This window comes from Rhinoraja longicauda, chromosome 20 (assembly GCF_053455715.1).
Source record: "Rhinoraja longicauda isolate Sanriku21f chromosome 20, sRhiLon1.1, whole genome shotgun sequence".
Classification (NCBI taxonomy): domain Eukaryota; kingdom Metazoa; phylum Chordata; class Chondrichthyes; order Rajiformes; family Arhynchobatidae; genus Rhinoraja; species Rhinoraja longicauda.
The window spans coordinates 2,815,309-2,887,397 of NC_135972.1; the positions used below are offsets into that span (position 1 = coordinate 2,815,309).

The 72,089-nt window shown below is 47.1% G+C and overlaps 2 protein-coding genes across 2 annotated transcripts; one reads left to right on the forward strand and one right to left on the reverse strand.

Annotated features, from left to right (window-relative positions):
• Positions 1-15,795: 15,795 nt before the first annotated feature.
• stmp1 (short transmembrane mitochondrial protein 1) lies at positions 15,796-24,999 on the reverse strand. The gene is made up of 3 exons (XM_078416469.1): positions 24,911-24,999; positions 18,746-18,799; positions 15,796-16,021 (listed from the first exon to the last, which is right to left on the reverse strand). Exons 1-3 carry the CDS (start codon positions 24,923-24,925, stop codon positions 15,941-15,943), a joined length of 150 nt encoding a protein of 49 aa, XP_078272595.1. The 5' UTR covers positions 24,926-24,999; the 3' UTR covers positions 15,796-15,940.
• A 1,059-nt stretch (positions 25,000-26,058) lies between these two features.
• On the forward strand, positions 26,059-58,476 carry dennd11 (DENN domain containing 11). Its single transcript, XM_078416736.1, has 9 exons — positions 26,059-26,312; positions 36,804-36,903; positions 39,819-39,977; positions 41,519-41,681; positions 43,781-43,919; positions 45,227-45,355; positions 47,036-47,186; positions 49,735-49,803; positions 52,671-58,476. Exons 1-9 carry the CDS (start codon positions 26,066-26,068, stop codon positions 52,864-52,866), a joined length of 1,353 nt encoding a protein of 450 aa, XP_078272862.1. The 5' UTR covers positions 26,059-26,065; the 3' UTR covers positions 52,867-58,476.
• Positions 58,477-72,089: the final 13,613 nt, after the last annotated feature.

Genomic DNA, 72,089 nt, shown 5'->3' on the forward strand with positions numbered 1-72,089 from the left:
CCCCGACCCACTTTGTTCTATTTTCGGATGCATTAAATGAGTTTTTGACGTGCCTGTCCAATCCAATTATCGGCCGTTGCCGCTGGGATTCCGCATGGTTGGAGAATCAATACCCGATACTTCCAAGGGTTGACCGTGTTGTCGTCAGAACCACAATCAATTCTTCCTTCGCTTCTGAAGCGAGTGGCCAGATCGATACTGTGACTCTCGCGGGTTGACGAGAGTTGTGAATCTGTGGAATTCTCTGCCTCAGAGGGCAGTGGAGGCCAATTCTCTGAATGCATTCAAGAGAGAGTTAGATAGAGCTCTTAAGGATAGACAATAGACAATAAACAATAGGTGCAGGAGTAGGCCATTCGGCCCTTCGAGCCAGCACCACCATTCAATGTGATCATGGCTGATCATTCTCAATCAGTACCCCGTTCCTGCCTTCTCCCCATACCCCCAGACTCCGCTATCCTTAAGAGCGCTATCTAGCTCTCTCTTGAATGCATTCAGAGAATTGGCCTCCACTGCCTTCTGTGGCAGAGAATTCCACAGATTCACAACTCTCTGGGTGAAAAAGCTTTTTCCTCATCTCAGTCCGAAATAGCCTACCCCTTATTCTTAAACTGTGGCCCCTGGTTCTGGACTCCCCCTCACCCCAGGTGCTGTTTGTCTATGTTGGCGTCTGTACGTTCTCCCCGTGACCGCGTGGGTTTCCTACGGGTGCTCCGGTTTCCTCCCACATCCCAAAGACGTCTGTGTTTGCAGGTTAATCGGCCCCTCTGTAAATTGCCCCCTAGTGTGCAGGGAGTGGATGAGAAAGTGGGATAACATAGAACTAATGTGAACGGGTGATCGTGACAAAGGGTCTCGACCCGAAACGTCACCTGTCCATGTTCTCCAGAGATGCTGCCTGTCCCGCTGAGTTACTCCAGCACTCTGTGAAACGTCACCTATCCATGTTCTCCAGAGATGCTGCCTGACCCGCTGAGTTACTCCAGCACTCTGTGGAACGTCACCTATCCATGTTCTCCACAGATGCTGCCTGACCCGCTGAGTTACTCCAGCACTCTGTGCCTATGAGAGATGATCGATGGTTGGCGTGGACTCGTTGGGCCCAAGGGCCTGTTTCCATTTCAAGCAATCAATGAAAAAAAAACAGACGCTGGTTGGAAAATGTCCGCGAGTCCCAGCAAAAGAATGACATCCGTGATACACGTGAGGGCATTGGCACCGTCAACTCCATGTATGACTGAAACATCCACGTCCCCGCTCCACTGAGCGCCAACTCAAACAATGGAGGTCAACTTGTCAGCCAGTGCTCGCTGGAAGGAACACTGCAAAGACCGTATGGAAGGGTACCATATGAGGAGAGATTGCAAAGACTGGGCTTGTATTCACTGGAGGATGAGAGGGGATCTCATAGAGACGTATAAAATTATAAAAGGACTGGACAAGCTAGATGCAGGAAAAATGTCCCCAGTGTTGGGGGAGTCCAGAACCAGGGGCCACATACAGTCTAAAAATAAAGGGGAGGCCATTTAAAACTGAGGTAAGAAGAAACCTTTTCATCCAGAGAGTTGTGAATTTGTGGAATTCTCTGCCACAGAGGGCAGTGGAGGCCAATTCACTGGATGAATTTAAAAGAGAGTTAGATAGAGCTCTAGGGGCTAGTGGAATCAAGGGATATGGGGAGAAGGCAGGCACGGGTTACTGATTGTGGATGATCAGCCATGATCACAATGAATGGCGGTGCTGGCTCGAAGGGCCGAATGGCCTCCTCCTGCACCTACTGTCTGTGTTTCTATGTTTCTATGCTACGGTCACCTTACCCTTCCATATAGACAATAGACAATAGGTGCAGGAGGAGGCCATTCGGCCCTTCGAGCCAGCACCGCCATTCAATGTGATCATGGCTGATCATTCTCAATCAGTACCCCGTTCCTGCCTTCTCCCCATACCCCCTGACTCCGCTATCCTTAAGAGCTCTATCCAGCTCTCTCTTGAATGCATTATATCTCTCGGTTCCCTGTCCCCTGACTCTCAGTCTGAAGAAGGGCCTCGACTAGGGTCGCCAACTGTCCCGTATTAGCCGGGACATCCCGTATTTTGGGCTAAATTAGTTTGTCCCATACGGGACTGCCCTTGTCCCGTATTAGTAGGGTTGCCAACTTCCTCACATGCAAATAAGGGACAAAGGGTGACGTCACCACCCCGCGCCCCACGTGACCTGCATAGCAACCCGCTTCCCAGCCCGGGCGGCCGCTATTGGTGGAGCGGGAGCACGTGGCCGCTGGCTGGGTGAAGTGGAAAGCAGTGGAGGCCAGTTCTCTGATTGCTTTCAAGAGAGAGCTAGATAGAGCGGAGGATAGCGGAGTCAGGGGTTATGGGGAGAAGGCTGAAACGGGGTACTGATTGAGAATGATCAGCCATGATCACATTGAATGGCGGTGCTGGCTCGAAGGGCCGAATGGCCTCCTCCTGCACCTATGGTCTATTGTCTATTGTCTAAGTCACGTGGGGGGCGGGGCGGTGACGTCACCCTTTGTCCCTTATTTGGGAGTGAGGAAATTGACAACCCTAGTCTCGACCCAAAACATCATAATCATAATCACAATCACACTTTATTAGCCAAGTATGTTTTGCAACATACGAGGAACTTCATTGGCCGTACAGTCATACCAATAAAAAGCAACAGGACGCACACAATACATGTTAACATGAACATCCCCCACAGTGACTCCTCCACATCCCTCACTGTGATGGAAGGCGAAAAAAAGTTCAATCTCTTCCCTTCCTTGTTGCCCCGTGGTCACGGGGGCCTCGAGCCTCCCGTTGACGGGACGATCTTGACTCCCGTAGCCGGCGGCGTTTGGGCGTTCCGCGTCGAGGCGATCAAGCTCCAGCGTCGGGGTGGGGGGGATCTCAGCTCCCCCGCGCCGGGCGATCCGACCCGGGTCGGGGCCCATTACTTCTCTCCAGAGATGCTGCCTGTCCCGCTGAGTTACTCCAGCATCGTGTGCATCTGCAGTTCATATATCATATCATATCATATCATATATATACAGCCGGAAACAGGCCTTTTCGGCCCTCCAAGTCCGTGCCGCCCAGCAATCCCCGTACATTAACACTATCCTACACCCACTAGGGACAATTTTTACATTTACCCAGCCAATTAACCTACATACCTGTACGTCTTTGGAGTGTGGGAGGAAACCGAAGATCTCGGAGAAAACCCACGCAGGTCACGGGGAGAACGTACAAACTCCTTACAGTGCAGCACCCGTAGTCAGGATCGAACCTGAGTCTCCGGCGCTGCATTCGCTGTAAAGCAGCAACTCTACCGCTGCGCTACCGTTCCTTCCTACTCCAAAGACCATCTCTGTCCTCTCATTCCAAGCTCAACCCTAGAGGTCATAACCAGGTGGTGAGATGGCGACATGCAAAGCTGGGAACAAGGGCTGCTACAAGAGAATGCAACAACCCCACTGACTCATAGGAACAACACGATACGATCAGACCATCCGATAGAACGTTACTTAACCCAGGAGGGAAACTGATCTGCCAAAAGTCATAAAACACAAGATACATGAAACATGAAATCAAAGTGACGAGTGGAAAGGATTGGGGGATGTGCAAAGATTGGGGGGCAGGGAGGGGGGGGGGGGGAAGTCAGTCTCAGTCTACCCCATGACAGAAGGGGGAGGAGTTGTACAGTTTGATAGTCACAGGGAAGAAGGATCTCCTGTGGCGGTCTTGGTGGGACCAGTCTGTTGCTGAAGGTGCTCCTCAGGTTGACTGTTAGGGTTGCCAACTTCCTCACTCCCAAATAAGGGACAAAAGATGACATCACCGCCCTGTCACACCCAGCCACCCAGCCAGCGGCCACGTGCTCCCGCTCAACCAACGGCGGCCGCCTGGGCTGGGAGGCGGGTTGCTACGCAACCTCCGTTAGGTGGCATCCGGGCCTGCGGGCCTACAGTGTCCGGGCCTACAGTGTCTGGGTCTACAGTGTCTGGGTCTACAGTGTCCGGGTCTACAGTGTCCGGGCCTACATTGTCCGGGCCTACAGTGTCCGGGCCTACAGTGTCCGGGCCTACAGTGTCCGGGCCTACAGTGTCTGGGTCTACAGTGTCCGGGTCTACAGTGTCCGGGTCTACAGTGTCCGGGCCTACAGTGTCCGGGCCTACAGTGTCCGGGCCTACAGTGTCTGGGTCTAGTGTCTGGGTTTACAGTGTCCGGGCCTACAGTGTCCGGGCCTACAGTGTCCGGGCCTACAGTGTCCGGGCCTACAGTGTCCGGGCCTACAGTGTCCGGGCCTACAGTGTCTGGGTCTACAGTGTCCGGGCCTACAGTGTCCGGGCCTACAGTGTCCGGGCCTACAGTGTCCGGGTCTACAGTGTTCGAGCCTACAGTGTCCGGGCCTACAGTGTCCGGGCCTACATTGTCCGGGCCTACAGTGTCCGGGCCTACAGTGTCCGGGCCTACAGTGTCTGGGTCTACAGTGTCCGGGTCTACAGTGTCCGGGCCTACATGTCAACCTTCAGCACCTACAATCCACAGACAATCCCCATCCCGTCTCCTGATCTGACTGGATAACATGGAAACAAAAGCATGTCACGGTCACTCAGTGCACATGCCCATATGTCTAGGGTCATTGTTGTCACATGTACTGAGGTACCGTGAAAAACTATGCTTTGCATGCTGTCCAATCAAATCTAATAATGCTGTACAAAGCTTTTCACTGTACCTTGGTATGTGATAGTCCTCAACCTCAACATCAGATACACCATACTGTACACAAATATAATCAAGCAAATCCATGTACAACAGGTCGAGCAAAGAGGAAGATACAGAGTGCAGAATCTAGTTCTCAGCATTGTAGCGCATCAGTTCCACAGACAAAGTCCAATGTCCGCAATGGGGTAGAGGTGAATCGGACAGTACCCTAGCTTATGGAAGGGCCGTTCAGAAGCCTGATAACAGAGGGGAAGAAGCTGTTCGTGAGTCTGGTGGTGCGCGCTTTCAAGCTTCTGTACCTTCTGTTGGATGGGAGTGGGGAGGAGAAGGAATGACCGGGGTGGGACAGGGACAAGTCTCTGATGATGTCGGCTGCTTTCCCGAGACAGCGTGAAGTGTAGATGGAGTCAATGGTGGGGAGTGTGGTGTGTGTGATGGGCTGGGCTACATCTACAACTCTCTGCAATTTCTACATTCCTCTATAACAAATAGATGAATAAACCAGGTACAAGAAGATTATATATTGTGGCCATGTTCAAATGGGAATTACCTTAAATGAAGTGTGTGAAATTTAAAGAGATTATTTTAACCATGCTTTGTTCAGGCCTAAGTTGTAAATTCACAAAGCAATTACCAAGCACTCTGAAAAAGTTCTTCTTCAAAGCACCTTTTCCCTCTTAACGGTCACAAAACTGAAAGAAAAATCCTTTTCACATCACACTGATAGTTTAGTTAGTCAGTTTAGCTTATTGTCACGTGTACCGAGGTACAGTGAAAAGCTTTTGTTGCGTGCCAACCAGTCAGCGGAAAGACAATACTTGATTACAATCGATCCATTCGCAGTGTACAGATACATAATAAGGGCCGAATGGCCTCCTCCTGCACCTATTGTCTATTATCTATTGTCTATAAGTCAGACAGAAAATGCTGGAGTAACTCAGCGGGACAGGCAGCATCTCTGGAGAGATAGAATGTGAGACGCTTCGGGTCGAGACCCTTCTTCAGACTCGACCCAAATCGTCACCCACTCCTTCTCTCCAGAGATGCTGCCTGCCCCGCTGAGTTACTCCAGCATTTTGTGTCTATCTTTTTGTTTAATCCAGCATCTGCAGTTCCTTCCTATACCTGATAAGGGAATAAAGTTTAGAACAAGCTAAAGTCCAGGAAAGTCCAGTCAAAGATCGGGTATGTACTCTCTCCAGAAATGGACAAAGGAAATATGAACTAAACAACTTCTCCAGCTTTCTCCCCCCAACTCAGTCAGTTGAAGAAGGGTCCTGACCCGAAACGTCACCCATTCCTTCTCTCCAGAGATGCTGCCTGTCCCGCTGAGTTACTCCAGCTTTTTGTGGCTATCTCCCGACTCGAAACGTCACTTGGCCACTCCCTCCACAGATGCTGCCTGACCCACTGAGTTCCTCCAGCCAACTATGTGCTTTGCTCAAGATTCCAGCACCTGCAGTTCCTTGTACCTTTGTACAGAGATAAACACTTGGAACTGATGAAAGCTCCTAGATTTAAGGGAGCATTTACTGAAACAGGGCATCTTTTTTACTGCTCTGGAAAGGCCTTGATATAAAAGGAAGATAAATCACCACGGAGTAAAGAACAACTGAATTAAATACAATTCATGTTGTTCCAAAAGAAGTATTTCAAGGCTATTTTGGAAACATATAAGCAAGGTAAGACACGCAAAAAACAGGATATTACAGTATCAAAAGTGCAAGTCTTCGAAAAAAGTTTGTGTGGAGTGTGGGATGTGATTACTGTACACATTAACAAAATGGTCCTTTTCAAATGATAAAATTATTTCCAACACTTTGCCCTTGGAGCATGAAGGGCTGCAAATTACACACTGTTCATTGATCAATACTTTACTTAATCTGTTTACAACTTGAGTGATCACTTCTTGTTAAAGTCATAACACGAGACAAAGTCCAATGTCCACATTGGGGTAGAGGTGAATGGGACAGTGCCCTAGCTTATGGAAGGGACGTTCAGAAGCCTGATGGCAGAGGGGAAGAAGCTGTTCGTGAGTCTGGTGGTGCGCGCTTTCAAGCTTCTGTATCTTCTGCCAGATGGGAGTGGGGAGGAGAAGGAATGACCGGGGTGGGACAGGGACAAGTCTTTGATGATGTCGACTGCTTTCCCAGGGCAGTGTGAAGTGTAGATGGGATCGATGGTGGGGAGTGTGGTGTGTGTGATGGACTGGGCTACATCTACAATTGTGGGGAGTGTGGTCTTTGTGATGGACTCTCTACAATTTCTTGTGGTCGGAGACGGAGCTTGGAGGACTTTTTCCCATCAAGGGCGGCACAGTGGCACAGCGGGTAGAGCCTCTGCCTCGCAGCGCCAGAGACCAGGGTTCGATCCTGACCTCGGGTGCTGTCTGTGTGGAATTTGCACATTCTCCCTGTGACCATGTTGGCAGAAGGTACAGAAGCTTGCTAGCACGCACCACCAGACTCAGGAACAGCTTCTCTCCCTCTGTTATCAGGCTTCTGAAAGGTCCTTCCATAAGCTAGGGTACTGTCTGATTCACCTTTACTCCATTGCGGACTCCGATTGCTCCGGTTTCCTCCCGCATCCCAAAGATGTTACCCATGGTTACTTTCATGTCATTGTCTGCTGCCTCAAACACCCCCAGAAATGATGAATTAGAAGACGTGCGGGTTTGTGGGTTAATTGGCCTCTGTAAATCCATTACCTGGTGTGCAGGGAGTGGATGGGAAAGTGGGATAACATAGAACTAGTGTGAACGGGTGATTGACAGTCAGAAGGAAAATACAAAGCGTTGGAATAACACAACGGGCCAGGCAGCGTCTCTGGAGAAAGGGAATGGGTTGTGAATCTGTGGGATTCTCTGCCTCAGAAGGCAGTGGAGGCCAATTCTCTGAATGCATTCAAGAGAGAGCTAGATAGAGCTCTTAAGGATAGCGGAGTCAGGGGGGTATGGGGAGAAGGCAGGAACGGGGTACTGATTGAGAATGATCAGCCATGATCACATTGAATGGCGGTGCTGGCTCGAAGGGCCGAATGGCCTCCTCCTGCACCTATTGTCTATTGTCTATTGTCTAAAGGGCATGTTTCCATACTGTAACTCTAAACTAAACTAAACATGTACCGACCAGGGAACTTTCTCTTTTTTCGTGCTTCCCTCCTACCTGGAGACGTACTGATTGGGTCGTCTTACCCCTGATACCAGTAGATGGATGGTCGCGGGTGAATGCGAGGATGACTAATCTGTGCAGATGCTGGTCCTTGCTCAGTCCCATGCTGCCGGGGCTGCCTTTCATTCAAGCATCTTTCCATCGCCCTGCATGGTGCCCAGCGTGTAATTGGATGTCGTTTCCACTTACATGCCCGGCCAGCTGAGTCGAGCACCGCCCCGGGCAGGAGCAGCACAACGCACATCGAGAACAGAACAAAGCGCACAGCCAGAAAGAGCAGGCAGCAAAGGACAACGGCCACAGTTTAAGAATAAGGGGTAGGCCATTTAGAACCGAGATGAGGAAAAACTTTTTCAGTCAGAGAGTTGTGAATCTGTAGAATTCTCTGCCTCAGAAGGCAGTGGAGGCCAATTCTCTGAATGCATTCAAGAGAGAGCTGGATAGAGCTCTTAAGGATAGCGGAGTCAGGGGGTATGGGGAGAAGGCAGGAACGGGGTACTGATTGAGAATGATCAGCCATGATCACGTTGAATGGCGGTGCTGGCTCGAAGGGCCGAATGGCCTCCTCCTGCACCTATTGTCTATTGTCTATTGGCTGCAAAGCACAGCTCACACAGAACACAAGGGCGCCAGGTACAAAGGACTCAGAGAAGAAGCATACCGAATAGTGAAAGGCCTGGATAGAGTGGATGTGGAGAGCAGGTTTTCACCAGAGTCATAGAGTGATACAGTGTGGAAACAGGCTCTTCGGCCCAACTCACCCACACCGGCCAACATGTTCCAACTACACTAGTCATAGAGTGATACAGTGTGGAAACAGGCCCTTCTGCCCAACTCACCCACACCGGCCAACAATGTCCCAGCTACCCTAGTCCCACTTGCCCGCGCTTGGTCCATATCCCTCCAAACCTGTCCTATCCATGTACCTGTCCAACTGTTTCTTAAACGATGGGATAGTTCCAGCCTCAACTACCTCCTCTGGCAGCTCGTTCCATGCACCCACCGCCCTCTGTGTGAAAAGGTCACCCCTCGGATTCCTATTAAATCTTTTCCCCTTCACCTTGAACCTATGTCCTCTGGTCCTCGATTCCCCTACTCTGGGTAAAAGACACTTTTACCCAGAGTATGGTCCATGGCTAGCGTGGACTCGGTGGGCCGAAGGACCTGTTTCCTTGCTGTATCTTTAAAGTTCTGATGATAGATCTTCAACCTAAAACATTCACTCTTCCCCCAGATGCTGCCTGACCTGATGAGAGTTTCCAGCATTCCCAGCATATTTTTAAAAGCTACAAAGAGTTTTGAAGTGATGAAACCTCAGATGACGCCCCTTCAATCCAGGCAGTGTGCAGTTGCTAAGGTGACTGCACTATTTCCAGTCTTATAAACTAGCATCTCAAATATATCTCACCAGAGAATTTATTGATTGAAAGATACAACGTGGAAACAGGCCCTTCGGCCCACCGATTCCATGCCGACCATGGGATAACAGTTCACACTAGTTCTGTGTTATCCCACTTTCTCTTCTAATTTACAGACGCCAATTAACCTACAAACCCACACCTTTTTTTGACATATTCTGTACTCCTGAGAAATATATTCCACTCTTTGTATCTGCTCTATCTATTGTACTTGAGTTTGACTTGGTTGTATCCATTTTGTGGGTTTATCTGATCTATTTCGATAGCAGCAAAACAATCATTTTCACTGTACCTCGGTACAAAATAAACCTAATTAAGCTGGATTTCTAATTACTGCTTGATTTTGACAATATTTTTAATATACATCTAAAATGCCCTTAAATGGATCCTCTTTAATCCTCGGCACCAATTTCATCATCTCTCTTAGCCATCGTGATTTTCTGTTTAAGTGTGACCTGTCTACACTTGTTCTATGTTGTCACACTTTCTCATCCACTCCCTACACACAAGGGGAAATTTACAGAGGGGCCGATTAACCTCCAAACCCACACGTCTTTGGGATGTGGGAGGAAGCCGGAGCACCCGGAGGAAACCTACGTGGTCGCAGTGAGAACATGCAAACTCCACACAGGCAGCACCCGAGGTCAGGATCGAACCTGCGTCTCTGGTGCTGTGAGGCAGCAAATCTACCAGCTGCGCCACCGTGCCGCCTATAAACTATTAAACTATTAAAATTTTCAATTTAAAAAAGGGTCCATTAACTGGAGAAAGATTTTGAGATCAACGTAGCAAATCAGTAGAGATGACTCACCTGGTCAGCATGGCTGAGTTGGGCCGAAGGGCCTGTTTACTTGCAGTGTGACTCTGTGACACAATCATGCAAAAGCAACAGAGAATCACCCACCATTCAACAAGGGCCTGGTTAGCAAGGACGGGGGCACACTGCCATCTGATGGTCTATAAAATCAAGTGCAGCACCTTTGAGTTGATGCTCTTCTTCTTGCGTTTGAGGCAGCAGACGTTATGAAGCTGTTTCTGCTGCCTCTGTTTGTTGTCGTTCGCCTGACTGAGGTCAGTTGACAGGGCTCACCACGGGGAGGTCGACAACACGAGCCCCTTTGAGTTGATGAATTCATTAATAACCCAAGAACTACGCATCTGATAAATTCTGACTGTCATATGTTGAAAGAATGGAGCGACTAGGCTTGTATACATTGGAATTTAGAAGGATGAGAGGGGATCTTATCGAAACGTATAAGATTATTAAGGGGTTGGACACGTTAGAGGCAGGAAACATGTTCCCAATGTTGGGGGAGTCCAGAACAAGGGACCACAGTTTAAGAATAAGGGGTAGGCCATTTAGAACTGAGATGAGGAAAACCTTTTTCAGTCAGAGAGTTGTGAATCTTTGGAATTCTCTGCCTCAGAAAGCAGTGGAGGCCAATTCTCTGAATGCATTCAAGAGAGAGCTAGATAGAGCTCTTAAGGATAGCGGAGTCAGGGGGTATGGGGAGAAGGCAGGAACGGGGTACTGATTGAGAATGATCAGCCGTGATCACATTGAATGGTGGTGCTGGCTCGAAGGGCCGAATGGCCTACTCCTGCACCTATTGTCCATTGTCTTTTGGAGGGAGGGGGAGGGGAGGGAGGAGGAAGGGGGGAGGGGAGGGGGGGGGGGAGGAGAGGGTGCTGCACCAATGCAGGAGAGGTTTGGGCCCTACGGGTCCACTTGGTCTAGTAGTATATATTAGTATGGATAAATAATACTAATGGTTCTTCCCTGTACAGAGTCAAGTGAATTTATTTGAACCCACACTTGTCTTAAATCCGTGCACCTGTGACTTTGGGGATCATTGCTAGTATTATTGTCTTGTTGCCTGACACTCATGTATTTTCACTTTAATCATGAGCAGAAGCCCTGTTCAATTTTTCACCCTAAGCATTGTTATTTTACAGATCAATATATTTGATTTCCATACCTTTGGACTTTGTAAGAATTTCAAATCTGTCTGAAAAACAAATTTGCTGTTGTAGCTGTTCCAATGCTTGTGCAAGGTGAATCTGAGGATCAGAACTAGGCCATTCGGCCCATCAAGTCTACTCCGCCACTCAATCTTGGCTGATCGTAATCTCCCTCCTACAACCCCATTCTCCTGCCTTCTCCCCATAACCCCTGACAACTGAATAGAAACTTAACAAAGAGGTGCAGGAGGAGGCCATTCGGCCCTTCGAGCCAGCACCGCCATTCAATATGATCATGGCTGATCATCCAGAATCAGTACCCCGTTCCTGCTTTCTCCCCATATCCCTTAAATCCGTTAGCCCTAAGAGCTTTATCTGTAAGAGCTAAACTTACAAATTTAGTCAAAAAGAATAACGAAACAGATGTGAAATTTAGGAAGATGAAATCAGAGAGGGGCTTTGAGAAATATACTGGACCCTGGAGGGAACTTAAACAGAAAATAAGGACGACGAAAAGAGGTCCTGAAATTGGTGCCTAGGATTTCTAAAAATCCATTTAAGGGCATTTTATATGTATATCCCTCTGGAAGGCCACTCTGGACTGTCAAAGCAGCCACAGCCAGACATAAAAACAGCTTTTTCCCCCCACGAGCAGTAGCTCTACTCAATAACCAAAAGTCTGTAGCCTCCTTTTTGCTCTGGTATTTTATTTCATTCACATGTTTAAACTATAATGTTGTATTGTTAATGTTTTAATGTTTTATGCTTTATTCGTAATTGTTTACTGTATGTTCGTGTTGTTACTTGCGAGTGGAGCACCGAGGCACATTCCTTGTATGTGCACATACTTGGCCAATAAACTTATTCAATTCAATTCAATATTAAAAAATATTGTCAGGTTGAACATATAAAGCACAAAATCAAACAGTAATTAGTAATCAGGAACAATTGATTATTTTCATCCGAAAAATTATTAATCGCTGTTGCACCTGAAGGAAAATATTTAGCCAACTGTGGATGGAATAGACAATAGACACTAGGTGCAGGAGGAGGCCCAACCCTTATTCTTAAACTGTGGCCCCTTGTTCTGGATTCCCCCAACATTGGGAACATGTTTCCTGCCTCTAACGTGTCCAACCCCTTAATAATCTTATACGTTTCGATAAAATCCCCTCTCCTCCCCCTTCCCTCCCCCTTAACCCCCCTGATCCTCCCCTCTCCCTCCCTAGGAGATAGATTTAAACTTTAAATTGTGAATAACTTTAAAAATATAACACCGATTTCAATGAAACTTCTTCCATTAGCACCAAAGGTGTTGACGGTGAGTAAGGTGGGCCTAAAATTGTCACGCTGTCGTGTACCGTTTTGGCTGTTCAGGAACAAACAAACAAACAAGAGTTTTAGTATATAGATAGATTAGAATATAGAACAGTACAGCACAGGAACAGGCCCTTCGACAATGTCTGTGCCGAACACCATGCCAAGTTAAACTAATCTCCTCTGCCTGCACATGATCCATATCCCCCCATACCCACCAAAGCCTTAAACGCCATTGTTGTATCTGCTCCAGGCACCCACCACCCTCTGTGTAAAAACATCCGAGCACATCTCCTTTAAACTTTGCCCCTCTCGCCTTAGACCTATGACCTTTAGTCTTTGACATTTCCACCCAGGGAGAAATGTTCTGACTGTCTACCTTATCTTATACCCCTCATGATTTTATGTGCTTCCACCAGGTCTCCCCTCGGCCTCCGACGCTCTAGAGTCTGACAGTCCAAGTCTGTCCCACCTCTCCTTGTACCCTCTTATCCAGGCAGTATTCTGGTAAACCTCTTCGGCACCCTCTCCAAAGCTTCCACCTTCCTCCTGCTTTGGGGCGGCCAGAAATTCACGCAATCCTGCAAATGCGGCCCAATGCAAAGCCGGCATCATGACTTCCTATTAAGCAAGAGCTTAAAATGCGGAACAGATTTTGGTCTGTTATTATTCTTGCTGCTGGAGGAAGGGATGCATGCCAGCCAGCTTTTATTGAGATAGATTCTTGCAAATATTTCGTGCCAATCCTGGCTGCCACTTGCATTCTTCCACCGAGACCGAAAACAAAGATTAGATGCAGTGGTTTCCGCTCCAAATGCCTGACTACTTCTGTCCCAAATCAATAACAATTCTGTTGATCTACTCGATTTTCCACAGATGTGCCTTTAATAAATGTAAGGATATGTCCGTGCTCTGTGTGTGGATGTGAGAATGTAAGGAGAATGGGATTAGACTTTACAGATAGTGTGGAAACAGGCCATATGGCCCACCGAGTCTGCATCGACCAGCGATCACCCCGAACACTCACACTATCCTACACGCAAGGGACGATTCACAATTTTACTGAAGCCAATTAACCTACAAACCTGTACGTCTTTGGCGTGAGGGAAGAAACCGGAGCACCCGGAGAAAACCCACGTGGTCACAGGAGGAACGGGGAACGTACAAACTCCGTACAGGATGGAACCCGGGTCTCTGGCACTGTGAGGCAGCAACTCTACCGCTGCGCCACCGTACGCCCCCAGATTAATATAGGACCATCGTAAATGGGTGCTTGTTGGCCATCACAGATTCGATGGACTGAAGGGCCTATTTCCTGCTGTATCACTTCGTGACTCAGCAGGCCAGATAAAATTGATCGCATCTTCACTTAATGTTTTTGTCAATAGCTTAACACTTATTCCTGCTGTAAAAATGTGCTGTTTTGTCCCATGGCCTTCGTTATCTGTGCCTTGAAACTCCCTTGTGGGATAGTGTTAGGCGTGATACATAGTCCACGGAATTAATTTTGGATACAGGTGACTCAACTGGATAATGCATTTGGAACTCTTCACAGGATAAATTGCCACACAATTATCTGCCTGTAGCCAAGAGAAGTCTTGTACTGGCAGCTTCAATTCCAAGCACTCTGCCTTTTCAATCTGCCCGCATTACTGTTTCCAGCTGTGTCACATTTAATGGCTTCTTTGGTCAATATTGCACGCACATCCTTTCGCCTTTTGGATTTAGTTTCGTTTAGAGATACAGCACGAAAACAGGCCTTTCGGCCCACCGAGTCCGCACCCACCAGCGATCCCCGCATGTTAACATTATCCTACATCCTGTGTAGGATAATTTTTACACTTACACCAGGAATAGGGACAATTTTTACACTTACACCAAGCCAATTAACCTACGAACCTGCACGTCTTTGGAGTGTGGGAGGAAACTGAAGATCTCGGAGGAAACTCATGTGGTCAGGGGGAGAACGTACAAACTCCGTACAGACAGCGCCCGTAGTCAGGATGGAACCCGGGTCTCCGGCGCTGTGAGGCAGCAACTCTACTGCTGCGCCACCATGCCGCTCATTAGGGGAGAATGAATCACATCCAATACAGAATCTTAACCCAGCACTATTGACTGAATTCAGGAGACAAGAATGAGTGAATTATGAATTCAAGAATCACGAATCTACACTTTAGGGGTAATTTACAGAGATCGATAAACCTACACGCCCGCACGTCTTTGGGATGTGGGAGGAAACCGGAGCATCCAGAGGGAACCCACGCGATCACGGGGAGAAGGTGCAAAGTCCACACAGATATTTAACGCCTGTTAGTACTGATTCCTCAAATAGAAATGTCCCATTTTGTTCCCCTTTGTCACGTTTTCAATTGATTGAAAGGTACAGCATGGAAACAGGCCCTTCGGCCCACCGAGTCCAAGCTGACCATCGATCACCCATTCACACTAGTTCTGTGTTATCCCACTTTCTCATCCACTCCCTACACAGTAGGAGCAATTTACAGAGGGCCAATCAACCTACAAACCCACATGCTTTTGGGATGTGGGAGGAAACCGGAGCACCCGGAGGAAACCCACGCAGTCACAGGGAGAACGTGCAAACTCCACACAGACAGCACCCAAGGTCAGGACCGAACCTGGGTCTCAGACGCTGTGAGGCAGCAGCTCTACTAGCTACGCCTATGTGCCACAAACTATTTAATTACGATCATTCATACATAAGCACACAAAGAAGATGGAAGGGGAAATACGCAAAGTACTGGAGGAACTCAGGGGGTCAGGCAGTATCTGTGGAGGGAATGAACGAGCGACGTTTCAGTTCAGGACTCTTCAGAAGAAGGAACCCGACCTGAAACGTCATCTGTCCTTTCCCTCCACAGATGTTAGGTGACTCGCAGATGTTAGGTGACTCCTCCAGCACTTTGTGTCTTTTGCTCAAGATTCCAGCATCTGCAGTTCCTCGTGTCGTCGGTAACCCTTAGTTTGACGCTGGAAAGATAAATAACAATTGTGCAGCCAGTGGTAAATAAGCATTGATGCAGAGTTTATGAATTATTCCCTTCAGGAACACACAGTCCCGCAGGTTTGATCCTGTTAATGAAACTCTGCTCCCCGCCATAAACTAAATGGGTTCCATCACAAGCAGAATTAAACGCCAGCAGAAATAAAGACCAGGTCACAATAATGCAAACACAGGTAACTTTAGAGCGGAATACTTTTTAATCAGTGCTAAATAAATAAAATAGCTGATGTGGTGGCCCCGATACTGATGGTACTCCACACACAGTTAATTTAGCACCCTAAACTGAACAACAATGTCCCAATCATACTCGGGAGCTGTGCACATCACGGTCGATCATCTGGAGGCTTTTTCCGGGCCTCAGCATCTTTTTTGAACTCTTCAAACTTCTTGTAGATATTTGGAATCTAAAAAAAGAGATCAAAAGATTGAGAGGTAAGCTTTCTAACATCCGCAGTTCATGAATTCTAGGTTCAGAACTTGGCCATTCGGCCCATCAAGTCTACTCCGCCATTCAATCATGGCTGATCTATCTCTCCCTCCTAACCCCATTCTCCTGCCTTCTCCCCATAACCCCTGGCACCCGTACTGATCAAGAATCCATCCATCTCTGCCTTAAAAATATCCACTTACTTGGCCTCCACAGCCTTAAGTGGCAATGAAATCCAGATTCACCACCCTCTGACTAAATAAATTCCTCCTCATCTCCTTCCTAAAGGAACGTCCTTTTATTCGGAGGCTGTGGCCTCTGGTCCTAGACTCTCACACCTGTGGAAACATCCTCTCCACATCCACTCTATTCCAGGCCTTTCACTTTTCAGTAAGTTTCAATGTCCCCCTAGTGAGTAAATACTCACCTCTACTCTGGCCAAGGAAGACCTAAAGACATGACTAATTTTGTCTGAACAAAAGTCCTGACCGGAAACGTTGCCTGCCCAATCCCTCCACAGGTGCTGCCTGACCCGCTGAGTTACTCCAACACTTTGTGCTGGATTTGAGAACAGCTCTATAAAGAATTGCAGAGAGTTGCGGATTTAGCCCAGTCAACCACACAGACCACAATCCCCACCATCGACCCCATCTACACTTCACGCTGCCTCAGGAAAGCAGCCGACATAATCAGAGACTTGTCCCTGTCCCACCCCGGTCATTTCATCTTCTCCCCGCTCCTGTCCAGCAGAAGATACAGAAGCTTGAAAGCGCGCACCACCAGACTCAGGAACAGCTTCTTCCCCTCTGTTATCAGGCTTCTGAACGGCCCTTCCATAAGCTAGGGTACCGTCCGATTCACCTCTACCCCATTGCGGACATTGGACTCTGTCCAATGAACTGATGCTCTGCAATCCTGAGAACTAGATTAGTTTCTTGCTCTTTACCTATTGTGCTGGAATTTGTCAATCGGTTAATATCCATTGACGGCCTCCACAGCCTTCTGTGGCAATGAATTCCACAGATTCACCACCCTCGGACTAAATAAATTCCTCCTTATCTCCTTCCTAAAGGAACGTCCTTTTCTGAGCTGTGGCCTCTGGTCCTAGACTCTCACACCTGTCTGCCTGACCCGCTGAGTTTACTCCAACACTTTGTGCTTGGTTTGGAAACAGCTCCGTAAGAAATTGCAGAGAATTGCGAAGGTAGTCCAGTCCAACTCTCCCCCTCTCCCTCTCTCTCTCTCATATAGTTTTGCTCAAATTTCCAGCATCTGCAGTTCCTTGTGTCTCTCTTGATTTAGACAAGGCTTATTGTTCAGCTCATTGGCACTCCCTCTATGGAGGTTGGGTAACAGCTCCTGGCTTTACACGGTTTATTCCCAATTAAAATTATAGCGTAGGTGCATAAAGAATTATAGCGTAGGTGCATAATGGCAATGAAGTATACTACCAAATCTTGAAATAAAAAGGTGATATTACAACTCTGTATTGGAGAGGGTGCAGAAGTGGTTTTCCAGAATGCTGCCTGGATTAGAGGCTATCACCTACAAGGAGAGGTTGGACAAATTTGGGTTGTGTTCTCTGTGGTCTTAGAGGCTGTGGGGAGGCCTGATAGAAATAAATAACCTTTTATCCCAGGGTGGAAATGTCACACACTGCAAGGCATAACTTTAAGCTGAGCTTTAAGGTGGGCTTTGAGGTGAGCTTGGAGGTGAGCTTGGAGGTGAGCTTGGAGGTGAGCTTGGAGGTGAGCTTGGAGGTGAGCTTGGAAGTGGGCTTTGAGGTGAGCTTGGAGGTGAGCTTGGAGGTGAGCTTTAAGGTGAGCATTAAGGTGAGCTTTAAGGTGTCACAAAAGGCTGTGGAGGCTGTCAATGGATATATTTAAGGCAGAGATAGATAAATTCTTGATTAGTACGAATGTCAGGGATTATAGGGAAAAGGCAGGAGAATGGGGTTGGGGGGAGAGATAGATCAGCCATGATTGAAGGGAGGAGTAGACTTGATGGACCGAATGGCCTAATTCTGCTCCTATCACTTATGAGAGGAACAAAGTTCAGGGCAGGTTTGATTTTACACAGAGGGTGGTGGGTACCTGGAATGTGTTGTCAGGGGATGGTAGTGAAGGCAGATATGATAGTGGTGTTAAAAGTCTTTTGAGTAGGTAGCTGGATATGCAGAGGCAGACAGAGGAGATTATTTCAGCTTGGCATCATGTTCAGCACGGCTTATCCTGGTCCAGGTGAAAATAATTACACATGAAATTTTATGATTCTCAGTCAATACTTGATTGCAAGAACAAATATATAGTTATAAAACATAACTAACACACTGAGTGAGGCCCACCGGAAATTGGAGGAACAGCACCTCGTATTTCGCCTGGGCAGCTTGCAGCCCAGCGGTATGAACATTGACTTCTCCAACTTTAGATAGTTCCTCTGTCCCTCTCTTCCCCTCCCCCTTCCCAGATCTTCCTCTATCTTCCTGTCTCCACCTATATCCTTCCTTTGTCCCGCCCCCCCCTGACATCAGTCTGAAGAAGGGTCTTGACCGATTCCTTCTCTCCCGAGATGCTGCCTGACCTGCTGAGGTACTCCAGCATTTTGTGAATAAATACCTTCACTGAGTTTAGATATCCTCAACTGATATGAAGTTATTCTTGTAACTTAGGATAACTGACAAATGTGGCCTTCATAAACATACCTGATAATTCTGGGCCAGATACATTCCCACAAAGTTTCCAAGCGTAAACCCAACCTGAAAGAAAAAACACACAGCATCAGTTCAAAGTAAATCACTCCCTCAATGACACGACTAAAATACTTGGTTTCAATACACAAAAGTGTTCTCCGTCATCCAATGTTTAAATGGAGGGCCTACTGAGATTTTAAAAGATAGACACGTCATAAATAGTGCCTTGTAGACACAAAATGCTGGAGTAACTCAGCGGGTCAGGCAGCATCTCTGGAGAGAAGGAATGGGTGACGTTTCGGGTCGAGACCCTTCTTCAGACTGATGTCAGGGGAGGGGGCGTCACGCCCCGAAATGTCACCCATTCCTTCTCTCCAGAGACGCTGCCTGACCCGCTGAGTTACTCCAGCAATTTGTGTCTGCCTTCGATTTTAACCAGCATCTGCAGTTCTTTCCCTACATAAATAATGCCTGCAACATGCCCTCAAACGGTTCTGGAGACAAATATAAAGAGGCAAGGAACAAAGCTCTGGAGGAACTCAGCAGGTCAAGCAGCATCCACGGAGGCATCTCGTAGAGACAGTGGTTTAGTTTGAACAATGGAGGCAGTGGGATGGTCGGCGTTTCAGGGTAAGATCCTATATCAGGTCTGAGTGTCGAGGGGAGAGGGAGGGGTGTGTCAGAGTCTGGTGGACAATAGGTGGAACCAGATAAGAGAAGGATGGTGGGGCAGATGGAAGCAGGTGGGGGAGGACAATGGATTTTTGTAACAGGAGGAGGGGTAGAACATGGAACAGTACAGCACAGGCCCTTCGGCCCAAGATGTCTGTGTCGAACATGATGCTAAGTTAAATTCATTTTAGTTTCGTTTAGTTTAGAAATACAGTGTGGAAATAGGCTCTTCGGCCCACAGAGTGCAGGCTGCCCAATGATCGCCCGTACGCTGGATCTACGCTACACACTAGCTACAAATCTGCAAATCTTTGGAATGCAAGAGGAACATCTCTGCCTGCACACACTCCTTATCCCTCCATTGGCTGCATATCCATGGAAAAGATGAACAAGGGGATAACACATCTGGAAGGAGTGGTGGAAATGTCAAAGGAACGTACGTTGGGGGCAGAATCAAATGTTCATTCAGATGTTCTGAGTTCCAGGTTTCTGAATCAGGCCTTCCAGCACTTGCATATTTTGGTTTCGCATTACAGTGAAAGGGAGGGGATCCTTGATGTTTCCAAAGAGTTGTTGTTATAAATTTCATTTTGAGCCAAAAATTCTGAAAATATTTGTCAACCAGCATTCTTAAGAGAGCCTTTTAATAGACAATAGACAACAGGTGCAGGAGTAGGCCATTCGGCCCTTCGAGCCAGCACCGCCATTCAATGTGATCATGGCTGATCATTCTCAATCAGTAACTGTCTGCTCCCTCATCACTGCTCATGTATAACTCGACAGCAATCCAGGATCAGTGTATGCCTGTAGTCCACACTGGCGGAAAATCATCTCCCTCCCTCTCCCCTCCCCAAGATTCAGCAAGTCTCTGACGACTTACAAACTTCTGCAGATGCCCCATAGAAAGCCTACCATCCAGCTGCATCACAGCTTGGTTTGGGAACAGCTCTACCCAAAACCGCAAGAAATACTGTGTTGGAAAGAACTGCAGATGCTGGTTTAAATCAAAGGTAGACACAAAATGCTGGAGTAACTCAGCGGGACAGGCAGCATCTCAGGAGAGAAGGAATGGGTGACGTTTCGGGTCGAGACCCTTCTTCAGACTGAAGAAGGGTTTCGACCCGAAACGTCACCCATTCCTCAGTACACGTGACAATGATAAACCTGAATCCCTACCTCCCGTTCATTTTACACCATGGTTTGTTTAGATAGCTCGGCCCCAAAGCTTTGAAATTCCCCCTCATTCACTCCGCCCTCTATTCTCATTTTAAATGATTTTTTAAAAGCTGCTTGTGTTCCAAGATCCCTCTCTTAATAGCTCACATGCCACCCACCCAATTCTGTCTCACAGGGCTCTTGGGATGTTTCCCTCCATTAAAACACGGAATCAAGACCCGAATTCTTGAAATAAATGCCCGAGGAGATGCAAAGGCAACAATTTCAAAATTCCTCTTTCTCTAATTTTCAGCTGCTTTGGATTAGTGGGTCTCAGTGCTGCTCCAATGACGAACACACAGCACACTGAGTCACAGCTCAGGGTGGAGCATATGCACTGGAAAATATTTATCAAACATCCAAAGCCAAGACTGTTCAAAAAGTTCAACATCCCCGTTTCAATTGGGAGCTGACTGAGAAGAGTATGTACATATTATTTGTACAAATTATAACATATGGTGATTGTTAAAGTAGCAAACCTACAATAATTCTGTCTTCTGACACCTTCTAAGTATTGGGTTAATTAGTTTTGACAAGAGCCGGAAAATATATGGCTATTTAGAGCCAGGACCAGAAAATATATATGGGAGTATTTACTCAGTAATTGTAAAATCCTCTGTCACAAAAACAAAGTGCCTATTTATAGTGCAACTGGTAGAGCCGCTGCCTCACAGTGTCAAAGACCCGGGTTCCATCCTGACCTCAGGGGCTGTCTATGTGGAGGTTGCACATTCTACCTGTGACCACGTGGGTTTCCTCTGGGGGCTCTGGTTTCTTCCCACGTCCCAAAGACGTGCGGGCTTGTAGGTTAATTGTCCCTCTGTAAATTATCCCTAGTTCGTAGGGATGGATGTGCAAGTGGGAGTAACTCAGCGGGTCAGGCAGCATCTCTGGAGAACATGGATGGGTGACCTTTAGAGTGCTGGAATAACTCAGTGGGTCAGGCAGCATCTGTGGGGAACATGGATAGGTGACGTTTCACAGAGTGCTGGTGTAACTCAGCGGGTCAGGCAGCATCCTGGGAGAACATGGATAGGTGACGTTTCACAGAGTGCTGGAGTAACTCAGCGGGTCAGGCAGCATCTCTGGAGAACATGGATAGGTGACGTTTCACAGAGTGCTGGAGTAACTCAGCGGGTCAGGCAGCATCCTGGGAGAACATGGATAGGTGACGTTTCACAGACTGCTGGAGTAACTCAATGGGTCAGGCAGCATCTCTGGGGAACATGGATAGGTGACGTTTCACAGAGTGCTGGTGTAACTCAGTGGGTCAGGGAGCATCTCTGGAGAACATGGATAGGTGACCTTTTCGGTCAAGATAACATTGCAACGTAATAGCCCAGAGAAAAAGTCCAATGAGGTAGGATAAAGATATGGACTAGTCTACAGTCAGATCTGCAAGTTTTAATTTAGTTTACACATTGTAAAAGCCCTCCGAGTCCACGCAGACAACAGACCAGAGTCCATATTGACCATCGATCACCTGTTTACACGTTCTATGTTGTCCCACTTTCACTCAAGCTTTCCACTCTCAACAGCCTTCTTCCACCTCAAAACATCGCCCGTCTCCGTCCATCCCTCTCCTCCACAGCTGCTGAAACCCTCATCCATGCCTTCATCACTTCCCGTCTGGACTACTGCAACAGCCTCCTCTATGGTTCACCCTCAAAAATCATCAACAAACTCCAACACATCCAGAACTCCGCTGCCTGTCTACTCACCCACTCCCCGATCCGTGACCATATCACCCCCGTCCTTTACAAGCTCCACTGGCTCCCCATCCCCCAGAGAATCCAGTACAAAATCCTCCTCATGACCTACAAAGCCCTCCATAACCTGGCCCCATCCTACCTGACTGACCTCCTCCACAGACACACTCCAACCCGTAACCTCCGCTCTGCTGCTGCAAACCTTCTGTCCCCCCCCCCCCATCCGGACCAAACTCAGATCCTGGGGGGCAGGGCTTTCTCCATCGCTGCTCCCACACTCTGGAACTCACTACCCCAAACCGTCAGAGACTCCTCCTCACTCACCACATTCAAAACATCACTGAAGTCTCACCTGTTCAGCACTGCCTTCAATCACTGACCGTTACCTCACCTTCTTTTTCCTTTCTCTTCGTTTACTTATTAATCTATTTATTTTCTTTTATGTTTTAGTAAACATTGTGAAGCGTCTTTGAGTGTTTAGAAAAGCGCTATATAAATGTAATGCATTATTATTATTATTATTAATATACACAGGGCAATTTACAGAGTCCAATTAACCTACAAACCCACATGTCTTTGGCCCAAAAGCTAATGCCATTTGTTTTTCAAATTCGTCTAAACCTTTCCTATCCATGTACCTGTTCCAAGTGCCCTTTCAATCTTGTTTATAGTAACTACCTCATTTGTACAGCTCGATCCTTATGCCCACCATGCTCAGTGTGAAAATGTGGTGCCTCAGGCTCCTATTAAATCATGCTCCTCGCCACACCATACATAAACCTATGTCCTTTGATTGTGGATTTTCCTACTCTGGCTAAAAAACTTGGTTTTACCCAGCAGTCCAACATCTGCAGTTCCTGGTGTCTACCCAGATGTTACACTGTCCCTCCCTCTCCCTCTCCCTCTCCCTCTGCCCCCCCCCCCCCCCCCCCCCCCATCCTTCCAACACTCGGTGTTTTTTACGCATGTACAAAATCTGCAGTTCTTGGTGTCTCCCTAGATGGTGTTTTATTCAGGAATCTAACATCTGCAGTTCCATATCTCCCCAGATGTTGTCCGTCCTCCGAGTCTCTCCAAACACTTGGTATTTTACTGCAGTGCAACATCTGCAGTTCCTGGGATATTGCCCATGCCCTAGTCCCTTCGACACTTTGTGTTTTACTCTGGAGTTCAACATCTGCAGTTCTTTGTCTCTCCAGATGTTGCCTGCCCTCTGAGTCCCTCCAACACAGAAGTCCAACATCTGCAGTTCTTTGCCCCCCCCCCCCCCACGAGCCCCTCCAACAGTTGGTATTAATAATAATAATATATCCCTTTATTTGTCCCACACTGGGGATATTTGCAGTGTTACAGCAGCAAAGTGGATAGCAAAAGACATTCATTATAAATAAAAATAAAGTTAAGGATAATTGTCGTCATTTACTGTGTTTTTTTAAATTGTTACTATTAACTGGTCTGTTGACTGGTCTGCTGGGAGCAGTGCTGATTGTGCAGTCTCACAGCAGCGGGAAGGAAGGACCTCCGATATCTCTCCTTTACACACTTGGGGTGAAGGAGTCTGTCACTGAAGGAGCTACTCAGCGCAGTGACAGTGTCCTGCATGGGGTGGGAGTCGTTGTCCAGCAGCGATGTTATCTTTGCCATCATCCTCCTCTCTCCCACCGCCTGCACTGAGTAGAGGGGGCAACCCAGGACAGAGCCGGCCTTCCTGACCAGCTTGTCGAGTCTCCTCCCCTCCGCCGCTGAGATGCTGCTGCTCCAGCAGACCACTCCATAGAAGATGGCCGATGCAACCACCGTGTTGTAGAAGGTCCTTAGGAGTGCCCCCTACACTCCAAACGACCTGAGACTCCTTAGCAGATAAAGTCTGCTCTGGCCCTTTTTGTACAGTGTATTGATATTTGACTCAGGAGTCGAACATCTGCAGTTCCATATCTCCCCAGATGTTGCCCACCCCGAGCCCCTCCAGCAGTTGGTATTTGACTCAGGAGTCGAACATCTGCAGTTCCATATCTCCCCAGATGTTGCCCACCCCGAGCCCCTCCAGCAGTTGGTATTTGACTCAGGAGTCCAACATCTGCAGTTCCATATCTCCCCAGATGTTGCCCACCCCGAGCCCCTCCAGCAGTTGGTATTTGACTCAGGAGTCCAACATCTGCAGTTCCATATCTCCCCAGATGTTGCCCACCCCGAGCCCCTCCAGCAGTTGGTATTTGACTCAGGAGTCCAACATCTGCAGTTCCATATCTCCCCAGATGTTGCCTGCCGCCTGAGTCCCTCCAACACTTGTGGATTTACTCAAGAATCCAAAATCTTTGTCTCCCCAGACGTTGCCTGCACCGGAGTCCCTGCAGCAACTTGGGGTTTGACCCAGGAGGCCAACATCTGCAGTCCCTTGTCTCCCCAGATGTTGAGTCTCTGCAGCAATTTGGTGTTTGACTCCCTCTGGTCAAACCGTTGCCTTTTAGCCCTCCAACAACCCTCCATCTTTCTCCACCAAGGTGCCAGACGCGGGCAGGAAGGTGCCCCGGCCCCCGTCCCCAGTGGGCGGCTACTCCCCCCAGGCCGCCCCCCTACTCACCAAGAACTGGAACATGCTGCACTCCGGGCCTCCTCCACACTAGGCCGCCGCCGTCTCCCAGCGACGCCTGCGCATGCGCGCCGCAGCCGCAACCGCCATCTTGGGAAGGTCGCCATCTCTCTTTGGGGAACGGAAGGGCGCCATCTTGGGAAAGTCGCTATCTTGGGAAGGTCGCCATCCTTTTACCTTCGGGAAGGAACGTCGCCATCTTGGGACGGTCGCGTCCTTTTAGCTTCGGGACGGAAGATCGCCATCTTGGGAAGGTCGCCATTCCTTTTATCTTCGGTGAGGATGGTTGCCATCTTGGGAAGGTCGCCATCCTTTTACTTCGGGAAGGAAGGTCGCCATCTTGGGAAGGTCGCCACCTTTTTATTTTCGGGAAGGCCGCCATCCTGGGACGGTCGCCATCCTTTTATCTTTGGGGAGGTCGCCATCTTGGGAAGGTCGCCGTCCTTTTATCTTCGGGAAGGTAGGTCGCCATCTTAGGAAGGTCGCCAACCCGCAGCAATGAACCAAGAGGGGTTTTGTTTTTCCACACACGTCATCCATCCATTCTCTCCATAGAAGCTGCCTGTCCCGCTGAGTTTACACCAGCATTTTGTGTCTACTGTGTATAAGCAGCATCTGCAGTTCCTATATATATATATATACATATATATATATACATATATATATATACATATATATATATACATATATATATATACATATATATATATACATATATATATATACATATATATATATACATATATATATATACATATATATATATACATATATATATATACATATATATATATACATATATATATATACATATATATATATACATATATATATATACATATATATATATACATATATATACACACATATATATACACACATATATATAGGAAGGAACTGCAGATGCCCCTTATACATCGAAGATAGACACAAAATATATAGGAAGATGTATAGAATATATATATATATATTTATGTGGTAGACACAAAATGCTGGAGTAATTCATCAGGACATTGTTGGAAGACATTGAGCAGGTGAGGGTGTGACCTTCCCAAGATGGCGTCGCGGGGCTGCCCTCACTCCTCGTCACTGCACGTCACGTCCGGGCGGGGGACAGCTGGTTTCCGGCTACAGCAGCGGAGCGCGATGGCGGACCGCGCACCTCTGCTCGAGCACCAGGAGGGCCCCGCCGTCACCCTCCCGCCCCCGGCCCCGGCACCCGCACCCGCCCGCGGCGACAGGTGGAGCCCGGGGCCGCCGCTGCTGCTGCCGCCACCACCCTGGGCGGCCGCCGATGCGGAGGATGATGAGGCGGAGGCGCGGGGCCCGGAGCGGGAGGAGGAGGAGGAGCAGGTGGTGGCCGTGTTCGTGGTCACCTTCGACACCAGAGCAGGTCGGTGCCGGGGCAGAGACACTGGGACAGGGGACACAGAGCCAGGGGCACTGGGACAGAGGGCCAGGGGGACTGGGACAGGGGACACAGAGCCAGGAGCACTGGGACAGAGGGACAGTGGATACTGGGGGACAGGGGCACTGGGACAGTGGATATTGGGGCACTGGGTCAGGGGCACTGCTGGGACAAGGGACACAGAGGGTCAGGGGCAGTGGACACTGGGACACTAGGGGGGGGCAGTGGCACTGGGGCAAGGGACAGGGAACACAGGGACGGGACGCGGGGGAACAGAGGGACACGGGGGGGACACAGACATGGGGAGGGGGACACGGACGGGGGGGGACTGTGAACGCATACGGTGGCAGTGGACGCACAGGGGAGGCACTGGGACGAGCAGGGACTGCACAGGAAAATGACTGCATGGGAGGTAGTTGGAAGATCGCTGGGGAAAAAGAGGGGGGCAAGGTGGGAGAGAACAGAGGGTGTGGAGGGAGGGGGTGGGTAAGGAGAGGGAGGATGGAGGGGAAGGAAAGAGGCCAAGGGTGAGAGAAGTGGGGTGGGTGGAGAAGGGAGGGGGTTGTAAGGGAAAGGGGTGGAGGGGTAGGTGAGGGGGTAGGGAAGTGAGAGGGACGAGAGGGAGAGGGTAGGGGAGTAAGGATGGAGGAGAAGGAGAGAGGATATTTGGTGGTGGGGGAGGACGATGTGAAATGCCTGTGGTGGTGGTGGTTAGGAGCCAGTGTTGAGAGTGGGGTGTGCATGACGAGCTGGGATACTGAGTTGATGCAGTGGGTGAGGGGCACCTTACCATATACTATTTGGAAGTGGCAGAAAAAGGATACCTATTTCTGAAAAATACAGTCTGAAGAAGGGTCTCGACCGAAATATCACTCATTCCTTCTCTCCAGAGATGCTGCCTGTCCCGCTGAGTTACTCCAGCATTTTGGTGTATTTCCGTTCAGTACTTCCACCTTCAGATGAGCGAGTCTGGGAGGAATTGGTTTGCGAGTCTTCTCCCATCTTGCCAGATGTTGCGCACTGCGGATCCACCTTGTATAACAAAGGAACTCGCGTCAGGTAGCATCTGTGGAGGGAAATGGACCATGATATTTGGGTCAGAATCCTATGTCAAGACTGGAGTTGAGCGCAGAAAGCTGTTAGGAAAAGGTGAGGGTAAGGGGTGGAGCATCCTTGTACCACTTAGAACAACACAGAAACAGGCCCTTTGGCCCACAATGTCTGTGCCGAACATACTGCCAACTTGAACTAGTCTCCTCTGCCTGCACATGAGCCAGTATTCCTCCATACTCCATACCAGTATTCCTCCATTCTCTGCCACAGAAGGTAGTTGAAGCCATTTCTTTGGCTATATTTAAGAGGGAGTTAGATGTGGCCCTTTTTGCTAAAGGGATCAGGGGGTATGGAAAGAAGGCAGGTACAGGTTACTGAGCTGGATGATCAGCCATGATCATATTGAATGGCGGTGCAGGCTCGAAGGGCCGAATGGCCTACTCCTGCACCTATTTTCTATGTTTCTATACCTTACATATACATATGTCTATCTAAAAATCACATAAACACCACAATTGTATCTACCTCCACCACTACTCTGTTTAAAAAAACTTGCCCCGCACATCTCCTTAAACTTTCTCCCTCCCACCTTAAAGCTATGCCCTCTAATCCTTGACATTTCCACCCTGGGGGAAAAAAGGTTCTAGTTGTCTTTTGTACGTTTGCCGCGTTAAGTTATATCAGATTGCTCCACAGTTTCTGACACTCTATAAATACTAACCCAAGTTGTTCCCCTCTATAGGTAATACACTCTAATTCAGCCAGCATTCTGGCAAACCTCTAACACCCTCTCCAAATCCTTCCTGGTAGTTGGAATTTCAAAGTGCCACAAGTACTTTCTGGCCCATTGCAGCTTTTAATCCCCTCCAGCTTCTGCCTGGCAAGGAGTGCAGAAGATCTTTCTATTACAAGAATGGAAACAAGGGGGTGGCATGAGAGTGAGAAGAATTGGATAGTCAGTGTTCCTCTTTCTCGCCAAATGTTGAACATTTGTACAAAAAGGGGAACTCGGTGGGTGAGGCAGATTCTGTGGAGAGAGATGGACATGGTGTTTTCAAGACTGGAGTAGAGGGGAGAAAGCTGGTAAGAAGTGAGGTGAAGGGGTGGTGTTCAAAGGAAGAAGAGTCGAAGCTTAGTTTGCAGTGTGAATATGTGAGTGTTTAGTAACAGGATGCTGGGTTTCTGTGTCCTGTGACATTGCATCATATTGTGATCTGGTCACATTGCCGAGAAGGTTGTGTGTCTTGCTTTGCCAAAAGAAATTGTAGCATGGGTAGGACTCCAGGCCAGCTGGGCTTGGCCTGGCTCCACTCCTGTGCTGGGCAGTGGAAAGTGCTTTGCTTCTTCTGCTTGGGTAAATGAATCAGCCTCGCATTCAGCAGCAGCCTACATGGCATGGGCATTGCTGCTATCACTTGTGAGTTTAAAAATAATTCCATTTTGCTGTATGTTGTGGTTGCCAGTTACATTACATAAGTCGTACTTATCACACCTACCCATGTATTTGTAGTAAAAAAACAAAAGCTAGACGGACGGGATACAATTGAGGGGGTGGGATCACTGGATCCACCTATCACTCACCAGGCTCTGTCCTGACTCCCTCTCTCTCCTCCAGCTTTCTCCCCCTCTACTCCAATCAGTCTGAAGAAGCTGCAGGAAGGAACTGCAGATGGTAGTTTACACAAAAGATAACCATAAAAAGCTGGCGTAACTCAGCGGGACAGGCAGCATCTCTGCCTGGTTGAGACCACAGGCAGCGACATTTTGGGTTGAGACCCTTCTTCTGCAGAAGGGTCTCAGCCCGAAACGTCACCCATTCCTTCTATCCAGAGATGCTGCCTGTCCTGCTGAGTCTTCTCGCTCTCATGCCACCCCTTTGTTTCCTTTCTTGTAATAGAAAGATCTTCTTGTAATAGAAAGATCTTACACCAGCATTTTGTGTCTATCTTCAGTTTAAAGAAGGGTGGTGTATTTTGCATTGAAGGCTGTATATAAATACAGGGTTGATCAAATTACAGAGTCTGAACTGAGTATTACGGGCTGTGCCTGGGTAATGAACCATTTCCCTTTTTACCGATGTCCATAAGTCACTTATCTTTTTCAAAAATACATGGAACTCACTGCATAGTAACTATGTCCCCACAGGGTTTCAATGAAAGGCACCAAAAGCACATAAGACCGATAAGATGTGTAGGGAAAAAACTGCAGATGCTGGTTTAAAGTGAAGGTAGACACAAAATGCTGGAGTAACTCAGCGGGTCAGGCAGCATCTCGGGAGAGAAGGAATGTTTCGGGTCAAGACCCTTCTTTAGACTGATGCTGGAATCTTGAGCAAAACACAAACACCCCAACGCTGGGAAACTCAGCAGGTCTGTGGATGGGACAGGCAGCCTGTGTGGATGGAAGGGACAGGCAGCCTGTGTGGATGGAAGGGACAGGCAGCCTGTGTGGATGGAAGGGACAGGCAGCCTGTGGACGGAAGGGACAGGCAGCCTGTGGACGGAAGGGACAGGCAGCCTGTGGATGGAAGGGACAGGCAGCCTGTGTGGATGGAAGGGACAGACAGCCTGTGTGGATGGAAGGGACAGACAGCCTGTGTGGATGGAAGGGACAGGCAGCCTGTGGACGGAAGGGACAGGCAGCCTGTGGACAGAAGGGACAGGCAGCCTGTGGATGGAAGGGACAGGCAGCCTGTGTGGATGGAAGGGACAGACAGCCTGTGTGGATGGAAGGGACAGACAGCCTGTGTGGATGGAAGGGACAGGCAGCCTGTGGATGGAAGGGACAGGCAGCCTGTGGATGGAAGGGACAGGCAGCCTGTGTGGATGGAAGGGACAGGCAGTCTGTGGATGGAAGGGACAGACAGCCTGTGTGGATGGAAGGGACAGACAGCCTGTGGATGGAAGGGACAGGCAGCCTGTGGATGGAAGGGACAGGCAGCCTGTGGATGGAAGGGACAGGCAGCCTGTGGATGGAAGGGACAGACAGCCTGTGTGGATGGAAGGGACAGACAGCCTGTGTGGATGGAAGGGACAGGCAGCCTGTGGATGGAAGGGACAGGCAGCCTGTGGATGGAAGGGACAGGCAGCCTGTGTGGATGGAAGGGACAGACAGCCTGTGTGGATGGAAGGGACAGACAGCCTGTGGATGGAAGGGACAGACAGCCTGTGTGGATGGAAGGGACAGACAGCCTGTGTGGATGGAAGGGACAGACAGCCTGTGGATGGAAGGGACAGACAGCCTGTGTGGAGGGGGTGAACAGGCAACCTGTGTGGAGGGAAGGGACAGGCAGCCTGTGTGGAGTGAATGAACAGGTGCATTTTGGGTCGGGACCCCTCTTTATATTAGTGGACTGTACCCTAGCTTAATAGTCAGATAACTGAGGGGCAGAAGCCATTCCTGAGCCTGGTAGTACATGGTTTCAATCTTTTGTATTTTCTGCCCAGTGGGAGTGGGGAGATTTAATTGGAACTGTTTCACTTGGAGTTTAGTTTATTGACACATGTAGTGAAGTACAGTGAAAAGCAGGGGTATTCTTAAGTAATCCTGAGGTGGCCTGTATGCCAAATAGTCCTAGAGTGATGCATTGTGGAAACAGGCCCATTGTCCCAACTTGCCAACACCGGCAACACTAGTCCCACCTGCCTGCGCTTGGTTCATATACCTCCAAACCTGTCCTATCCATGTACCTGCCTGTTTCTTAAATGATGGGATAGTCCCAGCCTCAACTACCTCCTCTGACAGCTCGTTCCATACATACACCACCCTCTGTGTGAAAAAGTTGCCCCTCAGATTCCTATTAAATCTTTTCCCCTTCACCTTAACCTATGTCCTCAGGTCCTCGACTCCCCTACTCTGGGTAAGAGACTCTGTGCATCTACCCGATCTATTCCTCTCATGTGGAATGGGTTTGTCGACAATTCTGTGCCAATTGAAAGCTGTAAAGCTTTTAACGATCTGGAAGCACACTGTCTGAATGTTGCCGCCCAGTAGACTAACCAAATGGATCATGTAGATAATAGAGCGTTGAGTAAATATCACTGTGTTGACTGGATTAACCTGTACCTGGCATGAGCACTGGTTTTCACACAGATGTATCCTGTTGAGCAGTCTTGCACTGCGGCTCTTATTGTACATTTCCGTAATTGATAAACCCGCCAATCAGGATATGCGTCATTTTGAGTTGTGGAAAAGGTCAGCTTTGGTTATAGCGTTAAATAATGCGCATTAAACAACTCTTAATCGGGTCAGACCTTTCGGTTTCTTTAAAATCCACCGACAGGTATCAGATGCAGGAACACGGATGCCAATCTCTGGTGCCGCGACTTTCTTTTGGCACCCTAAGACTTCTAACACTCCTCATGCAGCAACCCAAGTATGGTGTGCCACTTTAATTTGCAATATTGCCCCACCATTATTAGCATTGGTTAATTAGCACCAGGTGTACCGAGATACAGTGAAACGCCTTTGTTTACCGTCCACCCAATCACATCAGATAACACTATATGCAATCGAGCCAAGCACAAGTACGACAGGTAGACCAAAGAGAAAACGATCAGACTGAGGAATATCCTTTCTCAGCATTGTAGCGTAACAGTTATAGAGGAAAAGTCCCATGTCCACAATGAGATAGGTTGGAAGATCAGGACCGTACCCTAGCTTAAGGGAGAACTGTTCAATAGTCAGATAACCGAGGGGCAGAAGCCATTCCTGAGACTGATGTACATGGGAAGTGTGGTGTGTGTGATAGACTGGGCTACATCCACAACTCTGCAATTTCTTGTGGGCCCTAGTGGCTATTCTGTCAGCAATGCCTCTCCTCTGGGACTTTGTGGACTTTTAGTTGTTTGTGAGTGGGTACATTCAGAGGCACTCCGGCGTATATAAGTCCTTAGCAGATCATTGGCAGTACAGATGCTGGCCACCGTTACCTCCAGCCCTCAGGATAGTCTCCTAACTAACACCAGGATAACGCAGTACAAAACCCGGCCTGGATTATGGACCGGATGCACAGCAGTAAAACCAGAAATGGATCTACATCCCCCTTCTTAAGCATAAGCACCCAAACTAGATAAGAGTATATAAAGCCACTACAATATGAAAACATACTACAGCCTACCGACATCCTAATATAAGGGATGAAAACATCAACTACGACAAACGCTAAGCAGAGGAGGATACAAATTGAGTAAGATAAATGAAAGGGAACGGTAAGGACTAATTAATCAGAGTCCATAATAAGTGTCTAGCCACAGTCTTGGTACTTGGGATTGGGCTTCCAGACCGGTCCTGCACGAGTACGATACAGGCCCTCCGCCGTACCCGTTGTGGGTGGCAGCACCGTAGGTGGTGGTTCAAACGGCACTGGTCTCGCAACAGCCTTTTGCACAGGAGACTGCACCGGTGACGTCACGGGTGACTGTATAGGTGATTTTATGGGTGATTCCATCACCGGCATCAGCGACTCCTTTGTTGGTGTAAAGACCAGCTTGCGGTCTGCCGACGCCTGGCCTCCATCGGTCTGTAACCTGCCATCTGCGATCTCCGTGTAGCCATGCGGACGCGGCTGAGATGGCACCGGCTCATTCACCGGTAGAAGGTGTTTTCTGTTCCGCCGATAGGTTCCTCCTTCCGATTGGACAAGATAGGATCGTGGCTGCTGGCAGGTCCCACTAACTACGCCCAGACGATCATGACCCCTTGTGGGTCTGCAGATGGACCGTCTGACCCTCCGACAGAGGCTGGAGAGGACGTCGAGACCTGTCGTAATACGCCTTCTGGATCTGCCGTTTATGTTGCAGCTGAGCCTGAACAGATTGGGGCTCGTGAACACGGGGCCGCAGCAGGTGTCTTGCAACAGGAAGGGTGGTAGGAGTTTGTCTGGACATCAAACGTTGGGCCGGCGAACCCAACACCGAGTCACGTGAAACGTTACGGAGATTGAGGAGGTCCAGGAATACGTCGGACCCAGCTCTTCTAGATCTGTCCATGACCTGTTTGGCATTACGGACAGCCCTCTCGGCTAGCCCGTCCGACTGTGGATACTCCGGGCTGCTGGTGATGTGTTTAAAATCCCAGCACGTACCAAAGTCCTTGAAACACTGACTGGTAAATTGACCGGCATTATCCGACATGAGGGTGTGAGGAGACCCATGGACCGAGAAATGTCTTGCCAGTTTTTGAATTATGGCCGCTGAGGAAATTGTGCAGAGCAAATCGATCTGAAACCACCCGGAGTAGGAATCCACCAGGACCAGATATTGATTGCCATGCCACTCAAAAATGTCAGTGGCCACAGAGGACCAGGGTAAACCAGGAACCGGGTGCAGCAAAAGTGGTTCCCTTTGCTGATGCGGGCCAAGCTGTTACATACTGCACATGATTGCACCCTCTGGTGCACGCCGTCAGACATAGCAGGCCAGAAAAACATACTTTTTGCTCGCTGAACCGTTGCCTCAGTGCCAGGGAAGCCCCTATGTATTGCGTCGATGTACTGCTGCCGTAGTGAGGCAGAGATGATTTGTGGTCAAATCAAACCGGGTGTATCAAATGTACAGCTTGTTTTGTCTCAATCGTATTGGAACTTCCAGAAATGATTTCTTCGTTTGCAACCGTGACAAATCTGTCCAAAAGCCGGGCAGTTCCCCCGTTTGGCTATATGAGAGTAACCACAATTGGTGCAATCGTTAACAAATCTTATGCCAGACCTGCCAGGCTGGGCTTGTGTCACTTTGAACGGTCGACGTTCCTTTCTGATATACGGTCTTGTCGAGTCAATGTGGAAAACAGGCTGAGGCACGGCACTCTAAAAGTTTTTGCGTGGACATCTGTCAATTCATAAATCTGAAAGGTGCTGATCGCTTTAGGTAGAGTCAGATCGCAATCACGCAGAAGGTCCCTTCTCAATTTGTCACTAGTGATACCACACACCAGCCTGTCTAGTGAGTCCATCACAGAGGTCACCAAATCTGCAACTCGACGCGGCATGTTTCAAAGAGTTTATATAGGCTTCAACCGGCTCACCCGGTTTCTGGGCACATGCAAAGAATTTGTGCCGTTCCATGATAAGGTTAGTCTGTGGATCACACAGCTGCCAAAATTTATTCTTAAGGCACACAGGGTCATGAATCGTCTGGGCAGGTGTGGTAACTGCACTAGCTGCATCCAGCACAGCCTCAGCATAAACAAACAGTCTCGCCCGACGGATTGCTCCCAAACCTGCCAGATTGAGGAGAATGGATCACTCTACATCAATGGGGTCTGTGTGGAAAGGGTACCAGCTTTCAGGTTCCTGGGTACGCACATCGCAGAGGATCTTACCTGGTCTACCAACACCATCACCACAGTAAAGAAGGCACAGCAGAGACTCCACTTCCTGAGGATCCTCAGGAAAACCAACCTGCAGGAGAAGCTCATGTTGTCCTTCTATCGCTGCTCCATCGAGAGTGTGCTGGCATACTGTATAACCACATGGTATGCCAGCTGCTCAGAAAAGGACAGGAAGGCCCTTCAGAGGGTCATCACGACGGCCCAGAAGATCATCGGCTGCTCACTGCCCTCCCTGGAGCACCTGTTCAGCCTACGCTGCCTCAGTAGAGCAGGCAAAATAATAAAAGATCCATCCCACCCCAGCCACCGTCTGTTTGTTCATCTGCCCTCTGGTCGACGTTTCAGGTCGATCAAATCCCGAACAAACAGACTTAAAAACAGTTTTTACCCCAGGGCCATACGAGAACTGAACACTACCTTTGCACTAGGCAACACCGTTAAAAAATCTTGTACTTAATATAATTGTATTTAATTGTATTTATGTATTTATTTGTTTTTGCATTTATTGCATATATGTTTGTACGCACCGTCAGGATTGGCTATTTTTTAATTTCGTTGTACTCGTTGCAATGACAATAAATGAATATTATTATTATTATTATTATTATTGTACACGGGGAGTCTTGTCGTGGTGTGCAGCAGCCATGAATACATCGTAATCCTCCTCGAAGGTGCGCCAACGTTCACCGATGTTGCCGTCGAAGACAAATGGATCAGGCTTCCGAAAAGATTCAGCCATGGCTAGAGACGTCAAAAGTCTTGAGGAAACAAATGGTGGTGACTCAAAAAGCTAAATTACGGCCACTTCTGACACCATGTTTGTGAGTGGGTACATCCGGTGTATATAAGTCCTTTATTAGCACATCATTGGCAGTACAGATGCTGGCTACCGTTACCTCCAACCCTCAGGATAGTCTCCTAACTAACACCAGGATAACGCAGTACAAAACCCGGCCTGGATTATGGACCGGATGCACAACAGTAAAACCAGACATGGATCTACATTAGTCATCTGTCCAAATGCCCATTTTTTGTTGCGTGTCTATTTTGTTTCTGATTGTTGCTGCCATGCAGCCCCTTGCCCACTTTAGATGAATAGACAGCTGCACAAATGTAGAATGTTGCCTCCAGTGGCGGGAAGGATGGTGCCTCTTGTGCATCCTGTGCTGGCCTGTGGGAAGCATTTGTAGGGGGTTTCAGAGGGAAGCTATGGTGGAGCTTGGTTATTGAATGATTCATTAGGATTTGCTGTGAATGTTCTCACACAAAGGGTAATGAAGTGAATGAATACTGACAGGATGTCAGTGCCTAACAGATGTCTTGGGAATATTTAGTGTTTCCAAGGAAAGATTTTTTATAATTGTTCACACGTGTTCATTCTATATAGAGACCTGGTCTTGTTCAACGTAAGCTGGCTTGATTGTGTTCTTGGATTGAATTCACTTTTTCATTGTATTGGCTGTTAGATCCTGTGACTTTAGACTTTGGAGATATAGCTCGGAAACCGGCTTCTTGGCGCATTGCGTCCGCACCGACCAGCTAGGTAGATAGATGGAGCTATCCCACACACTAGGGACAATTTACAATTTTACCTAAGCCAAATAGCCGACAACCCTGTCGGTCTTTGGAGTGTGGGAGGAAACTGGAGCGCCCGGAGCAAACCCACGTAGGTCACGGGGAGAACGTACAAACTCCATGTCGTCAGGATCGAACCCGGGCCTCTGGCACTGTGAGGCAGCAACTCTACCGCTGTTGAACCATAAAAGCCATAAAATGGCTGCGCCACAATGCCGTCCAAGTATATAAGCATATATAAGTCGTGCACGCATATAGTTGGAGAGGTAGGTCTATTGTGAGATAGTAGTGACAGAAATGCTCGGATGGAGATTAGTGCAGTTGTTTACTGCAGCGTTTTGTGTCTATCCAGCACGCAAGTAGTTAATCAATGACCATCTTCCATTTATTTAAGTACCGTTGTTCAGGATTTTGATGTTTTAGGTTGGAAGGGAAAAGTCTAGTACTTGTGATGGTGAGCTTGTTTCTGTGACCGAGTAGTCGCTTTGCATTCTTGCTAATTGACATTTTTTTCCACAGGTAACATTGTGGAATGGCGTTTACCACAAGAAGTGGACCTTGAAGGAGTAGAATTTAAATCCATGGCCAGTGGATCTCACAGGATTAACTCTGATTTTGTGTAAGGAGATTTCTGATGCTTTTATTTTTATTTTTCTGATGCAAACCTGTATAAACGCGGGGTAGTTTTGGACGTGCAAAGTTATCATTTGGATTCAGGAAAGCATGCTGGTGGCTTTGTGAAATGTTTACCGTATCCTGGTTTGAATCCAAATAATAACATAGATTTTCATTTGTGAAGTGGTTTTCTGATTTATAATGTTCTGCGGTAATGTTATTAGAATGTAATCGAGAGGCTTGGAGTAACAGCCCAGAAACACGAGTGTAAATCAAATATGGGAACTTTGAGAATTTCAATTCGATTTGTAAAAAGAAAATCTGGAGATAAAAGGGTGGCGTCAGTAAAAAAATGACAATTAAAATGGCAGGTTATATATAACAAGGCTACTCCTGTAATTAAGGGTCTCGACCTGAAACATCACCCATTCCTTCTCTCCAGAGATGCTGCCTGTCCCGCTGAGGTACTCCAGCTTTTTATGTCTTATCTCCTGTAATTACCTAGCAGGTTTAGTAACGTATTATTTGGGGGAAGATAACAGCCATTTTCCCGCATCTGACTTGTTTGTGCCTCCAGACCCACCCCAATATAATTGACTCCTAGCTCTAGCAGCAAATAGTCTGTCATTGTTGGTGGGGGCAATGAAGGATGAATCATTGGGTGTGATTCAACTCCGGCGTGGATCCTCGCAGTCAGCATGTTTCTGACCCCTGCATAGGCACACCACAGTGTGGAGACTGGGTAACTCTGATCATCCAATGGTTTATGACTTACTTTGATGGACTACTTAAACTCAGCCATCTCCCCAGAATGTTCTCATTCGTACGTTCTAGGAGCAGAATTAGGCCATTCGGCCCATCAAACCTACTGCCATTCGATCATGACTGATCTAACTTTCCCCCTCAACCCCATTCTCCTGCCTTCTCCCCATAACCTCTGGTGCACTTACTAATCAAGAATCTGTCAATTTCTGCCTTAAAAATACCCATTGACTTGGCCTCTCCAGCCGTCTGTGGCAATGAGTTCCACAGATTCACCACCCTCAGACTAAAGAAATTCCTTCCCATCCCCTTTCTAAAGGTACGTCCTTTCATTCTGAGGCTGTGGCCTCATGCTGTAGACTCTCCCACTAGTGAGGGGAGGGGATGAGGGGATCGATATATTTCAATGCGGCAGCCACCCTACGATTTATAATTTACAGTGACACAGTGTTTTAAATAGCTTTCAAATTAAAAACATATAAATGTTTCTGAATGTTGGGTATTTAAAAAGCAAAATTTAGACTTTAGAGATACATTGCTGAAACAGGCCTTTGGCCCACGGAGTCTACACTCACCAGCGATCACCCTGTACACTAGCACTACCTACGTACTTGGGATAATTTACAATTTTACTGAAGCTAATTAACCTACAAACCAACGCCAGAGACCTATGTTCGATCCTGACTACAGGTGCTGTCTGTGTGGAGTTTGTGCGTTCTCCCTGTGACCGCGTGAGTTTTCTCCGGGTGCTCCGGTTTTCTCCCACACTCCAAAGATGTACAGGTCAGTAGGCTTTAGTAAAAATTGTCAATTTTTCCTAGGGTATAGGGTAGTGCTAGTATATCTTAAAAGCAAAATCTGGTTGGCGTGGACCTGGTAGGCCAGAAGCACTGTCTCTATATAAAGTCTAAACGTCTAAAAGCTCAATTTTCTCCTAATAATAATTAGTTACCTTCCTGCTTCAGCAATAGAAATTTGCATTGTGGTTGATGTTTAAATGGTCTTTGAACCGGCCCAGAAAGGTATTAAGTTGTATAAAATAAAATGCCAGCCTTGCCTGTGATGAATAAAAACTTCTTTCTGTTTGTGATGCTATAAGATTAATAGTTAGATATGGTTTTTGCTGTTATAACTAATGTTTGCTCTGCACTTCTCACAAAGATGCTGCCTGTTTTAACGTTTCAGGAATGCATTATTGTGGCCATTGGTTATTTGTGACATCATGGCGCTGTACCAAGGACCATTGTTAAACTGTGCCTTGTTAATGCACTATCCTTCAATACCAACCGAGCCTAATAATGTCAATTAATTCAAATGTCTCAGAGAACATTTGTCTTTAATTTCCTGATTACAGCTACACCATGCTTTATGGATGATATCAGTTGTGTAAATGAGACTTGGAATAAACTCTGATATTTATACTGATTGCATATTTTTCTGGGGTGGCACGAGTGGCAAGAGCGGTTGCTTAGCAGCGCCAGAGAGCCAGGTTCAATCCGGGGTGCTGTTTGAGTGGAGTTTGCATGTTCTCCCTATGAGTGCTCCAGTTTCCGCCCTTAGGGTGGCGCAGTGGTAAAGTTGCTGCCTTACGGTGCTTGCAGCGTCAGAGTCCCGAGTTTTATCCCGACTAGGGATGCTGTCTGTCCGGAGTTTGTACGTTCTTCCCGTGACAGCCTGGGTTTTCTCCGCGATCTTCAGTTTCCTCCCGCACTCCAAAGACGTACAAGTATGTAGGTAAATTTGCTTGGACTAAGTGTAGCTTTGTCCCTAGTGTGTGTAGGATAGTGTTAATGAGGATAGTGTTAATTTGCGGGGATCGCTGGTCGGTGCGGACTCGATGGGCTGAATGATCTGTTTCCACGATGTATTTCTAAACTAAACTAAATCCCAAAGGCTTGTGGGTTTGTAGGTTAATTGGACTCTGTAAATTGCCCCAAGTGTGTAGGGAGTGGATGAGGAAGTGGGATAACAGAACCAGTGTGAACGGGTGATCGATGGTCGGTGTGGATTCAGTGGGTCAAAGGACCTGTTTCCATGCTGCATGTATGAACTCTAATCTCTGAACTCTATAGACTTAATCAGAAACTCTTTACAGGTAAAATGTCACTGTTGCTCCGAAATGCTCCTGAGCAAATAGCTGTCATTTTGTATTTTCAGCTACTTTCGGAAAGGTAACTACTTTGGTATGGCATGTTTTGCCAACATGCCTGTGGAGAGTGAACTGGAACGAGGTGCCCGAATGAAGTCTGTTGGCATTCTCTCCCCATCGTACACACTTCTGTACAGATACATGCATTTCCTGGAGAATCAGGTCAGGTGAGAACTCTTAAGCTAGTTGCTCTTAATCTGTGGTGAATCTTTTCAATCAGCATGATACATAACAAAAAAATGCAGTTTTATCAGTTATTACCTTTCTTCTGGTATCAGATATTAAAGTCCTTGTACTGATTGATCCCTAACTGTGCCACTTGATTTGATAACTGACCTCGGGAGCCCAATGTTCTTAACTCATTAAACCTCCTGATATAATGGAGATTCCAACCTACACCAGTGGATTTGCTATACTGATGTGTCATAGAAACAGAGAAAATAGGTGCAGGAGGAGGCCATTTGGCCCTTCGAGCCAGCACCGCCTTGCACGTGTCATGGCGGAAGACTCCTGAAATAATTTCCCCCTGACTTTGTGTAGATGTTGACACAAGGATTCTGATGCTGGTTTACCAAAAAAAACACACAAAGTGCTGGAGTAACTTAGCGGGTCAGGCAGCAACATCTCTGGAGGACGTGGATAGGTGATGTTTCGGGTCGGGATCCTTCACCAGGCTCTTTTGAGAAACAAAAAATCTCGCGAAGTGTCACGGACATAGGTTGGAAGGGACTGGACAAGAGAGGACAAGACAGAATTGAGGTGTTTGCAGATGAGATCAGTGGGCAGGAACAGGCTGAAATGATGGGTCTGCTGGGGCAGTCTTGTTTGTGGACTGGAGGAGATGGAAGCAGGTACTAAGGTTGCCTCTTGGAGAGCTATGAAGTTGGAGGTTGTGGAGGGGGGATTACCAGAGTTTAGGGAGATGATGGCTTGGTGTTAGTCTGTAGTCAAGGGATAGGCATGAGGAGATGTCCAAGAGTTGGTGCCTGGCCTCAGCACAGTAACGGTCAGGCTGAAGAAGGGCCCCGACCCGAAACATCACCTATCCATGTTCTCCAGAGATGCTGCCTGACCCGCTGAGTTACTCCAGCATTCTGTGTTTGTTTATGTTGCTCTCTAATGATAACTCTTGGCTTTTCACTTGTGCTTTTCACTTGGCATGAAATCATTTGTTTATGATTTTGTTATCATGGTTTTGTTTATGTTGGCTTATGTATAATGAATTACTTTCATACCTTTGAGTTATTGTGGACCATTCAGGAGGTTGAGTTTACCATTTTCAGTGCGGGGGTGGGGGGGGAGAGGAGAGGGTGCTGCACTAATGCAGGAGGGGTTTGGGCCCAACTGGTCCTTTGTCTTTAATTATAAGACCACTTGGTCTTTAGTTATAAAAATGAAATGTGGCAATGCTTGCAGTTAAGCATCTATCACTTAAAAGATCTTGGTGACTTGCTGCTGTACAATGCCTCCTGTGTGGTGCACTTTACTGATCTCACAGCTGTTTTATAAAAGCATTGGGTATCATAAAAGGATGTACAATCAAGATCAGATATACCGTCAAACAAAATGTAAAAACACAAAGAAGTGAAGTAGAAGATAAATGGGTCTGAGTGTGTAGGAAAGAACTGCAGATGCTGGTTTAAATTGAAGGTAGACACAATTCTAGCATCCTGACATAACTCATGGAATGTACTGTATGTTTTTACAGGCATCAGCTTGAAATTCCTGGGCACTACGCACAATTAGAAGCTTTCTATGAAGACAAGAAAGGTATTTTACCCGCTGGTCTGAGCAGCAAAGGAACCCCTACGTCCTTTCAGCCCATTCACTGGTTGCCAACAGTTAACAAGTACATGTATCCCGAGATGAAGGTAACAAAACTAGAGCTATTCACAACGTTCAGACTGATTATGCCAAGATAGGGGAAGGGCAAAATGGCTGTTTGAAATGATAGATGTATCTGTTAAAAGGAATGTGATAATGTACTGTGTATGAAGGAACTGTAGATGTTGGTTTAAGCCGAAGATGAACACAAAAAGCTGGAGTAACTCAGTGGGACAGGCGGCATCACTGGAGAGAAGGAATGGGTGATGTTTCGGGTCGAGACCCTTCAGACTAGTTACTCCAGCTTTTTGTGTCTATCTTCTGCTAATGTACAAACTGGTGATACTCATTTGTCATTATGGTGGAAATAGACACTTAACTAATGTCAAGTTTAAGCTGACTCTGAAACCATGTGCATTGCATTTCCAATTATGATTCCACATGCAAAAGACTTTGCACTCAATTCATACTTCAAAAAGAAAAAAAGATGGTTAAAGAGAGGAAAATATGTGGACAAAATAGCGAGGAAAATTAAAGCAGATTATAAATGCTTCTTTATATAACAGAATAGAACAGACGCTCCTTCAGTTTGATCATGGGGCCCATTGTAGCCTCATGGTCAGCTTGGCTACTGGTTAGTCACGAGCCGTTCCTATGTATTCATCATGTGATTTAACATGATGTGATTATTTCTGATGCAACACGTCGGGCGATGATATCTGGAACAGAACGGAGCTGAAATGGGAACTGTGGGCATGAACGGTGGCTCAATGCTCCAGGTGTCTAAAGCCCCAATTGAGGCAAGTCCCAATTATGAGTAAGATTCTATCGTAACACATGTGAGCCCTGTTATTCTCTGCATCTGAATGCTCCCCATTGAGAATGGCAGAAATCTTTAGGAAGGAACTGCAGATGCTAGTTTAAACCAAAGATAGACACAACATGCTGGAGTAACTCAGCGGGACAGGCAGCTTCTCAGGAGAGAAATGGGTGACGTTTGGGTTCAGGGCCCTTCTTCAGACTTCAGTCTGAAGAATGGTCTCGACCTGAAACGTCACCCATTCTTTCTCTCCAGGGATGCTGCCTGTCCCGCTGAGTTACTTCAGCATTTTGTGTCTATCTTCGGAAGAAATCTTTGTTTTGAAGTGCGATGGATGCAATTCAGACGTAATGAGGAATAAGCGTACTGGCTGGGTGTTTTCAGCCAACATAATGGAATCCAAAATAAAGACACAGAGTGCTGGAATAACTCTGCGGGTCAGGCAGCATCTGTGGAGAACATGGAAAGGGGACATTTCACAGAGTGGTGGATTAACTCAGTGGGTCAGGCAGCATCTCTGGAGAACATGGATAGGTGACGTTTCACAGAGTTCTGGAGTAACTCAGTGGGTCAGGTTGCATCTCTGGAGAACATGGATAGGTGATGTTTCACAGAGTTCTGGAGTAACTCAACGGGTCAGGCAGCATCGCTGGAGAACATGAGTAGGTGACGTTTTAGGTCGGGGCCCTGCTGTGGGAGTCCCAGATGTTTCAGGGCAGCCAGGTTGGCCACCACATCTGGAGTATGTAAGAACAGGCATGGGGTGGCTACAGAAGGCAGTGGTGTCTGTGGCAATGAAACATGACCCATGGTGTTTGTACTGATTGTGTCTGGTGTATCTGAATGTATTTAATGATAATCAAATTTAATGAGAAAATCTATACTCCAACTCTGACTATGAACCCAGATTCCTACTTCTGGGCAAAAGGTACAGAATTCCGAACACCTTCAGATTCAGAGACAGTTTCTTCCCAGCTGTTGTCAGGCAAATAACCCATCCTACCACAACCAGAGAGCGGTCCCGAACTAGTATCTACCTCACTGGTGACCTTCGGACTATCCTTGATCTGAGTTTACTGGCTTTACCTTGCACTAAATTTTATTCCCTTCGTCATGTATCTGTACACTGTGAATGGCTCAATTGTAATCATGTATTGTCTTTCCGCTGACTGGCTGGCACGCAATAAAAGCTTTTCACTGTACCTCGGTACAGGTGACAATAAACTAAACTACTTAAAACAAATCTAGTGCATGTCACTGTTTTATTCACATTATAAGCTGCCAAGTGATATTTTGCTGAAAAGTGACGTTCTTGTCTTGCAACAGATCACCCACCCTGCAGGCTGCATGTCACAGTTCATCAAGTTTTTTGGCGAGCAGATAATGGTTCTCTGGAAGTTTGCATTGTTACGGAAGCGGATCCTGATATTCTCGCCCCCTCCGGTTGGAGTGGTCTGCTACAGAGGTGCGAGTCTTCAATAAATGTGTTGTTTAGTTTAGTTTAGAGATACAGCACGGAAACAGGCCCTTCGTTCACACGACCAGCGATCCCCGCACATTGGCACTGTCCTACGCACACTAGGTACAATTTTATGTTTATACTGAGCCAATTAACCTACAAACCTGTACATTTTCGGAGTGTGGGAGGAAACCGAAGATCTCAGAGAAAACCCACATAGGTCACGGGGAGAACGTACAAACTCCGTACAGACAGCGCCCGTAGTCGGGATCGAACCCGGGACTCTGGTGCTGTAAGGCAGCAACTCTACCGCTGCGCCACCGTGCTGATGGGTTTTAACGTGCTTCGCTTTTCTCAAGTCATACAGAATCCATAAACAGATAAACTACAGGCCAGTCTGCTACTGTCGTGTGTTTGGTTGTTCAGTGCCAGTTATTAACAAGAATGCAGGATTTGCGGAATTGCAGGGTTCCTGCTGATTCGATTTGGCAGAATCTTGGCCAGCTTATGTAGGTCATGTTTAAGCAAAGCTTGCAGTTCCCCACAGCCAGCACGAGTCAGCCTTACTTAAAATTAGCAATGTACAATATTATAGAAAATGTAAAATAGAAATTCATAGAATCATACACACAGCATGGAAATAGGCCCTTCAACTCAACTTGCCCAAGATGCCCCATCTACAGTAGTCCCACCTGCTTGTGTTTGGCTCATATCCCTCTAACCCTCTAAACCTTTACTGTCCATGTACCTGTCTTTTAAATGTGCTAGAACCTGACTTGACTACCTCCTCTGGCAGCTCGTTCCATATCCCCACCACCCTGTGTGAAAATGTTCTTATTAAACCTTTCCCCTCTCATCTTAAACCTCTGTCCTCTGGTTGATGCTGAAAATCTGAATGAAATGTTTTAAATATAGGTCCTCCCCAGGTTAGGATGGTTTGACTTGCGATAGTGCCAACGCTAGCGAGCCGCCGCTCGCTTCCTGCCTCGCGATGGCGCGGTTTCAACCCATCTCGACTTACAATACTTTCCATTTCTGATGGGTTTCTCGGAACGAAGCCCCATCGGAAGCTGAGGGGCACCTGTATATAAATATCTGGAATATGCAAAGTTTATAACTGTGTTTTGCTGTTTGGAGCCATTGGATGTTTTATTAAAGTTGCCCCTCGGGTTCCTATTAAATGTGTCCCCTCTCACCTTAAACCTATGTCCTCTGGTTCTTGATTCTGCTACTCTGGGTAAAAGACTGTGCATCCCCCATCTATCCCCCTCATTATCTGGCTCTTTATCCAACCTGATTGTCTTCTATTCTAGTTTACTGTTGTTGCTGTCTGGCTAACGTTTCACTGCCTGGGATTGGTGGAGTCCCCGAGTCCAAGCCTTACTTCTATATCAGTGTGGCAGATATAGAAACCTTGGAGACCGAGATGTCCTTTGTAGCCTGTGAGTACAACACCAACATTCAATGTTATAGAGTCATAGAGTGATACGGTGTGGAAACAGGCCCTTCGGCCCAACTTGCCAACATGTCCCAGCTGCCCAAGTCCAACCTGCCAGCACTTGGTCCATATCCCTCCAAACCTGTTATATCCATGTACCTGCCTAACTGCTTCTTAAATGTTAGGATAGTCCCTGTCTCAACTACCTTGTCTGGCAGCTTATTCAATACATCCACCACCTTTTGTGTGAAAAAGTTACTCCTCAGATTCCTATTAAATCTTTTCCCCTTCACCTTTAACCTATTTCCTCTGGTCGTCGATTCACCTACTCTGGGCAAGTGACTACCCAATCTACTCCTCTCATGATTTTATACACCTCTATAAGATCGCCCCTCACCCTCCTGCGCTCCAAGGAATATAGTCCCAGCCTCTAGCCCTGGCAGCATCCATGTAAATCTTCTCTGTGTCCTTTCCTGCTTATCATCATATATATACAGCCGGAAACAGGCCTTTTCGGCCCTCCAAGTCCGTGCCGCCCAGCGATCCCCGTACATTAACACTATCCTACACCCACTAGGGACAATTTTTACATTTACCCAGCCAATTAACCTACATACCTGTACGTCTTTGGAGTGTGGGAGGAAACCGAAGATCTCGGAGAAAACCCACGCAGGTCACGTGGAGAAAGTACAAACTCCTTACAGTGCAGCACCTGTAGTCAGGATCGAACCTGAGTCTCCGGCGCTGCATTCGCTGTAAAGCAGCAACTCTACCGCTGCGCTACCGTGCCGCCCGTGACAACATCTTTCCTATAATAGATGCTTGACAACATCTTTCCTATAATATGGTCCCCAGAACCGAACACAGTGTGGCCTCACCAACGTCTGAAACAAATGTAACATGACCTCCCAACATCTATACTCAATACTCTGGCTGATGAAGGCCAATGTGCCAAAAGCCTTTTTGACCATCCTATCTACCTGCGACTCCACCTCAGGGAGCTATACACCTGCGCTCTTAGATCCCTCTGCTCTGTAACACGATACAAAGCCCCACCATTCACTGTGTAGGTCCTGCCCACGTTCTAACATGCTGTTGAAGAATGGGTGGCTGCGTGACCAAGGAGGTGTAAGGTGCTGTAGGATCGCAAATATGCAGCATTAATGGGCCTGCCATGGTGCTGCGTGTGAATTTCATTGTCCCACGGTTACATATGGCATTTAAACACTCTTCACTCTTGTTATTTTCCTCGGTCTAAGTCCCCTTCTCATTAACACATGAGTTTACATTTTCAGTTTTGTTGTGTTCTTTGAATTTGTAACATATTTCAAAGTGTTGAAGAGGAATTGCCCGTTGCTGTATATGTGGGCTTTGCACAAATGTAGGAAAAATATGAAACTCAATGCAAACGTGTTGACACAAGACACTGCAGGCAATAGAATCTTGAGCGAAGCACACAGTGCTGGAGGAACCTGGCCGGCCTGCACCATCCCTTCAGTGAAGAAGGGCCCCGACCAAAGACATCGTCTACCCATTCCCTCCACAGATGCGGCCTGACCCGCTGAGTTCTTCCAGCACTTTGTCTTTTGATTGTTTGATTCCAGCATCCACAGTCTCTTGTGTCTCCTTATTCAATAAGCACAGTGTTTTATACAATACATGACATGGTGTTTCATATTTGAAGGCACAACAGAGAAGATATTTGAAGAGAAGAAGGATTTGTATGATGTTTACATTGATAATCAAAATGTGAAGACAGACCAGGAGCATCTGCAGCAGCTGCTGAAGTTAAACAGCGCTGACAGAGACAAGTTTCGCAAACTCAATGACCAGAGGTGAGCTGAGATTCCTCTCCAACGCCCTCCCCCCTCCTCTGCCACTTTCCTCAAATCCAGTGATATAATGAGACTAGTGTAACCGGGACATTGTTGGCCGGTGTGGGCATGTTGGGCCGAAGGGCCAGTTTCCACACTGTATCACTCTATGACTATAATTCAGGACCAAACTGCCCCAGCAGAAACTGAAGGTTTTGCACAGAGATGGACAATGGGAGGACAGTGGTAGAGTTGCTGCCTCACAGCGCCAGAGACCCAGGTTCGATCCTGACCACGGGCACTGTCTGTTCTCCCAGTAACCGCGTGGGTTTTCTCCTGGTGCTCCAGTTTCCTCCCGCATCTCAAGGACCTGTAGGTTTGTAGGTGAATTTGCCTCTTTAAAAACAATTGCCCCTAATGTGTATAGAGTGGCTTCAGGTACAAAATGTGAGTTGTCCCCCGCGTGTCGGGTAGTGTTAGTGGACAGGCTGGTCGCCAGTCAGTGCGGACTCGGTGGGTCGAAGGGTCTGTTTATGCACTGTATCTCAAGTCCAAAGCAAATTAATATTTTACCTATTGAAGGTGGTGCTGGTGTGCTGCTTCCTTGAGCTGTTGCGATCTCTTTGGTCGAGGTTCATCAGTGGGCTGATGTGATAGCTCAGCAACAATGAACAATAAATACTTATTTCCCAGTCAGGATGATATGTGGCTGGAGAAGAACATAAGAGTGCTTACTCTAACCTCATCTCCTGCAGTCGCTGCTCCCAATGTTGCCTCCTCTCCATCGACAACACTAAGCGTAGACTAGGCGGCCAAATCATTAACCACTTGCGCTCGGTCCGCCAAGGCCTGCTGGATCTCCCGGTTGCCAACCACTTTATAACTCCCCTTTCCCATTCCCACACTGACCGTGTGTAGGAAGGAACTGCAGCTGCTGGTTAAAACCGAAGATAGACACAAAAAGCTGGAGTAACTCAGCAGGACAGGCAGCATCTCTGGGGAGAAGGAATGGGTGACCTTTTGGGTCAAGACTAGTCTGAAGGGTCTCAAGCTGAAACGTCACCCATTCCTTCTCTCCAGAGATGCTGCCTGTCCCGCTGAGTTACTCCTGCTTTTCGCGTCAACCCACAGTGACCTTTCTGTCCTGGGCCTCCTCCATTGCCAAAGTGAGGCCACACACAAACTGAAGGAACAGCACCTCGTATTGCACTTGGGCAGCTTACAGCCCAGCGGTATGAACGCTGAATTCTCCAATTTTAGGTAGCTAACTAACAAACATCCTCCCTTTCCTCACCTTGCCCCACCTGAATGTGCACCCATTTCTCACACAATCACCCCCCCTCCGATGTTGGGCTTGCTGCACTGTTTTTTAACTGGCGACTTGCTTTAGGAGGTGATGTCATAGAAACATAGAAAATAGGTGCAGGAGTAGGCCATTCGGCCCTTCGAGCCTGCACCACCATTCAATATGATCATGGCTGATCATCCAGCTCAGTAGCCTGTACCTGCCTTCTCTCCATACCCCCTGGTCCCTTTAGCAAAAAGGGCCACATCTAACTCCCTCTTAAATATAGCCAATGAACTGGCCTCAACTACCCCTTCTGTGGCAGAGAATTCCACAGACTCACCACTCTCTGTGTGAAGAAATGTTTTCTCATCTCGGTCATGTCAAAGAAACCTTGGAGACCGTTACACAATACTCTCTCGGGGGAACGCATGAATCTTTTAATAGAGCAGATGAAATGGAATCAAGGAAGCTCCTTTTTCTCGGATATAGCAATCATCTGCACAGCCCCCACTTTGTCCTTGTGTTAATTAAAGCTATACTGAAGTCTGGAGCCCAAGGTGTCCTGTTGTGTCGATGACCCTTACGCTATTATGACAGATGGTAGATTGATTGAACAGTAATTGACTGAATAAAAGACACAGAGTGTTGAAGAAACTCAACAGGTCAGGCAGCATCTCTGGAGAACATGGAAAGGTGACTTCAGGGCAGGACCCTTCTTCAGACCCTTCCGAGTTTGAAGAAAGGTGCCAACCAAAACGTCACCTATCCATGTGCTCCAGAGATGCTGCCTGACCCGCTGAGTTACTCCAGCACGCTGTGTCTTTTTAAAAATCAGCATGGACCAAATGCTGGTCGGTGGGACTAGTGTAGCTGGGACATGTCGGCAGGTGTGGGTGGGTTGGGCCGAAGGGCCTGTTTCCACACAGTATCACTCTGACTCCATCTGCAATTCCTTGTCTAAATTGACTGAATAAATAGGTTCCCATTTTTTTCTGTGAGGGTTATTTTCCACTTTGCAGCCATCTTGTAGCACTACAGTTGAGTTATTAAGTCTTGTTGCTGTGCCTATTCTGCTCAGCTGTTTATTGATGTCACGTGAAAGGATCTGGAATGGGTGGACTAGTTTTGGTGATAGTGGTATATTAGAATGGGGCTGAACTTTGTGCAATAAAGCCCCTTTGCCATTTGAATTTTCGTTTAAACTCAGTCTGTTCAATCGGAGTTTGTGCTGTTTGCTAAGTGAACCCTGCTGTTTATAACCCATTTATATTGTTCAACCAGGCAAATGCTGCTTTATTCTCAGGAGGTGGGAGGAGATTGCAGTGGAAGTGAAGAGGATCTGTTCATTATGTAAGTACTTGCGTTTCCATTGGCACAGAGTGCTGGAGTAACTCAGCGGGTCAGGCAGCATCTCTGGAGAACGTGGATAGGTGACGTTTCACAGAGTGCTGGAGTAACTCAGCGGGTCAGGCAGCATCTGTGGAGAACATGGATAGGTGACGTTTGGGTCGGGGCAGTTGACTCGAAACATTGCCTATCCATGTTCTCCAGAGGCGCTGCCTGGTTTGCTGAGATACTCCAGCATTTGGAGTCTAGTTTTGTAAACCAGCATCTGCAGTTCCTTGTTAATGTTTCAGGAAAGTCTGATTCCAGTACAAATTATTTCCTGGCAAGCAGGTTAGGCATCAAATGAATTTGATTCGTACCATTTTATTGAAAATGTTACCTGGCTCTTCATGTTTTAAGGCACCACTATGTAAGAAGATTTATAATGCATAATAAGGATTATGTAGGTCGGAGGTAGTATAAAATCATGAGAGGAATAGGTAGGGTAAATGCAGAGTCTCTTGCCCAGAGCAGGGGGAATCAAGGACATATGTTTAAGGTGAGGAGGAAAAGATTTAATAGGAATCTGAGGGATAACATTTTCACACAAATGGTGGTGGGTGTATGGAACAAGCTGCCAGAGGAGGTAGTTGTGGCTAGGACTATCCCAACATTTAAGAAACAGTTACAGGTACATGGATAGGACAGGTTTGGAGGGATATGGGCCAAATGCTGGCAGGTGGGGTTAGTGTAGCTGGGACATGTTGGCCGGTGTGGGCAAATTGGGCCAAATGGCCTGTTTTCATGCTGAATCGCTCTGACTCTTCAGGGTCTCGACCCGAAACGTCAGTTATTCCTTTTCTTCAAAGATGCTGCCTGTCCCGCTGACTCACTCCAGCTTTTTGTGTCTCTCTTCGGTCTAAACCAGCATCCGCAGTTCCTTCCCACACACGGATCAGGTATCGGTGTGGAAATTAGACACAAGGTCATTGGGATCAGTAAATCCCCAGGAGATCATTACAAGCAGATCTCAATTAATTATCTATCTACTTGTTCATTTAATTATAAGTAGAGCTTATTTCATTATTCTGCATTTAATTACATCATCAAAATCTGTAAAGCTCAAAGAATACATGTGGTCACGGTGGTGCAGCGGTAGAGTTGCTGCCTTACAACGAATGCAGCGCCGGACACCCAGGTTCCATCCTACTTTGAGTGCTGTCTATACGGAGTTTGTACATTCTCCCCTTGACCTGCGTGGGTTCTTTGGTTTTCTCCCGCACTCTAAAGACGTACAGGTTTGTAGGTTAATTGGCTTGGTAAATGTAAAATTTGTCCCTAGTGGGTGTAGGATGGTGTTAGTGTGCGGGGATCGCTGGTCGGCATGGACCCGATGGGCCGAAGGGCCTGTTTCCGCGCTGTATCTCTAAAAATACAGTGGCACAATTGGTAAAGCTGCTACCGCACAGCGCTAGAGACCCAGTTCCAATCCTGACCTCGGGTGCTGTCTGTGTGGAGTTTACACGTTCTCCCTTTGGCCGCATGTGTTTCCACCGGGTTCCTCCCACGTCTCAAAGATGTGCGGGCGTGTAGGTTAATTAGCCCTCTGTAAACTGCCCCGAGTGTGTGAGGATGGTGTGAGACGATACGACAGAACTTTATTTATCCCAGGAGGGAAATTGGTATGCCAACAGTCCTAAAGCACAACAAGGTACATGTAACATGAAATTAAGGTGACGAGTGGGAAGTCCAGGATTGCGGGATGTGCACAGATTGGGGAGGGGGGGTAGGGAGGGGCCAGGGGGGGGGGGTCAGTCTACCCCCACGACTGAGGGGGGAGGAGTTGTACAGTTTGATAGCCACAGGAAAGAAGGATCTCCTGTGGCGTTCTGTGCTGCACGAAAGTGGAAGAATGAGAAAGTGGGATAAGATTGAACAAGTGAACAATGGTCGATGTGGACTCCATGTACGTTTTCATGCTGTATTTTCAAATCAATCAATTAATCAATCCAAATAATGCAGAAATCACTAAGACTCAGAGTCTCGACCCGAAACGTCACATTCCTTTTAGATTTTTTTAGATTTAGAGATACAGCGCGGAAACAGGCCCTTCGGCCCACCGAGTCCATGCCGCCCAGCGATCCCCGCACACTAACACTATCCTACACACACTAGGGACAGTTTTTATATTTACCCAGTCAATTAACCTACATACCTGAACGTCTCTGGAGATGCTGACTGTCCGGCTGAGTCACTCCAGCTTTTTGTGTCCATCTTCAGTTTAAACCAGCATCCGCAGTGAAATGACTTTTTTTTAAAAAACTCGATCCTTCACTACTGGGATTTGTTAGATTTGCACTGACTTTAATTTATTATTGTCATGAGATACAGTGAAAAGCTTTTGTTGCGTGCTATCCAGTCAAAAAAAAAGAATTTATCAATACAATCAAACCATCCACAGTGCAAAGATATACCATTTTAGTGCAAAAGTATAACATTGAAGTCCGATAAAGTCCGACTAAAGAAAGTTCATTGGACTCCAATGAGGTAGATGGGAGGTCAGGACTGCACTCCAGCTGGTGAGAGGACCGCTCAGTTACCTGATGACAGCTGGAAAGAAACTGTTCCTGAACCTGTAGGTCTCCCCTCTACTGTCAGTCTGAAGAAAGGTTCCGACCCGAAACGTCACCCATCCTTTTTCTCCAGAGATACTGCCTGACCCGCCGAGTTACTCCAGCACTTTGTGTCTATCTTCGGTATTTAGGAAGAGCTCTGATCAGGATATATTACAAAGCAAAGGAGTCAATGGTGACTTTATCTTTTGGACATATGCCTACTCCCAAGGACTGAGTGCCTTTGAGCAATCTAACCGTTTGACCTTTTTCCTGCAGGTTTTTCATGGAACAGAACAATCGGATCTTTCAGATGTTGCTGGAAGTGTCGGCGTGTCAGGATAAGACTCTGACGGCTGACCACGTGCGGAGTATGGGACTGGACCCCCAGGGAGATCGTATCTTCCTGATGGACCTGCTGGAAGTGTACGGGATCGACGTGATGTTGGTTATTGATAATCCCTGCTGCCCGTGATGCAGGGCTTCTGCACCACACCGTAAACTGGACAGGACCAAGATGCTCAATGGATTGATGAGTAGTGTTTAAACAAAAAAACAAATTAAATAGGAACCAAGTGCAATTGTACTGGGGCACACAGCGGGTTTTATGGGCTGTGTCCGGGTCAGTTCACGACTCACCTGCTTTTCCTTCCTTTCCCGTTGTCTATCAATTCAAAGACTGTGAAGAATTAACCTGAGATATAAATCAGGATGATTTCACAGTAAGAAACACTAATTGGAAGGATTTTCAGATAGGAGAGTATTCTTGATTTTTACCTTCTGTTGATAAAAGTTATTGTGATTTGGTTGTGTTGTTGCCCATGTGTGACTGGTGTATGTAGCAGTGTAAGTTGGCACATGCACACATGGACCTGCGTGCACCTACACAAATACCATTCCAGTGCACATGGACTCTGCCCTGTCGCTGGACAGCAGGGAGACGCCTTGATGTATTGTTCTTCTGCCAAGACCAATGCCCGCCTTGTTAGAAGGGTTGTGTTTGATTTCACAAGGCTCTCTCTAAACTGCACTGAGTGGTTACACGTTATTGGCAATCACCCAGTCATGCTTAAAGTGACGAATTTGACCACTAAATAACAAAGTGCAATGTGATTATTAGGAAAATAATTATTTATTTGAACTGCCAATTTGAACTATTGTACCATCAAAGTTTTAAATAGTCCCCGCGTTTGGCCTCTGATGTTGTCACTGTTACTTGATTTATTGATGATAACTTACTGATGTTACAAGTCACAGGTGGATTTCACCAATTACCATCTAGCCAAGCATTAAAAAGTATTGTTAGTGATATGATTTAAATTGTAGCATTTTGGATGTAAGGAACGAAAGGCATTTGCTTAGATTCAGAGCACGTACCACTAAATGTCCATTCAGTAATTGGTTTGTAGGCCTGGCTGTACATTGCATGTTGTTGAATAGAAACTGCAGGGTGATCTTGGTGCAGCACAGTCGCAGCGGGTAGAGCCACTGCCTCACAGAGCCAGACACCCAGGTCGTTCTTGACCTCGTGGAGTTTGCACGCTCTCCCTGTTTCCGCCCACATCCCAGAGACGTGCGGGTTTGTCGGTGAATCGGCCTCTGTGTCTTGCCCCGTGTTTAGCGAGTGGATGAGAAAGTGAGATAACAGAGCTAGCGTGAGCGGCTGGCCGACATCATATCATATCATCATATATATACAGCCGGAAACAGGCCCTTTCGGCCCACCAAGTCCGTGCCGCCCAGCGATCCCCGTACATTAACACTATCCTACACCCACTAGGGACAATTTTTATTTTTTTTACATTTACCCAGCCAATTAACCTACATACCTGTACGTCTTTGGAGTGTGGGAGGAAACCGAAGATCTCGGAGAAAACCCACGCAGGTCACGGGGAGAACGTACAAACTCCTTACAGTGCAGCACCCGTAGTCAGGATCGAACCTGAGTCTCCGGTGCTGCATTCGCTGTAAAGCAGCAACTCTACCGCTGCGCTACCGTGCCGCCTCGAGTGGGTTGAAGGGCCTGTTTGCACACTGTGAAAGTGACACTGAAAGAAACTGTCACTTTGAAAGTTCTGAGTTTTCAAGAGTCCTAATATTATCTCATTTACTTTTCCAACTGGAAAAGATCCTCACTGTAACCTTGGTATGCCACACATATTATTTTAATGTGTGTGGCCAGGACACCACCTTTGATCTTCTGACTGATTTGTGCAAGTGCAACAGCATTCCTTACTTTTGTCATCATAGAACTGTATATAAAACCCAGATTCTTATTCAATTATTAATTTAACCGCACATGTGCCCACAATAAGACTTGGTAATCTTCTGGACCATTTTGGAGAGGTGAAAACGTCCCTCTTCAATAATTCCGTTTGAATCTTCTGGCATTTCACGTGTTTCTAAGGCTAGTTTTCGGACAAATTGCTGGCTGGTTGTTGTGTTGTTTTCTCTGGAGCGTCGTAGGCTGAGGGGGAGATCTGATAGAAGTGTGAACAATTACGAGCCGCATAGAAGGTAAACAGTGCCTTTATCCTAGGGTGGCTCTGTTAAAGATTGGAGTGTATACCTTTCAGATGAGAGAGGCAAATGTTAAAGGAGGTACACGGGGCAAGTTGTATTTTTTACATTGGAATGCTGGAATGTGCTGCTTGGTGTGGTGGATGCAGTGATGATAGTGGTGTTTCAGACACGTTCTGATGATAACATGGTTATGGACCACATGCAGACAGTGGTGATTAGTTTGACTTGGCATCATGTCCAGCACAGACATTGTGGGCCAAAGGGCCTGTTCCTGTGCTGTACTGTTCTATGTTCTATATAAGTGCTCTCATGATAAGTGCTCTCATGATAAAATTAAAGATTTGTGTATAGATATTGATCACCTTTCAACCCGTCAATGTGAAACTCAGTGTAGCTATGTGCTATAGACGGGCTAGTTATTTGTATAATTTAAGATCATTCCCAATATATTTGTCTGTTTCCATTCCCCTTAAGTTCTCAAAATTAAATTGGCCTTTCTGATCTTCTGTTAATTCTTTTTACACTGGTTGGTTTACTAGAGTATTGACATTCCAAATGGTTCAGAAAATATAAACCTGCATTATCACATATGCTACTGACTTTATTTTAAATGGTAAATGTAATGTTTTACCACAGTTGCTGCCTGGAGTTGTTAGTACTTTCTCATGGAATTCTTAAATGCAAGCCTCGCACTTTCCAGATATATATATATATATGTAGTAGGAAGGAACTGCACTTGCTGGTATAAACCAAAGATAGACACAAAATGCTGGAGTAACTCAGTGGACAGGCAGCGTCTCTGGAGAGAAGGAATGGGTGACGATTCGGGTCACATCAGTCTGAAGAAGGGTCTCGACCCGAAACATCACCCATTCCTTCTCTCCAGAGATGCTGCCTGTTCCATTGAGTTGCTCCAGCATTTGGTGTCTATTTCCAGATGTACACTTTAGAGTCGCTTCTAGAAACCATTAATTTTGTTTGTATTTTAAAGTGAATTTTACTTTGGGTATGCAATCAAGTTTATGCTCTCTTAAAGCTGTACGGGTCGATATTCAATAAGGTTAAAGCCAAGGCCATTCCAGACCTTTTTGAATGGTGAGTTGTGCTTGATACATTTTTAACGAGAAGCAGGAGCAGGTTATTAATAGCAGACTGATGTTACCTTGAATTTAGTTGACTATACACTGTGCCGAAAGGAACCCAGGGTTTAATTGTGCAGCTAATCTATAAAATCCGAATGATTTTGCTTACTTCTCAGTCGGCCTGTTCCCCTAGTTTGTAGGTAACTTGTGGAAATGTTTTAGTTACCCTGCATGTCACTGCCTGCGGTATGGGAACATTCAGAGACAGGACACTGAAAGATGATCCCCAGATGCCAGGCTACAGTACAGTGGTTTATCTCTGCCTATATTCTGCTAAATCAAGTTTGGGGATTACACTTGAACCTTGCACACAATAATTTGTTGAAACTTTTTAGTGATGTTTACACCTATCATTTGTAAAATCTTCAACTACTTGTCAAGTCTGATTAGCTGCTTTGGTTGTTTTGTTTTTAGAAAAACCTTTTTAGTGATTGGGTATATCTTTTACTACTGCTAATGACAGTAATAGTGAAGCATTCATTGGTGTTCATTCCCTTGCTGTGACATGAGCTAATGTTTGTTGATGTCGAAAATTAGCGATGAGGCAGCAGGTACATGTTGAGGGTCTGCGATGAAGGTAGAGTGTGAATCTGAATGAATCCTGAGAAGTGCAACAATTTAGAGTGTGTGGCCTATGTTACAAGAAGCGCAGTTGTTGCATGCAGTTGCATGAAAGTATTCCAAACTCTACAGGTGCTCCTCAACTTCCGATTGTGTTCCGTTCCAACAAACCCATCGCAAACCGAAAATATTGCAAGTGGAAATGCATTGTAATACCCGCGATCACGTGGCCGAAAGCGAGCAGTGGCTCGGCACGGGTCACTGCCGTTTGCACCATCGCAAAGTGGAAGCATCGTGAGCCGGGGAGCACCGGTACTTGCAAAGTACGTCCGACTTCCCAACCTGTAACCTGACCTTCTGTTCTCTGTCCGACTCCCCTCAAATTTTGGAAGAATTGATCCACGTTACATAGGAAGTTTACAGAACTCAGTTGGGTAATTTAGGAATGAAGTTTACTTGTCCATTCTACTTTTTAGTTCAAGTCTTTTCATTGTAGTTCCCCTCTTGTTTGTCCAAGGATGTAGATGTAGGTCTTGAATCTTCTCGTTGTAGCACCCTTTTTGTTTCCCTTTGGGGGTAGATGTGCTTTTACAGCACTTGTGGATGTGTTTCCACCTGCATGCATCAATGAGTATGTGCATCGGTCGGTCTCAGACACTGCCTAAGAGATGGGTAAACCCATCTACTTCTATGGACGATATTGTAATGGTTCTTACTAGACGTGTGCAATAAATAGGCACCGGTTTCTTTAATAAAACCTTCTGAAGACTATGTAATCCTAAAAGATATAATTGAATGTTTTAAGTTGCATAACTCTGAGTTATGTGTTATTTTATAAATCCAAGAAGCTGAGGTTAGTAAATACTTCTGTGCTTTTGTCTGTCACTAATATAGATTAAGAGGTAGAAACCAGTAGCTGCAGATGCTGGTTTACCGAGGAAAGGCGTTTTTTAATAAGTTTTCTTTCTTGACAGTAGAAGCTGTGAATCTTAAGCCATTGTCCATTGGAGAAAGGATAAATAGGATAGTGCAAGATAATGAGTAGATTTATGGTGGCAGAATATAATTTGTCATTTTGTGTTATCAATAAAGTCATGAATATGTGACATTTAAAATAATTACCGATAACTTAGGAAAATAACTGGCCTTTTTTTTCCACTCTTGCCTCCAGTCTTTATGTGCAGTTGTTAGTTTCAGAACAAGATGTCACAATCTGCTCACGTACAAAAATATTAATTACTTAAGGTGCACCAGTATTAGTTTATGTAAAGAGTGACCAAACTGCAAATAGAATTTGGCGGCAAGGATTGAAGAGGGGCAAAATCTATATTGCCCGTCCCTTGCCAAGATGGTGGTGGATATTAGGACTCCTGATCTGACTGTTATGTAATTGTACGTGCTGTTTTGAAGACATTTGGTTAATCTGCTTAAAACTCCTGTCATTAATAACAGTGGATAGCAATACTGCAGATGCTGGAGACCTGAGATAAATACGCCTTGCCAGAAACAAAACGGGTCAGTCAGCACCTGCCGAGAGAGAACTTGTCAAGTCCCCGACATTTCAAACGAGCCTGGCTCAGATCTGATGAGTATTTTGAGCATTTTCTACCTTTAGTGAATAACTGTTTGCAGAGAGCTGTGGAAATGTCACATGCAGCACACTGTGAATGCGCTGTGCTCTTTACTAGTGTGGGTTAAGAGAAGATGGATGGAAAACAAACACTGCTATCATGGGTATTGAAAATGGACTTGACTTTTTAAAATTAAAAAAGTATACATGAAAGAATGTAAATCTCTCACTGTCGTCTGTTAATTTTGTACTCTGTAAATCGGAATAGATGTGCCTAATATATTTTCTAATTAAAAGCTATCTGTAGTAAACTTTGTTTGTTGGAGGTGATGCATTCTTGCCGTATCGGTATTTCTGTCTAAACCAGGCGATACACTTGTGAAAGAGCCACTAGTTTGAAGTGGGCCTTTTTCAACATGCTGTGAATGTATGGCGCCGTATTAAAAGATAACACAGCCCCTGCCAACTCAATATTTGTCCGTTTAATACACATGGAAACAGGTGTGGATCGGAATCAGAGGCCCATACAGCACAGAAACAGGATCTTTTTTTCTCTGAACAAGGATCTCGACCCGAAGCTTCACCTATTCCGTTTCTTCAGAAATGCTGTGATCCACTGAGTTACTCCAGCTTTTTGTGTCTATCTTTGGCTCAACCTGTCCCTGTCAACCAAGGTGCCCCATCTAAGCGAGTCCCATTTGCTGACATTTGGCCCCTATAAGTCCAAGACCTCAACGGTGGAACAGGCGGAGGGAGGATGATGGCTGACTTTAGTGGAGCGTCACAACGGCTGGGAAGGCGGGTGGATGAAGGCTGCAGCAGAAAAGGTCGTCTTGGACTCCATGCCTCTGGATCCTGACCCAGATCGGTCAAGGACCGTGTGGTGGCTGTCTGTGCACCGGTCTCCCCACGTTAAACAAAGTCACGCACAGGCGTCCAACCCTATGGAGAGGGCAGTCACACTCGCTTCCAGTGACCGCCGATGATAACACTAGATCTTTCCTGTCCTCGTACTGGTCCAAATGCCTTTTATATACTATTAGAGTGCTTGCCTCAACTACCTTCTCTGGCAGCATGTTCCATACACCCACCACACTCTGAGGGAAGAAGTTACCTCTCAGGTTCCTATTAAATCTTTCCCCTCTCACCTTCAACCTATGTCCCCTGGTTTTTGTGAAAACAAAAGACTGCAGATGCCAATGATAGACACAAAGTGCTTGAGTAACTCAGCAACATCTCTGAAAACCCACGCAGATCATGGGGAGAATGTATAAACTCTGTACAGACAGCACCTGTTGTCGGGGTCAAACCCAGGTCTCCAGCGCTGCAAGCGCTGTAAGGCAGCAACTCTACCACTGCGCCACCGTGCTGCCGATTATTCCCATTATCAGTGCAGTTTCATCCTTTCAGGGACATTCGAACCAGACCCCCCCCCCCACCCCCTCTTGCAACTTTACAAACCCCTCGTCTCCTTTTCAGTTCTGACTTTGTTTCTCTTCCCTCAGATGCTCATTCCCCACCATGACTCCATCTACACTTCATGCTGCCTTGGGAAAGCAGCCAACATAATCAAAGACTTGTCCCACCCCGGTCATTCCCTCTCCCCACTCCCGTCTGTCAGATGGTCTGACAGGAGTTTGAAAGCGTGCACCGCCAGACTCAGGAACAGCTTCTTCCCCTCTTATCAGACTTCTGAACGGCCCTTCCATAAGCTAGGGTACTGTCCGATTCACCTCTACCCCATTGCGGACATTGGACTTTGTCTCTGGAACTGATGCGCTACAATGCTGAGAACTAGATTCTGTTCTCTCCCCATTGCTCTATCGTTTGGACTTGAGTTTGACTTGATTGTATTTATGTATATTATCTGATCTGATTACATAGCATTGGGCAGCACGGTGGCACGAGGGTAGAGTTGCTTCCTTACAGCGCCAGAGATCCGGGTTCAATCGTGACCACGGGTGCTGTTTGTACGTTCTCCCTGTGATAGCGGGGGTTTTCTCCGGGTGCTCCGGTTTCCTCCCACACCAATGGTTAGTTGGCATCGGTAAGTTGTAAAATTGTCCCTAGTGTGTGTAGGTTAGTGTACGGGGATCGCTGGTCGGTGCCGGCTTGGTGGGCTAAAGACACTGTATCTAGTCTAAAGCATGCAAAACAAAAGCTTTTGCTTCACCTCGGTACACATGACAATAATAAACCTTACCTGCTGGGTACTCTGTGCTTTTTCTGTTGAAATATTTGCTATATGTTCCTTCAGTCTCTCATGCAGACAGCAGTGAACTCCCAACAAGTCAAGACCAGCAACAAATTCTTCCTTTTATTTCACAGCAAGTGTGCATACATTGACCACAGTTACAATCAGATTTATTGAACCTATACAGTACATCTTTTGCATAATAATACAAAATAATGAACACAGTGTTTCCCCACATCATCTTACTTGACTTCACCAATATAGAGTATAATTATTCTGCGGCACCAATCATTTCTGGATCTGATTGCTCAGTCATAGAGCCATACAAGATGGAAGGAGGCCATTCGGCCCATTGTGACCAGCCTGTAAAACTATCCACTTCATTCACTCCTTTTGCTTTTACCCAATTGATTTCCTTATTGTCCTTAACAATAAATCCAATTTCCAACACTTCATAACATTTGTTTAAAATGTCCCATTGCTGTTGATTCTTGTTCACAGTCCAAAAAGGTTGGGGCTTCCGAGAGGTAATGAGTTGAAGGTTTGCAACAAAACCTCTGGGACAAGATGCCAAACTATTTACAATTGGAGGCAAAATATCACCAAAGGTGTTTCAATCACCTATCCGGCTTGCCTTTAATATTACTCATGCACTGGTACGAAGTTCATCAAAGAAGTACACAAAGTGCTGGAGGAACTCCATGGGTCAGGCAGCATCTCTGGAGGACATGGACATGATCTCCACTGATGCTGCCTGACCCACTGAGTTACTCCAGCACTTTGGTTTGGTAAACCAGCATCTGTAGTTCCTACATCAAAAAAAAGTAAGTTTTAAGTTTTTTTTACAAATTATTTGTAGAAAGTCTTCAAAATATATTTGGCATTTTGATACTTATTCAGTACTGAAAGAAATTGGTTACTGGACTGTCAGAAAATTAACTACAACAATACAAATTATTTTGCAGTTGTCTTTATTATTTACTGATCGGAAGAGTAACTGTAATGACTACAGACTGTAATAGGAGCATTGTGAAGTAAATCAATAGGGTTCTTGAAGCAGGGAGCATTTTGGCTTCAGAAGAGTTTATAGGCACAGATGAAGGGGAGTTCGTCTGAGCACGTCCTGTCATCCCATATACCTCCATTGCCTGAAAGGACAATAATTAAAAATAAATCCTTTCACAAACAAGATCCCGAGTCTCTGTCATTTAATTAAATACTGTTTTCTGATCTATGTTTTCATATGCGGATATGCATGAATATGTGTGTCTGAAGAAGGATCTCGACCCAAAACATCACCTATTCCTTGTAACCAGAGATGTTGGCTGACTAGCAAGAGGATTTGAGTATAGGAGCAGGGAGGTTCTGCTGCAGTTGTACAGGGCCTTGGTGAGACCGCACCTGGAGTATTGTGTGCAGTTTTGGTCTCCTAACCTGAGGAAAGACATTCTAGCCTTAGTACAGAGAAGGTTCACCAGATTGATCCCTGAGATGGCAGGACTTTCATATGAAGAAAGACTGGATAGACTAGGCTTATACTCGCTGGAATTTAGAAGACTGAGGGGGGATCTTATAGAAACATATAAAATTCTTAAGGGGTTGGAGAGGCTAGATGCGGGAAGATTGTTCCCGATGTTGGGGAAGTCCAGAACCAGGGGTCACAGCTTAAGGATAAGAGGGAAGTCTTTTGGACCGAGATGAGAAAACATTTCTTCACACAGAGAGTGGTGAGTCTGGTATTCTCTGCCACAGAAGGTAGTTGAGGCCAGTTCATTGGCTATATTTAAGAGGGAGTTAGATGTGGCCCTTGTGGCTAAAGGGATCAGGGGGTATGGAGAGAAGGCAGGTACAGGTTACTGAGCTGAATGATCAGCCATGATCATATTGAATGGCGGTGCATGCTCGAAGGGCCGAATGGCCTACTCCTGCACCTATTTTCTATGTTACTCCAGCATTTTGTATCTGCCTTCTGCATGAATACTGAAAGAGATAAAAAGGACAGAGTGCTGGAGTAACTCAGCGGGTCAGGCAGCATCTGTGGAGAACATGGATAGATGACGTTTCACAGAGTGCTGGAGTAACTCAGTGGGTCAGGTAGCATCTCTGGAGAACATGGATAGGTGATGTTTCAGGTCGGGGACCTCTCAGACTGCTTGTAGAGGGGGAGAAGAAAGTTGGAAAAGGGGAGAGGCAGAACATGTAAATGTAAAAATGGTTTAAATGTAAATTATTCCTAGTGCATGGCTGGTAATAGGCAGACACAGGCCAGCGGGTGTTTTGACAGGCAGATGTAGATGCACAGAGTCTCTTGCCCAGACTAGGTGAATCGAAAACCCCAGGACATAGTTTTAAGGTGAAGGGTAAAAGGTTTAATTGGAATCTGAGGAATAAAATTTTCCACACAAAAGGTGGTGGGTGTATGGAACAAGCTGCCAGAGGAGGTAGTTGAGGCTGGGACTATCCCAACGTTTAAGAAACAGTTAGACAGGTACATGGATAGGACAGGTGCTGTTTCACTAGGGCCCGGTACAACTGCAGAAGGACCTCTTTGCTCCTATACTCAACTCCTCTTGTTATGAAGGCCAACATTCCATTGGCTTTCTTCACTGCCTGCTGTACCTGCATGCTTCCTTTCAGTGACTGATGCACTAAGACACCCAGATCTCGTTGTACGTCCCCTTTTCCTAACTTGACACCATTCACATCAGAGCTTTTGTTTCAGAACCTTTCCCCCGGAGTGGGAACATCAATGTGCAGAGGGCAGAGCTTTCCGGTGAGAGGGGCAAAGTTTAATGGAGATGTGTGGGGCAAGTTTTTTTACACAGTGGGTGGTGGGGGCCTGGAACGCGCTGCCAGGGGTGGTGGTGGAGGCAGATACCATAGTGATGTTTAAGAGACTTTTGGATAGGCACGTGGATATGCAGGGAATGGAGGGATATGCATCACGTGCAGGCAGATGAGAGTTGGCTTGGCATCATGTTCAGCACAGACATTGGTGGCTGAAGGGCCTGTTCCTGTGCTGTGTCTGTTCTATGGTAGACACAAAATGCTGGAGTACCTCAGCGGGCCAGGCAGCATCTCTGGAGAGAAGGAATGGGTGACGTTTCGGGTCGAGGCCCTTCTTCAGACTGGGCGTCCCCCCACCCCCCCCCCCCCCCTCCCACCACCACCCTGATATCAGTCTGAAGAAGCGTCTCGACCCGAAACGTCACCCATTCCATCTCTCCCGAGATGCTGCCTGACCCGCTGACTTACTCCAGCATTTTGTGTCTACCTTCGGTTTAAATCAGCATCTGCAGTTTTTTTTCCCTGTACTGTTCTCTGTTCAATTAAATCAATTAGCGTCTTCAAGCTTCTGAAATGTACTTGCATGTACGTACACACCTGAACATAATTAACAACTGTAATGTACCTTCAGAATTAATGTTCACACAGTTTTCTCTCTCATCTTTGTCCTCAAGGTGATCATGATTCCACTTTGTGAAATCGGTTGAAGATCCATCAGTCCACAGGTAAACTCCCTCCTTTGTGAAAGTAAAAAAGTCATCAATGATATCAATTCCCATCATAATACCATCTGTGTGGAATATGGAACTGGATGATGCTAACAGTAAAACAGGGCACAGAGTGCTGGAGTAACTCAGCGGGTCAGGCAGCATCTCTGGGGAACATGGATAGGTGAACATGGAATGTTGGCCTTCATAACAAGAGGAGTTGAGTATAGGAGCAAAGAGGTCCTTCTGCAGTTGTACAGGGCCCTAGTGAGACCGCACCTGGAGTACTGTGTGCAGTTTTGGTCTCCAAATTTGAGGAAGGATATTCTTGCTATTGAGGGCGTGCAGCGTAGGTTTACTAGGTTAATTCCCAGAATGGCGGGACTATCGTATGTTGAAAGACTGGAGCGACTAGGCTTGTATACACTGGAATTTAGAAGGATGAGAGGAGATCTTATCGAAACGTATAAGATTATTAAGGGGTTGGACACGTTAGAGGCAGGAAACATGTTCCCAATGTTGGGGGAGTCCAGAACAAGGGGCCACAGTTTAAGAATAAGGGGTACGCCATTTAGAACAGAGATGAGGAAAAACTTTTTCAGTCAGAGAGTTGTGAATCTGTGGAATTCTCTGCCTCAGAAGGCAGTGGAGGCCAATTCTCTGAATGCATTCAAGAAAGAGCTAGATAGAGCTCTTAAGGATAGCGGAGTCAGGGGGTATGGGGAGAAGGCAGGAACGGGGTACTGATTGAGAATAATCAGCCATGATCACATTGAATGGTGGCGCTGGCTCGAAGGGCCGTATGGCCTCCTCCTGCACCTATTGTCTATTGTGACGTTTCACAGAGTGCTGGAGTAACTCAGCGGGTCAGGCAGCATCTCTGGGGAGCATGGATAGGTGACGTTTCAGGTTGGGAGCTGAGGGGAACATCTACGAGACTGGCTGCATGCAACGGCAGTAGTGCATTGCATGCAACGGCAGTAGTGCATTGCAACTCGTAAATAAAGCAGCACGCTGAAAGAATCACTTACGCAAGTGTGCAATGTGAGATTATGCAGGTTGCCCAACATCATGTGGGGAGAGCCTGCATGTACAAAACACCATGGCTACAGTCATCCAGCAACGCTTACCTTGTGACAGTCACTGAGACCAATCCATGTGCTGGCCTGTGAGGGGTTGTTGTGTTTTATCAGGTTCTGGATGAACTGATTGTGTTCCTCCCAGTGTATGGAGGCCAGGTGCCCCATTGGAGCATACATTTGGCAAGAGGTCTAGAAATGAAAAGACAATACTTTCAAGACATTAGCCCCTGTAGATTATGTTCATAGGGGTTGCCAACTTCCTCGCTCCCAAATACGGGACAAGGTGACGTCACCGCCCCGCGCCCCATGTGACCCCACCCAGCCAGCGGTCCCGTATTTGGGAGTGAGGAAGTTGGCAACCCTACTAATACGGGACAAGGGCCAAACTAATTTAGCCCAAAATACGGGATGTCCCGGATAATACGGGACAGTTGGCAACCGTATATGTTCAGCACCTTCACGCGATCACTATCTACTGCGTCCGCTGTTCCCAAGCGTAGACTCGGCCACCGTTTCACACAACACTTGCGCTCGGTCCACCAAGGCCTGCTGGATCTCCAGGTCGCTAATCATGTTGCTAACCCCACTTCCCATTCACACGCTGACCTGTCTGTCATGTGCCTCCTCCATTGCCAGAGTGAGGCCACACCCAAACTGGAGGAACAGCACCTCGTATTGTGCTTGGGTGGTTCCACGGTGTAGGCGGGGTCAAAGGTGGGGAGCTTAGCGACGAGGCAGTGTGGATAGTATAGATCGGGGTGAATGGTGGCATTACGGGGGACTTGGTGGCAGCGCTGAGACCCAGGGGACCGCCAACCAAGGGGACATGGGGGTGAAGATGGCTTTCAGCGCCAATGTAGTTCCCCCAGGGTCAATTGTTTACACAGAGACAGTATAGGCTCCCACCACTACTCCATCAGTCTGAAGCATTATCCCAAAACACGCTCCTCACCATTCCCAATCCTCCAACGTACTCCTGCACACCCCACTAACCCAACATGTCACCCATCCCATCCATGTCACCCATCCATTGGCTCTGCAGATGCTGCCTGACCGACTGAGTTCAGAGTGTTGAGAGATACAGCAGCCGACCGAGTGCACACCGACCATCCATCACCCGTTCACACTAGTTCTCTATCTAGAGGAGAAGGCAGGAACGGGGTACTGATTGAGAATGATCAGCCATGGTCACATTGAATGGCGGTGCGTACAGGCTCGAAGGGCCGATATCGTCTATTGTCTATTGTCTGTCATCCCACTTTCTCGTCCACTCCCTACGTTCCAGGGGGCAATCTAAAGAGGGCCAATTAACCTCCAGACCCGCACGTCTTTGGGATGTGAGTGGAAATCTACGCGGGCACAGGGAGAACGTGCGAACTCCACACCGGTATCACCCGCGGTCATTATTGAACCCGGGACTCTGGCGCTGCATAGAAACATAGGTGCAGGAGTAGGCCATTCGGCCCTTCGGCCCTTCGAGCCTGCACCGCCATTCAATATGATCATGGCTGATCATCCAACTCAGTATCCCGTACCTGCCTTCTCTCCATACCCCCTGATCCCTTTAGCCACAAGGGCCACATCTAACTCCCTCTTAAATATAGCCAATGAACTGGCCTCAACTACCTTCTGTGGCAGAGAATTCCACAGATTCACCACTCTGTGTGAAAAAAAAAGTTCTCATCTCGGTCCTAAAAGACTTCCTTCCCCCTTATCCTTAAACTGTGAGGCAGTGGTTCTACCCACTGTGCCACCATGCCCACCCCTCCAGCACATTATGCCTTTGCATGGATGCTGTTACAGTGAGCTACCTGCAGATTAATAAAGACATGTTATTTGACCGCCTGTGCCTCTTTGAAGGGACAGACGAGGTGGTTTAAAGATGCAGGGACTCTTATTGATATTGATATTGGTGCGTTACAATCTCACCTCCGCTTGGATCCAGTTCATCTTGTTGTGGTAGAAGCTGTAACAGGTGGACAGGTCACCGTGATAGACCCACCCCAGTAGGCAGCTGGACGTGGAGCTGCGGGATATCATCTCGTCGGGTGAAGGTTTCTTCAGCGTCTCGTTCTCCGAAGAGCTCTCCTGTTCCAGCTCGTCCTCGGCGGAGGAGTCGAGCTCCCTCTCCTCGTCCTCCTGGGAAGAGTAGGCTTCCATCTCCGTGCCGTTGTCGGAGGAGTGGGACAAGTCCACCTCAGACTCGTGCTCGGACGAGGGGTAAGGCGCCACCTCGGGCGATGGGTGAGTGGTCTTCTTGTGGCTGCCGGGGTTGAAGGCGGCCAGGGAGAAGGGGAAGGAGTAAGGGAAGGCACCGGGGTTGAGGTCGGGCGAGAGGAGGTTGCTGGACATCGGATGGTTCTGAGGGGAGCTGAGGATGAAGGGGTGGGCAAAATCCCCGGCGAAGGCCGGCTTGCTCTGGGGGTAGAATGGGTGAGGGCGGTGGTAGGACAGCTCTGGGCTGTTGACGGGAGGGGTGCGGTTGGGGTACGATGCCACTGCCTTGTGGGCGTCGGGCGGCGAGATGGGGTGGGCGTAGGGTCTGACCGCATTGTACTTCTCATTGATGGGGAATGGGCGAGAGTGAAACTTCACCTGCGCCTTATTGTCAGGTGCATGTGGACGGAAACCGGGCGCCTGCTTCCCATTGAATCGATGGGCCACATTATTAATGCTGACTGTTGCTGACAGACAGGAGAAGATAAACAGGACATCACAATCACCGGGGGCTCCAAAATGGATCTGTATTTCTAACAGGCAACATCTTTGCGTTTAAGTAAAATTCAACCATGTGTTGATTGATTTAAATGATCGATCGGTTTGTACAACTAAACACTCCGGACTTGCCTTTGATTCATTGATTGAGAGATACAGCAGGGAAACAGGCCCATCGGCCCAGCGAGTCCACGCTGACTATCAATCACCCATTCACAAAATGCTGGAGTAACTCAGCAGGTCAGGCATCATCTCATCAATCAATCACCCATTCATAGACACAAGATGCTGGAGTAACTCAGCGGGACAGGCAGCATCTCAGGAGAGAAGGAATGGGTGACGTTTCGGGTCGAGACCCTTCTTCAGACAAACGTCACCCATTCCTTTTCTCCTGAGATGCTGCCTGACCTGCTGAGTTACTCCAGCATCTTGTGAATAAATACCTTCGATTTGTACCAGCATCTGCAGTTATTTTCTTACATTATCAATCACCCATTCATAGACACAAAATGCTGGAGTAACTCAGCAGGTCAGGCAGCATCTCGGGAGAGAAGGAATGGGTGACGTTTCGGGTCGAGACCCTTCTTCAGATCTGAAGATCCCGCTGAGTTACTCCAGCATTTTGTGTCAACCTTCGATTTAAACCAGCATCTGCAGTTTTTCTCCTACACAATCACCCGTTCACACTAGTTCTGTGTTATCCCACTTTCTCATCCACTCCCTGCCACACTAGGGGGCAATTTACAGAGGGGCCGATTAACCCACAAACCCGCACGTCTTTGGGATGTGGGAAGAAATGGAAGCACCCGGAGGAAACCCACGCAGTCACGGGGAGAACGTGCAAACTCCACACAGACAGCACCGGTGGTCAGGATGGAACCCGGGTCTCTGGCGCTGTGTGCCAGCGGTTCTACCTGCTGCAATAATGTGTTGCCTAATTAATGTTTCATTTAAAGCTCCTTCTAAAAATGTTTCAAAAGGTGATGTAAAATTATATGGTTTAAATTGTAAGCCAAAATATTATGTTAAAACAAATAATGTACATCATTTATACACATCGATTAAACTAGCACGAATATAGATCTGCATGAGACACAAAGACAGACACAGAGTGCTGGAGTAACTCAGCGGGTCAGGCAGCATCTCTGGAGGACATGGATAGGTGACGTTTCAGGTCGTGACCAGACCAGTTAGGGATAAGGGAAACGAGAGATATACACTGTGATGTGGAGAGATAAAGAACAATGAATTAAAGATATGCAAAAAAAGTAACGATGTTAAAGGAATCAGGCCATTGTTAGTGGATTATTGGGTGAAAACGAGAAGCTGGTGCGACTTGGATGGGAGAGGGATGGAGTGAGAGAAAGAGAGAGTGAGTGAATGCCAAGGTGACAATATTCATACCACTGGGCAGTAAGCTGCCCAAGCAATATATGGGATGCTGTTCCTCCAATGTGCGTGTATTAGTTTTGAAGCAGATGTGCAGGGCAAGTTTCTTTCTGCAGAGTGTGGTGGGAGCCTGGAACGCGCTGAAGGGGGTGGAAGTTAGAGTGGGATTTAAGAGGCTCTTAGATGGACACAAGGAGGGATGTGGGTCATGTGCAGACAGAGAGAGTAGCTGAACGTGGTGTTACATTCGGCACAGAAATACCTGTTCCACGTTCTGTAACGTGAACTGTACTGCCTCAGAAGGCAGTGGAGGCCAATTCTCTGGATGCATTCAAGAGAGAGCTAGATAGAGCTCTTAAGGATAGCGGAGTCAGGGGGTATGGGGAGAAGGCAGGAACGGGGTACTGATTGAGAATGATCAGCCATGATCACATTGAATGGCGGTGCTGGCTCGAAGGGCCGAATGGCCTCCTCCTGCACCTATTGTCTATTGTCTTTCAGAGCGGCAGACAGCGTACATCAATCACCACAACACTAACCTGCAACGTCGATGGACAGCAGTGCTGCGACCAGCAAGATCATTCTCTGCTTCTTGGCGAGTCAACACTTCTCCTCTTGGCTGAAATGGTTTTAAAAAAAATTTTTTTTTAAAATATTTTAATGCCAAAGTAGTTTTAATGCATTGAAAGAAAAATCAGGACCGGTCCACGTTGATTGTGGGTCTTGATTCAATGTGGTCATTTATCAGCGTGCCAATTATATACGTGACAATAACCACATACAATTGGTTAGATCAGCCTTGATGACAGAGTCCCTGGGAGCCAATAAAGTCAATGGCAGTTACTGGCTGGGGGAGCGGTGTGGGGAACCATCGCGTTGTGTTGTTCTCCATCCAACACCACTCAATTAGTCCTTCCTTATTGTAGGCGACGGGCTTAACAGATGGGACTCTGATGAATGGTCGGCCCGGGGTAACCTCGGGTACAATAAATCAGCTCATGTCCGTCTCCTGATTTCTGATCTCAATCAGTAACTCATTAAGCACTTTTGGAAAGGAAAGTACCTAAATCGGAACCGCAGAACAAAGTGTTTTGTTCACCCCGATAAACATTGAAAGCACACGCTGGAACAAATGACATTGATGGCTCTACCTTGCCTGGTTTTGTGGCTTCAATTCAGTCGCTACACAGCCTATTAAAATCCTTTTGATGCTAGCAGAGTCTCAGGTCAACTATGAATAAATGCAAGGTGACAGGACATAAACTGACTGCTGTGCAACCCAGGTGCACATTGCATCTTTCACTTAGGCATTGAAGTGTTATTATTCCCTCTCAGACACATTTCCATATCTTTTTTTGTGTGAAATCTTAAAGCTCAAGACGGCGGGACTATCATATGTTGAAAGACTGGAGCGACTAGGCTTGTATACGCTGGAATTTAGAAGGATGAGAGGAGATCTTATCGAAACGTATAAGATTATTAAGGGGTTGGATATGTTAGAGGCAGGAAACATGTTCCCAATGTTGGGGGAGTCCAGAACAAGGGGCCACAGTTTAAGAATAAGGGGTAGGCCATTTAGAACTGAGATGAGGAAAAACTTTTTCAGTCAGAGAGTTGTGAATCTGTGGAATTCTCTGCCTCAGAAGGTAGTGGAGGCCAATTCTCTGAATGCATTCAAGAGAGAGCTAGATAGAGCTCTTAAGGATCGCGGAGTCAGGGGGTACGGGGAGAAGGCAGGAACGGGGTACTGATTGAGAATGATCAGCCATGATCACATTGAATGGCGGTGCTGGCTCGAAGGGCCGAATGGCCTCCTCCTGCACCTATTGTCTATTGTCTAAAATGCTGGAGTAACTCAGTGGGTCAGACAGCATCTCTGGCGAAAAGGAAATAGGTGATGTTTGGGTTGGAGACCCTTCTTCAGAACAGGCCCTTCGGCCCACAATGGCTGTGCCGAACACGATGCCAGGTTAAACTAACCTCCTCTGCCCGCACGTGATCCATAGCCCTCCATTCCCTACATATCCACGTGTATGTCTAAAAACTATGGTATCTGCCTCCACCACCACCCCTGGTAGCGCGTTCCAGGCCCCCACCTGTTTTAAAAACGTTTCAGGTCGGGTCCCTCCTTCAGACTCACCCTCTTGTATAGTATATTTGGCATCTACAGATAGATGCAAGACTTAACTTTATAACTCCTTTTTTTATTAAACCAGACTATCATCTCTCTGCGGTCAATCCTACACAGATTTCGTTATTTTCTTCATTTCCCTGTAACAAGGATTGATTTTCTGTTAATTTTGAGAGTTGGTATAGATTATTGTCGCGTGTACCGAGGTACAGTGAAAAGCCTTTGTTGCGAGCTAACCAGTCAGCGGAAAGGCAGTACATGATTATAATCGAGCCGTCCACAGTGTACAGATACATAATAAAGGGAATGACGTGAATATTAAAAAGAGTGGGCGATTGTAATGCATGATTGCAGAGTAGGGTTGCCAATTATCTCACCCCTAAATAAGGGACAAGGTGACGTCACCGCCCCGCGCCCCACGTGACCTCACCCAGACAGCGGCCACGTGCTCCCGCTCCACCAATGGCGGCCGCCCGGGCCTGGGAGGCGGGTTGCTACGCAACCTCCGTTAGGCAGTGCCCGGGCCTCCGGGCCTACAGTGGCTCCTGGGCCTACACTGTCCAGACCTACAGCATCCGGGCCTACAGCGCCCCCCCCTCCCCCCCCCTGGCCTAATACGGGACAAGGGTATGGGGAGAAGGCAGGAACGGGGTACTGATTGTGGATGATCAGCCATAATCACATTGAATGGTGGTGCTGGCTCGAAGGGACGAATGGCCTACTCCTGCACCTATTGTCTAAGGGCGGTCCCATACGGGACAAACCAATTTAGCCCATAATATGGGAAGTCTGGGCTAATACGGGACAGTTGGCAACCCTATTGCAGATCCACTCAGTGACCAGCACACAAAACATCACCTGGCTTGGGCAATATCTTGGAAACTGGCTTAATTGAAG

Coding starts and splice junctions, on each gene's coding strand:
- stmp1 (XM_078416469.1), bottom strand. Junction 16,022..18,745: donor ATCTGGCCCAGAATTATCAG/GTATGTTTATGA, acceptor CTCTTTTTTTAG/ATTCCAAATATCTACAAGAA.
- dennd11 (XM_078416736.1), top strand. CDS start 26,066: ATGGCGGACCGCGCACCTCTGCTCGAGCACCAGGAGGGCCCCGCCGTC. Junction 26,313..36,803: donor CACCTTCGACACCAGAGCAG/GTCGGTGCCGGG, acceptor TTTTTTCCACAG/GTAACATTGTGGAATGGCGT. Junction 43,920..45,226: donor TGGAGTGGTCTGCTACAGAG/GTGCGAGTCTTC, acceptor CTTCTATTCTAG/TTTACTGTTGTTGCTGTCTG.